The sequence below is a fragment of the Augochlora pura genome, chromosome 10 (assembly GCF_028453695.1).
Source record: "Augochlora pura isolate Apur16 chromosome 10, APUR_v2.2.1, whole genome shotgun sequence".
Taxonomy (NCBI): Eukaryota; Metazoa; Arthropoda; class Insecta; order Hymenoptera; family Halictidae; genus Augochlora; species Augochlora pura.
In genome coordinates this window covers 24,805,381-24,870,059 of record NC_135781.1, presented here as the reverse complement: position 1 = coordinate 24,870,059, position 64,679 = coordinate 24,805,381, and the positions used below count along the sequence as shown (strand labels likewise).

The window sequence follows — 64,679 nt, the reverse complement described above, 5'->3', positions numbered from 1 at the left end:
TCGGGGTGTACGGTGTCACCCGGGCCGCTCGTTAATTATTCCTCTTAAACGGTAAGCCGATTTCACGCTTTGTTCGACGCCGACCCGCGAACGCAGGGCCCTCGATGGGCCCGGGACAAAAGAGAGAAATCGAAGCGAGAACTTCAGGGACGTACGCGCCACTTGACGCCGCGCTGCACTCGAGCAGCCCTTGAAACAGTGGCTCCTCGAGCCTGCGACTTATCGCTCTGTCGGAACCACCTCTGTTGACACTGAATCATTTCGCAGTGTCATCTCGAGATCTCTGCAAGCTCGTGTGCTTCTTGCAATTCTCGTTGTCTAAATGTGGTTGAAGCTCAAACCCTCCGAGCCTCGTAACATTTCGCTATTCACAGCCTATAGCGAAGACCGAGCCTCTACTTGAAATATTCCTGTGGTAATTATCCCATAGGAGACACACTTTGCTTCTAGAAATAAAGTGGCGCGTCTAATCTATTTCTATACGACGGCCATTGAGGACGAGACGAGCTAAATCAAAGCAGTCAACAGAACAAAGAGAATGTTACTCAATCGATACGTGAATTTTTCATCCCGCGAGTTTGCAATTGAAACAGCGCCAGCGTCGAAGACTTTATTTACCCGTCATCATGCCGTCATTGTGAAAGCGCTTTTCATTCATCGCCGAGCTCTCGCGAACGAGAAGAGTTGAAAAACAGCTGGTAAAAATAAATGTCGGAACGGAGAAGAATGATTCGTTGGTGGATCCTCGATGCTCGTCGAGGCTGCGAGGCGGGGATGAGGATACTTGGGATGAAGAGAACACGAAGATGCAGGTGGGGTTAATGCGACTAATAAGAGAGGAAACAAAAGGCGAACCAGGAGAAGCAGAGAGATAGATAGACAGAGAGACAAAGAGAGAGAGCCGGCATGCGCGTCCGTACTAATTACGAGGAGCATTGGCGCGGACCCTCGGAGAAAATTAAGTAGGCTTAATTAAACCGGGGCTAACAATATGTATTTAAATTGGCCAGGACGTCTTCGGCTCCTCCTGCCTCGGCCACGTCCGTTCGTCCGTTCGTTCGTCCGCCCGCTCGTCCGACGATCGTTCTGCACGCGATGCGTAAACAGTGCCGCCAGCTTTCATTGTTCCAATGAAATATTCGCGGACGATTGACAGCTGAAAGGCTCCGGTGGCGGAAGAAGGGACGACGCAGTCCTTTTGGTTAATCATCGTTCGCGTTTCCTGTTGCCGCTGCCGTTGCCGCTGCCGTCGCCGACCAACCCGAGAAAACTCATCCGAGATAATGAAACCGAACCAACAGGAAAACGAGCGGCTGCGGCAAGGGTCGCGTTATTTATTACGGGATCTATCGCAAATCCGTTGAAAATGTAGACAGTTTCTGCGATCCCGGCCGGCTAATGACTGACCGAGCTGGTCGACCGTCGATGTGACCAAGCTCGTTGCGTCGTTTTCGACTCGTCGATTACCCTCGATCTCCCATAAACGGTGAGGGAACGAAAATCAACGACTCGTCAACTGTTCATTCCACATGCAAAAATGTTTGAAACCGAAGTTGCTAGCACGCAGGCAGTCTGCAATGTGGCAATTACGTGTCCCTCGTAATCTTGATCTAAAATAATGTTTCTGTTTCCGCGGACTGCCAGGTGAGAAAACTGTCCCGCATCGAAAGACGCATCGAACGACATTTCAAAAGCGATTAAACTCGAAGTCCCCGGAAGCTATCCTGCCAGCGATCTCGGTGTCATAAATCGAAGGGGGTCGATGGAATTTCCCAGGGACCTGTTCGACCGAATTTTTCGAAATTACAGTGTGCTTTCGAGATTCCCGGAATACCGCAGATCGGGATGATCGTTATCGTCGGATCAACGGATTCGTTAGCGACGGAGGGTGGAAAAACGAGAATCTCGCAGCCAGCAGAAGGTCCTTTAGGGGCGGCTTTAGGCAAAGTCCGGCTAATAGAGTCGTAGCCGCTACAGTTGCTGTCAGAAGCGGCGGTCGACCGCCACAAATCATAAGATTAGAATTTTAAATTCACCGGGCTAGGCCCGGCCACGTGGTAGGATCCATCGTCCTCGGATTCCCTCGAAATCTCGATCCACGATCTGCCGTCGCGACCCCTCTCACGAAGTAACTCGGGGACCCGGCGCGGTCCGGCGAATAAAAATCGAGCGAACCGCGGCCGGAATTTGAATAACGACCATTGTACGGAGCGCAAACCCAGGACCGTTCTGGACCGGTCCGTTTCTCCAGCCCCCGATGGATTGGCAACTCGGGCCCCCGAAACTCTGCCGAGGCTCTTCGAGTGAGACATATTTTATCGGTGATCGTTTTACGCGTTCGCCGGATTCGGCTGACTCCGAAGGGTAGCAAGAACTTCGGCCAGCCCTCGGTGTTGGCTCTGCGTGTCATTGAGTTGTCTAGAAGTGCAACTATAACTCTTGTTGGTACCGAGGCCCGTCCAAAGATCTTTGCTCGTTTTGCGCCGCGACTTCGGTCGCGACGAGTGAGGCTTGCGCTCGGCTCAAAACGGATCGAGAGGAGGCAGGCCTTCTTCGGCGATCGTCGCGGGGTCGAGCTAATTACGTTATTAAGGTGAATGGCGGTCGGCTGGCCGGGAGAGGGTCAAGTTAGGCTCTCGCCGGAGCTCGTTGAAGGAGAGACGGGCATCGGGATCGCAAGCAGAAGCAGCAGAAGCAACAGCAGGCTGGTGCGTGTAACGATGGCATGCCCCACGTGTCCAATCAGCGCGTTTCTTTGGCTCGGCCACCACGGGCCGGCTGCGCAGTAGTCAGTAGATCCCTCCGAGGCGATCCCACAACGAGGGATAAAAGAAAAGCCTAATCAGCATGCGTCCCGTCCAGCCAATTAGAAATACTCTGTTTTACCGACTGTCACCGGTGGACCGCGTATTGAGTTGTATCGGCCGAGTTATGTTCGCTTCGTTAGTCAACGATCTACCCGAGTCGCGCGCTCTCTCTCTCTCTCTCTCTCTTTCTCTCTTTCTCTCTTTCCCTCTTTCTCTGGCTCTTTCTCTCCATCTCTCTCTTGCTCTTTCTCTTGTTCCCCTCGTTCTTCTATACGGGTCCCATGGAACGCGTACACGTACGCCCACACGTACGACGGCTATACGGATCGCGCGCATAGCCGGGTAGCGGCGGGTATACGGCGGGTACAGGCGGATTCTGTATGGGCCGGTGCTTGATTTACGGCCAGCTCGAAGAGCCCAGCTCCGGCTCCCCGGTAGTAAGAGAGGACTGCTAATAGTCCCTTCCATGGGCTCCGCTTGGCCCGCAAATATTCCGCTCTCTAATTGGAATTGATTAGGAGGGCCCCGGCTTCGTTCGCGGAATAAAGACGGAATTGCTCCACGGCCAACCACCGCTCCTGTCGCTCGCCTCTTCTCTCTCGGGGACCGAAAAAATCCTGCCAGACGACCGCGAGAGAGCAACGATACCCGAGGTCGTTGATACCTCCCTGTCGGTGGATTCGCCAGAAACAACAGGGTGCGACGACAGCCCTCTATCAGCTAAGCTACGGAAAATCCGCGATCCAACAGTCCGCGAAAATAACGTGACTGGCAGAAGCAGTTTCTGGAGAGCGGAAGACTTCCGGACCTCCTCGGTGTCCTTGTATCGTAGTTGTGTCGCCTATTGATATCAAGCAGCAAATCCAAGGAGACGAAGACCTCGCCTAATAGCAGCGACGCTCGCTGAAATAAAGATCAAGGTCCAATTAACGATCCTCGGCAGACGAATGACCGTGAGAGGATCAATTGATCGCCACAGGATCACGTAGGCTGCAAAGCGAAGATTTTCTGGCCGGCATCTAGGAGGATCCTCCTAGGCGTCGATCGGTCTCTCCGCCAGCGGTATTGGCAGCGTAGGCAGAGGTAGAGAGAGCAGCCCGAAGAAATATGCAAATGACGCAGCTCGAGCCTGATTGAGGTACTTCTCCTCGGCTGGTGGTTGGACCGAGAGGATGCTGTGGCCGGCAGAGTGCTCTCTCCGTCGGGAGCACGAGGCGCTCGGCTTTTGCCCGGGGAAGACGCCGCGCCGCGCCGGGACCGTCTCATTTTATTTTCGCGTCCGAGGCGCGCTCGTTTGCTATCTCAGTTCAACGCTAACGAGCCTGTTAGCAGCAATTATTCTAATTAATATCTCCCCCACTCGTGGGCGACGAGAGACCGAGACCGCGGCTCCTCTCTCTCTCTTTCTCTCTTCCTCTTTCCCGTTTCCTTTCTCTTTGCTTCTCACTCCGTTGGCGGCCCTCGACGACTGTTCCTCTCGCGCCGCGCCGCGCCGCGACCGGCTCGGACCTTCATTTCGAGAGGACGCGAGCGCGCGACGAACAAGCGACAAGGACAGAGCAAGCCGAGCATCAGCGAGCTTTACGACGATCCTCGTCGAGGTTTTTGCGTTCGCCGCGTGATTGGCTATTACCGTCTCCTTCCTCCCCGGTTATGTACCGCGGCGAGCCGCGCAGGATTGAGTCCTCTTCGCCTCTCCTCCTCCTTTTGTCTCTTCCTACCGTGCCACTCACGGAGGATGCCTCGCCTTGCCTCGATCTCCTCCCGGACCCCCGAGCTCCCCCGGGCTCCACCGGGCCCTCCGAAACTCACGTTCACGCAGAAACTCTCGCTCCAGACGAGGCGAACAAGGACAAACCCTTCCGGCTCTGCCTCTAATTGTGTTTGCTCTCGCGTTTAAGACTTTTTAAGTGTTCCCCCATTCCTCCCCCTATGATCGCCTTGCCTCGCCTCGTTTCGTGTCGTGTCGTTCCGTTTCGTTTCGTTTCGTTTCGTCCCCCACCAGACCTCCTCGCAAGGGTCAACTCGCAGGACTTTTCGTGCCGGTCCTGGACTCGGGGTCGCGGCCCTCTCTCTTTCTTCTGTGCCGAGCTACGTCTTCATCTCGACTTATTGAATATCATTTTCACGAATCCTCGACATATCTCTCTACTTATATTTTCATACGCCGCCAAACTCGTGTTTCAAGCATCGATACTGAAAAGATCAGTGAGATCAATTTAATAAGATCAATTTTATAAAGATCTGCTTATTGACTGGTTGAAACGGAGATAAAAGAGAGAACTAGATTAGACAGGAAATTCAGCTACGTATATCCGGATCCGAAGTTCTCCGTTCCTGTTGAGAATTTCAGGAACACGTTCTTAGAAACAATTATATCGGCGTAATATCGCAGCGTGGACGCTTACAGACCAGATAAAATAGTCGCGGAAGGAAAAGCGTCATCGAAGGATTCAAGGAAGAGCGAACTTCATTTCCACGGACCCGTTTAATCGAGAAGCGGAAACGTTTGGCTACGCTATGCCAACGATCCTTATCGCTGGTCGACCGGCTCCGAGATCGTTGAACGGAAGCACAATTGCATCCCCGGCGAAGCTCGTCCGCAAACGATACGGCCGGCACGTAGCCGATACGATTGAAGCTAATTTGAAATTTTAAAGCCGGCCCAGTCTGCCTCAGTGAAATAAAAGAGAAGAGAGGAAGGACCGGGGAAACGGAACGGCGCGGCGCGGCACGGCGGACGAGCGGAGAAGAATGGCCCCGCGAGAGAAACCACGGAACAAGTCGAGAGTCCAGAGAAAGAGAACGGTCGAAGAGGAAAGGAGGGAGAAAGAGAGAAAGAGAGAAAGAGAGGGAGAGAGAGAGAGAGAGAGAAGAGCAGAAAAATGAGAGAAGAAGAAAAGGGAGAAGGACCAAAGTGGGTGTAGGGTTCTGCGGCTGACCGCAGAGAGATACCAGAAGGACGAAGAGGCCAAGACAGAGAGGCAGACTGAATTATCGTGATATTTAAATTAACAAATGACATTCTGCATTACCATAGCCTGTCCGCGGGTCGCCCCCTATAGTAGCAGCCGAAGAATTCCCCGACCACGGACCCAGGGACAAAGACGTCTAGCGGCTACATCGGCGATGCGACGCGACACAACGCGTTCCCCTTTCCGTCTAATGCCTGGATCTCGATCCCAATCCCGATCCCGATCCAGCCATCTTCGATTCGGTCGTCTGATTAGCTCGAATACGATACTCGATCCAGTTCCGTCCGAGATTTGTTGCTTCCACCAGAACCAGCGTGTCCTGTAAAATTTAGGTCCAGCTTCTAATCCCAGGTCGAGACTGATCCTCGAATTTCGATTCCAAGGCATCGAGAGATGTAGAATCGTCGGGACCCAGAGATGAAGGTCTAGGAATGATGTTTCGACGATCGAAGCATTGGATTTCTGGTCAACTCGGTGTAACGGCTTCGAGAGGATCTACGGGTCGACGGTTAAATTCCGCTAGCTAGATTTCTCGCTAATTGCAAGAGGATGCGACGCTATTAATCGAAGGCAGTGGAATTAAATAAAGTATTGACTCGTGTGACTAGCCGTGAACGTTTTACGGGACGAAGATTCGAAGCGTCGATAGTCTCCCTCGTAATATCTGCATCCCTCGGAATTCCGTTCGGGAAGAGAAACACGGGTAGCGAAGCGAGCAACGATCTCGAAGCAAGATACCGGAATTTTCTCGGAAAATTGTGCCAGCTATCAAGCATCGGTCTTGCATGCAAATAGTCGTCTCGGATCGGTTCGTTGTCCACAGGGTATCTCGATCGGCGACGGTCGCCGATTATCGATTGGCCGCGTCTGTGTCTGTATATCGGGCGTTTGGTGGCGTTTCATGGCAGTCCAGAGATCGGTTTCGAGCGATCGCTCCGCGAGATACCGATACCAGTTGGCTTTTTTTCTCTGGTTGGCGGCGGTTTAACGATCGTTCGACTCGCCACCGAGGCGTGTCTCTGGCCGACCGCCCTAAACAGCTCTAATAATCCTCATCACGGTCCGATCATCGGGACTCGTCCGACCGAGCAAAACAGTCCGGTCGTTTGAAATGAAGTAATTATAGCTCCGACCCGGAGTGGTTGTTCTGACTCTGCGCGGCACTTAATGCCACCGATCAATTAATTACTGACCGCGCGCTCGCTACCGTTTAGCGCAAACTAGTCCGCTCGTAGCATCCCCGTACGTCCGAGACCCTGAAATTAGACCTATTTTCCATTACGCAGGATTTACCGACTCGATCCGTCGAGCCGTCGCGCCGCACCATGCCGCGCCACCATAGAAAAATCAGCCGCGCGCGTCTCTTTCAGCTCGAATGATTACAGGCCATGCCGGGGTCTACGATTGACGTTTCTCCGTATAAGTTATCGCGCCAATTACTTCTAATAATCTCAATGGGGTTGTAAATCGACTCGCGTTTACGAGGATTCCTCGGTGGAACAGGCGGCTACGGCTACCGGTGTGTATCGTCGACGTGTGCTCCGTAATCACCGTCCGCCAGATACGAATCGCGATAAACGTCTGTTTTAATGGCCGGCTGAGATAGAGGGAGGCTTCCTGATTAAGGGGATCGGACGGGAATTTGCGACGGTATGCGAGCTTGTTGTAATGAATTCGAGCGACGCCTCCAATTCTCTCCGTTTCTCGCTATCCGCAATTGTGTCAACACCGCTGAAAAGATTTCCTCTATGAGATGTCATTCTCCATTTGGTCATTTTCTTTACGAAAACGTTGTTTCATTCGAAATATGAAGAGAATGCTTTAACGATTCTCAAGTACAAGATTGATCACAAGTAACGGCCGGAACAATCAACGTGTCGCGTGCGACATGCTTGCGAGAGCAAGAGCCGAGGAAGAAGGAACTCGTTTCCAGGAGCGCCTGCTTTTCTCCGGCATTCGTAGTCGGGTCGATCTCGGCGGTTTTCTTCGAATTCAAATGCGGCGCGTTGCGAGCCGCCCCGCCCGCGCCCTCGGCCACGGCTGCGTCTTCGGGAGCTCGGTCCGAAAGGCGAAAGGCGAAAGGAGAGCCTGCGAAGGAGGACGACGAGGCGAGAGGGTGAAGAGAAAGAGGCGGAGAGGGTCGCAGCCGGCTCGCAAGCGCACGGTTACACGGCGTTACTCGTAAATACGGTGCTCCGAAAGCATCACGGCTGGTACAAAGAGGCCACGACGTCTCAATCCGAGGCTCCTTGGAGGGTCCGCGGAGCAGCTATAAGCTGCACACACTCCGCCTCCACCTCCAGCTTCTCCAGCTTCTCCGGCTTCTCCACCTCCTGCTCTGTTCGGAGGGGCGGGAGGAGTGTGTGTACTCCGTAGCCGTGGTGGCTCCGGGGCCCGGTGCTCTCCTTCTTACTCCTCGTTGTTCCTGGTTTCGTTCGATGGCCCCTTTCGATCGCGCAGCCCCCTTTGCGAAAGCGTGCAGGAGTTCGCGAAAGGGGTACCACACACCGGGCCTCACAGATCACCCCGCTATCTGAACGGCCAGATCTTTCAGTTCGGTATACACCACGGTGTGGAGCGCAACCACCGCTCTCATCGCCTCCTCCCTCTACTTCTTCGTCGTCTTCTTCTTCTACTTCTTCCGACGATCCTGTTCCCTTTCGTCGAGTTTCTCCCTTTCTCTCTCTCTTTTTGCCTACCTCGGCCTTTTTCCCTGTTAACTCTGCTCCCGTCTTCTTCTTCTTCTTCTTCTTCTTCGTCGTCGTCGTCCTCCTCGTCGTCGTCGTCGTCGTCGGCGGCGGCGTCGGCGTCGAAGGCTTCCTCTCCTCTTCTGCCTCTTCTCGCTCGTGAAGAACAGCGAGGCCAGGGGACGTCGCGGTGTCGGGTTTGTTTTGTCCCGGCGAATCCGTGATGAGAACGTATGTAGGTGTATCCACCCTTTGTTCACGTGGCTGCAACGTGGGCAACCGCGAGAGAGCCACCGTGTCCGCTCTCCGAGCGAACCGAGTTTATGCGCCACGCTGCCCACCCCCAAGGACACGCTTCCTCCGTGGATCTACGAGCCGCACGGACCTCGGACTGTTTTACTCTTTCGAAATCGGCGGGCCGATGGAGACAAACTCGCTCGATTCCGCCTGGAAAGCTCTCCCGTGACAGGAACGTTCTCCTCCGAAACGAGGATCCCGATCCTGAAAATCTATTATTTGTTGCCTGCGGTGTAAGGAAGTAGGCAGTGTCCCCGTTTCCGCCGTCTTGTAGCTTCTAATCTTGCGACGGACGATGATCCTGATATCGAGACGTACTCGCCAGAAGCCGAGCTTCTCGGAAGACGCTAGACGAGTTTCTTGTTCCCTAATGCTGACTTCGAGCAGATACGAATTACAGAAACGCGATGACTTGGAACAAACGAAAGGATCTACCGGGAGGATGAAGCTCATCGATCGAGTCCGCAATGATTGCAGCTAACAAGTAGCAGGGAGCATCGGCGAAGGCTCAGAAAATGACTGGTTTCCGTTGACGTGGATAAAGCTCGGCGACCGTCGCGCTCGGAGAAACGAACGTACTCTCCAGGTGAATCTCTGCTCGTGGAAAAAACATCGATTGAGATATCGCGGCTCATCAGCCTACCAAAAGCCGGATATCAATCTACCTCAGCGCTACGGGGCCCCGGGGCCTCGCGGTCCGCGGCCCCTGCAAGGAAAATTGAAGATTGAGACATCGCTGGTGCGCTGTATCGGCCATGATGCCTTCGAGGCACCATATTTACGAGCGTCGCTGAATAAACGAACCCTCTCTGCAAACTTTCCTCTCTCTCCCTCTCTCTCTCTCCCTCCCTCCCTCCCTCCCTCTCTCTCTCTCTTTCTTTCTCCATCTATCTCTATCTTTCTCTGCCTGTTTCTCTGGCTGTTGTTCCCCCGCAGCAACGGAGCCGCGCCACTAGATCGCGGCGCATTTGAATTCGATGGAAATGTACGATCGGTTAGACGCGAGGACCGTAAGTCGTTCCATCGTGACGAAGAAACGAGGGCCTTGGACGGGCCCCGCTTGACGCCGACGCTTCCCGGACTATGTCTCGGGCCCCGTTTTTAATGCGCCGCCGAGCCTCACGAATAAATCCTCAAGCCACGGTAAGCTTTGCCCGCCGAGAGAGAGAGAGAGAGAGAGAGAGAGAGCACACCGGTACAAGAGCTATCTAACGGTTAATTAATATGTTCTTGTTACCGGATCGGGGATACGGCTACCTCGACCCTTGCGGCAATTAATCTCCTAATGACAATGTAACGGGCCGTGTACTTTTAATTGCCGCTCTGTCGACGAGACCGCCGAACACATTGGTAATTGCACTCGACTCTCGACTCTCGACGCGAATTTCTGCAGTTTCGGATCCTATCGGAAGCATCTTCCGTTCGATTTACTTCCGTGTCTTCGTTTACTTCAACGAACTCTTCGCAGCATCTTCGGGCAAAGCAGGATCTTATTGTCACTATAGCTTGGAATTTCTGACGATTTTCTATTCTGCTTCATTTTAAAGCATTTCTGAAATTGTATCAGAACACTGCCGTCATATATAAATTTCCTTGTATATATTATTTATAATTACCTTCTTAATAGAAACAATTCTTTTTCTCTCCCATTAAATAAATTCAAATGAAATCGCATAAATTTTAAGATGGCCTTTGGGGTATTTTTGAACGAGTCGTGACTAAAAGACCGGCGAAGGGCGTGTAACGAAGGTACGTTGAGAGGCTCGTTAAAACAAGAAGTATTAAGTTTTACCGCTGTCGGCAGCGTCGTTACGATACCTCGGGCAGTTAATGGTGATTTAGCTCAGTCGAGATTAACGCACTTTCGCGGGATCCTATGATTAGACGCGCGCCACGCCTCGCGTTAACGGACTGGTCCGACGATTCGTGCGAACGAGTCTGTTGTTTTCAGCCAGACGACCCATTCCCACCGTCATTCCACGATTAAATCGACCAAAAATTCTATAAAGACCACCACGGCTAAATTTTCCTTGCCGTGCACTCCTGCGATCTAACTTTGATCTCAAGCCAATACTGGACGGACAAAACCGACAATCAAAGAAATTCGCTGCAAATCTTGTATCTGATTCGAACGATCGGGATAAATCATCGGAGCGCTTAAATTACTTGAAATCCAATCACCGGAGCCCGGAATCACGAAAGCAACCACTGAGGAGAACCCTGCACAGGCCCGGAAGATTATCGTCGCATCGCGGACGCTGAAAGGTCCTGAAAATGGCGTAATCCTTCGCGTAATTAACCCAGCTAACGATATAATCCTGGGAACGGGGTCGGAGGAGACAGGTAGCGGTTCTCCGATCGAATCATGATCGACGTTGCCCATGAGCGAGCACGTTAAATGCGTCCAATCTCAGCTCCGAAGGATTAATTATTCTTTCTGCGTGAATCCCTTTTTACCAGGGCGAATGATCGGCTCAGGGGTGGCCCGACCAACGAACGAATCGGTCGGCCATCTTCGATATCGCAGGCCGATCGACCCGATCAGTCGGGCGGCCGCCTTTGACAGCGATGACTGGCTCTAATCCGCTAACTTAGACAAACAAATGACAATGGAGATCGGCTATCTCGAGGCGACGGGGTTGATGCTGTAGATACGGTCCTGGGGAAAGGGATCCCCGGACCTCTGCTCCATATACAGTCGTTTTCGAGCTTGTTCGATAGACAGGTGGCCTCGACCACCCTAATGACCAATGCCTGTGCTAATTGGCTGTGATAGACTCGGAATTTTCGAGGGCGCGCACTTTTCTAGTCAGCTTCCAGGCTAGATCATGCGAGCCGACTGAATTATTAGGGTGCTTCGAAGCTGCATTGGAAAGGGTGCTTGTTGTTCTCGCTCGAATGATTAGAACAGATGCTGCGATTGCTGACTATTATCTCGGAACAGCTCCTCTTTTCGATGCTATTAATATGTGTCCTCGCGCCGAACGTTTCGTTGTTTATCGTTCATGAAGTTAGGCGATAGAGACTCGGAAGCAGGCGATGAAGACGTTGGAGGCTGAGTTTAAATACAACACTGAAAAATCCAGTGCCACGACATGCGAAGAAGGCGTAGCTATAAACACAGACAGATCATGGGATCGAATCTCCATGCCGCCGCGCCGAGGCTCTAACTTCCGCAGGGTCGTCGTAAAGCAGCCTGGCAGCAGAAAGTGTGCCGTTCCCGGCGAGTTCACCTCGAACGAGGAAACGTCTCCACTGGGATCGAGCATCGATATTAAATTACGTATCCGGGGTGCAGCAATCGACGAGGCAGCCCGAGCATAATATACTTGAACCGATCGGAGCGGCGGAGAGGAGCTGGTCCGGTGGATACCTGAAAGCCGCCATAAACCATGGTGGACGGGTACCTGGCATGTCCCGGCGACCAGGAAAAAGTCCCTAAACAAAGGAGATCATTTTAACGATGACAAACGATGCGGCGTGGCACGTCGGGCCCCGAAATTTAATTTTCCCGCCTCGCCACCCGTCGCGAGCTCAACAAGAAAAACACGAATTACAGGGATGAACGTCGTCGATGCCGCTGGAAGGGGCCGGCGAGTTAAAAAACAATTTTTCTTGACCGTGCTCGTCTATTGTCCCGCTGCCTACCTGTTCGCGGGGGCGTCGAGACGCGAAGCCGATCGCCCGGAAAATTTCGGCCGCTCGGGAGCAGCTCCCACGTGGAGAAATGTCGTGGACATGATTTCATTAGGGGCCGTCTTCTCCTCGCGGCGCAGTGCGACGCGACGGTCCCCGCCGGGTTCCCATAAGGAGCTTACGGCACAAGGCATAAGGAAAGACGTCCTCGCTGACTCGGTCGAAATCGAAGCACAAAGACGGTCCAGGTCAGCAACGATGATCCCGCAGGCGCTGACGCGTCTTTTTTCATCCAGAATCACCTGCGTCTCCTCATTCTTCAGGACGAGCTTCACGGACGCCCGTAATCGGCTATAAAAGCGGCCACTCGACTCCCTGAAAAGCGGCCACTCGAGAACACTATGCCGATTTGATTTACTAGCGACAGTGTCGTTTCACGTCTCGCAGTTAATCGACGCTGCCGAAGAGACGCGACCGTAAAAATGGAAATTAACGTGGCGACTGGAAATATCGCGCTCCTTGGGAATTTTTCCCGTGAACACCTTGCTGTGGTAGTTTCACGAAGCTGCAAAGGTGTAAGCTTACGTATCCATACATGCTAGATAGCGTTTCTTTAGTTAAGATACAAGACACTTAATCGGCGAATTCTGATCGTATTTTGTAAAGCCAACAACTGAACTTTCTTCTGGTCGGTTTTGATCTGGTTGCACGATTTGCGGCGATCCGGTTACCGGTTTTCCATTTTCTAAGTCTCGCGGCCCCCAGGGATCGAGGATCGTTCGACGGATACTAATGCGATCGACGAAATCCACGAGCGGAGCAAATCCTTGTTCGCCGGAGGATCGACCGCCTCGTTTCTATGTCGTGGCTAATATCATCGCAGTCGTTATTAACCGCTGATGCGTCCATAAATCAAAGTGGCCGGGTTGCATCAGCGGCTCCAAGGTATTAACATTTATATTCGTTGGAAAGCCGGTGGATCCGAGGTCTCGTGAAAGGTGCATTCTCCGGTAGTGGTACGAGCTGCACCACGGCTAGGTGAATCCGAGCTATGCCGGAATCAGGTATTCACCGATCTGTACCAGCCCGCTGACAGGACAGTGTAGTCGGCAGCAATTAAATATGATTGTCGGCTCTTCTCGCGGATCGTGGTGTTGGGATTAGGCTCTCGGGTTTCCTCGATCTGCGATGAGTCTAGGCGTCGATCTTACTTCGACTTCAATATTCTGGGTAGAAATCGTGCAACCCGAATCCTCGGAGTTACCGATATCGTCCGAACAGCAGCAATTTGAATAAACAAGCTGGAAGTGGAGTTCTCCTCGAGACCATGCACAGCATCGTCGAACACGTTCCTGCAATCAAGTTTTTCGACGTGGATCGACGTTAACACCTCCTCTCGCGAATAAAGTAAGTAATGCCGTCGCTTCACCATTCCCGTGCAAGAAATACCAGAATGACGATCGAGAAGGGGGAGGGTAAGGAGAAAGAAGAAGAAGATCCATCCGCAGGAGGATCGCGAAGGTGTGGAGGAGTTCGCGGCGGTTTACGCCGCTTTCTCGCATTGAGCAATCAATAACGGGTCTCTATGACAGGCCACGCACACGGCCCGTTTCCGAGAGCGTGGCTTCGCAACGAGGTTGTGGGGCCCCGGCCCCGGGTCCGTGCAGGTGTTGGTACCGGGAACAGGGCACCGCTCGGCCAGAGCCGACAAAGGCCCCGGCAATGGGCGAGTTGCATTCGGCATTTGTTTCTGGGGATACTTAGATCGTAATCTCTCCGGGGTTCTGACTTCGGTGGTAGTTATATGCACCGCCTACCCCCTCTTAAATTCACGAACAAGGTCCCACCTACCTATTCTTCCCTCGATCTTTTTATTCGCGGCTTCTAAGAACCGATGCTCCGTCGATAACCGATAGTGGCTGCTGGTGACACGCGGGAGACCGTCCTATTGTCATCGCGCCGTTCCTCCAGGCCAAACCTGTGCCATTCAGTGAAAAATTAGAAGCAAATGCGATGCGGTTTGCTCCATTTTAAATCTCAATAAAACGCAACGAAGAGTAACGGTTGTGTGCGAACATTTCATGAACCGAGGCACTAATTCATGTCGAAATTATTTTCTTGCTGAACGGATGTCTGCTAAGTATAAGAAAATAAATACTCTGCAACTTCGCCGCTATCTATCTCGTAAAATATCAGGTTCTAAAATTATTGCTAGTTGCAAGCATTGGATTCAAGCGGGATAAAGATTAAGTAAAGGTACAGAATGCTCTGAGATAATTTTTTCAATTGGAAACTGATTTATGCGTGTTTATACGATAACGCAGCCTCTACACGCCTACCAGCGACTACGATAAATTAATCTTGGTGCTAACAATCGATTCTGGATCGTTCGAATTTATTTTCAGAGGAGACCCAACCGATCGACGGTGGACTATCGACGAAGAGCGACGCAATGGAAGCTCGATGGAGCAGAAGGAAGTGGAACGGCTCGAATTTTCGCGCGATCCAAGCGTCCTCGCTTCGAGTCCGATCGAGTAGAGATAGAACACGACCAAGGTGAAATCCCCTTGCACACCGGCACTACGGGATTCACGGGCACCCTCCGCAGCACTCATTAAGCATGGTAATGCTCGTTCACCTTGCAGATGCTGATCGGTACGTACCTACTAATTACCCTTGGCTCGTTCTACCGTTGCCGTGGCCGTTGCCGTACACACGAACGACGATTTCGGGCCCACCAACGCGCGAGATCGACTAATTAATTCTTCTGCGAGTGCACACGGGGCCGGTCGGTCTTGCTACCGCCTCGGGTGAACCTACCCGTGTCTATCGAGCGAGTCCGATCGGCCGTGCCGCTCCTGGAATTTCCTCGATTTCGCCGATCGAGAGATACACGAATCCGTGATCCATCCCCTAGAACTTTATTGTCTGACGTCCAGATCTATAAGTACCTCTCGAACTTCGAAATCACGTAACTGCAAAGATACGACATCGATGTTAACTTTACGGCAACTTGGCCACTGTTGTTCCGAAATTCTGACGGCCTACTGCAGTCTAATCGGATCATTACTTTATTGTTAGATAATCGAAGAATTTAATAGTGTTTACGCACTCTCCTTATTTTTGTTGCAACAGGAACTTTTTTATTTTGTATATAGATACGCAATCTACTTATGATATTCGAGATAACTGATACGAGATAAGGGGTGTTTACTTATATGCACTGAAGAAAGAAACTGTCGTTCATCAAATTCTTCTCTATTCGTAATGATCCCGGAATATGGTATGAGTAATTGTGTCGCACGATAAACGAAATAGAAAGATGCCGAAAACGGAGGAGTCTGCGAGGAGACTGTCGAAAGTCTATCGGAAGACAGGGGTCTTGAGGCAGCAGTTGGAAGGCAGTCTACGGAAGAGATCGGCAAGAGATGCGACCTGGGGCAATTATAATCCAGGAAGGGTCAAGTGGCGATCCGGCATGGATCCGTGAAGAAAGGACGCGTTGATAATTGACGTGGCAGATCGTGCGTCCACAAAGAAACGGAGAAATAGGAGGAAAGAGAGACGGAGGAAGAGAGAAGCCGAGAAGAAGAAGGAGAGAGAGAGAGGAACAGGATCGTCGGTCCCGGGCTCGGAGAGAAGAGAAGAGCTCGGCTAAATAGCCGTGCGATGTTCGAGCGCGGCCTGAAAAGACATTCGTATCAATTATGGGAGGTAAAGTTTCAGTGCCCCGCTAAGGAGTCCGCGGCGGAGACAGACCAGCGCCTTTCGAGCCAACTGGCCCGCTATATATTACCCAGCAGGGGTCCATCTTAGGCCCCTCCCCGCCGCTCCAGTGCCCTAACCTGCGCCCTCCGAGAGGAACGTAGCCTATCCTTCCTCCTCGCCCTCGCTGCCCCTCGTAACGCTCGTCTCTCTCTCTCTCTCTCTTGCTCGGGCCTCTTCCGGCGCTGCATACGGAATAAAGGCTGTCCTGCCAGGTCGGCTGGATCTCTCTCCACCTCGTCGGTTTCTAGTACAAATTAAATTAATTTTCGAGCGGCCGACATTATTCTCTTATGAATTCCACAACGGGGCCCTCGTGACCCGTGGAATGGAGATGTTTTCACGTCCAGCCCACGGAACTACACCCCGGCTCACGAGGCCATTAGTATACCCGGCTTTCTTTCCTCGCTTTGTTTATACCTTGTTCATGCGCTGTATCTCCGCGGAGGATCTCCCACCCTCTGCCCCCCGCAACTACTCGCGAACCGCCAGTACGTTGCAACTCTTAAAGGATCGATTCGCAGTACCGCAGAGAAAAGTGTTACGCGAATCCGTCACCGAGATCGACTTCTTTTCCCACATGAAATTCGACAGCACTCCAACGTCCGGCATCTTGAAACCGCATCCATAGAGATTCAAGTGTGATTGTTTTACAATTTCTCAACTAAGTAGGTGTATAAATAGAAGCAGTGTCGTAATTTTAGCTTCTTATGTACAGAGGTTTCATGTCGATTGGCGCTACTCAACGATGCAAGGCGTACAGTTAATTATATGCACTCGGTAGGTTACCCAGCAGGATTCTCATTTTCAGGAAGGATTCCTCTGTTTGTCCAGTGTCTTTCGAGCGGTTCTTCTGAATGAGTCCGTTGACGGGCTGAATCGAACCGAGTCGTCTATGTTTCTTTCCTCTTAACGACTCGTTCGTTTGCACTGCGCCGAGTCGCTTTTCTGATTGTTTCGTGGGATTCTTGCCACACGAATAGATCCCCTTCTTTGTCGTTTCTGTTAGCGTCGCGAACAGACGCCTCTGATCTTTGCTTTGCCGGACCTGGAACATCGGTCGCTCAATAATTTAACCAGTCGTTTGCTGTTTGTCTAATTTGTACTCGGCCTAGAAACCTTCGGCCTCATCGATCCAACGACAAACGAACATATGCGCTGGTAAACCCTCCAAGAACGCTAAATAATATCTCAAATGAATTTTTACACTTTATCACGTCTAGGTTTCTATCAAATCTTGGATATTAAACATAAATTACAAGTTCATGTTAATTTAGCCGATGCAAACGGTTTTAGATATCTGCGTGTCAAAGTGGATTCGCGCACTGCGGATCAAGGATGTAAACTTAAACAGCTGGCCAAGTTTATCAATTACCGAGAGTCCGGAAGATCAGTTTCTCGATCGAGAAGTCACTGAAAAAATCAACGAAAACCGAGCTTGTTGCAGCTTCTGATTTTTTTCCTAAAGAAAATATCCGTCTTCGTGGGAGGCGAACTCTTCCCAGCTGGAAATCGGAGAAAAGGGTTCGAGAAACTTAATTCCCGAGCAGAGCTGTGTCGAAGAGAGCCGAGGAGGATCGTCAAGGAGCCCAGACCGATCGGAGTGAAATCTCGCGCGGCGTGTACGGGGTCAAGCGTTCCGATAAGGCGATCCAACGAGCTGCCAACTCAGGAACGATAAGCAATTTGTAACAGTGAGGCCAGCAGCTCAGAAAAAAAAGGGAAATAAAGGAAAAGGCAATGGCCACGGAGGGAGCGAGAAAAAGAGAACCGACCGGGTTAGCAGCGTCGGCGGACAGATATCCCCGTTCCGTCTCGTTCCGTCCCGACCCGTTCCGTTCCGTTTCGTCCCGCAACCCGTCCCGTCGGGCCAAGCCGTGATGAAACATAAATGTAACTCCCGCTTGTGTAATTCATGTCTAAACTATTTAGATAAGCCGTTATCGCCTACAAACGAGCCAGAAACCTCGAACCTTCGGTGTGTGTGGCGGACCTTGCCACCCACCCCTTCGCTAACCCCTTTTCTGGCCTCTGTTATCCGCGTTTGCGTAATCAACACCCCCGGTCCCCTGTCCGTCACCGATTCACACACCTATCGCGAATCGTCTCCTAACGCCACGGTCCTCTCGATCTAGTTTCGATCAAAAAACCGTGATCGCCTCGACGCTTGATCCCCTTTCATCGGAACGATCGCGGTAAATCGTTAACACGACTCAAGGGGTGCTAAAAGATGTTTTCTAATCGTCTTCCAGTATCCCGGGGGGGCAATCACCGTGACTCTGATCGTATAGTCACCGATTTATCTCGTCCGTTAACCCTTAGCACGCGGAAGATTATTCCGATATACTTACCAACAACGCGAAGCAAATTTTGATAAAACTGCGATTTTGTTATACAAAGCCGAATTAAAATAAAAATCATTAGACCTCGAGCAAATTATTTGGACCACTCTTTTAAAATCGTATTGTTTGGGAAATAATAGAAATAATTTATCAGTGCAATAACGGCGAAGCACTTTCATGCACCGACAGAAATGCATGCTGTAGAAAGTAATCGACGCCATGTCATTACGTATCTGTCTTACTTGCGATACTAATTATACACTGTCGCAAGCATTTAGATGCGAAACAGAAAGTTCTTGGGTCTTGTGCACTCGATGAATGAACACAGGCTATCTATAGAAAGACTATTGAAGCGATAAGTGAAAAATGACGTCTTCGCCGATGTTTACACGGAGATGAATCACGCGAGTGAGATTGTCGTCCTAAGAACAATCCACATTTCGAAACGAACCGTTCGAAAAATATTCCACGTTCGAGCGGAGAAATCAATTTCGAGTCGCGTTGAATTTCGTTTGCGATCAAAGGGGTAGAAGCGGATGAAGGAAACGGTGGCTCCGAGAACCACTCGAGGCGGATAGGAGCGCGCGTGTTGCATGAAAGAAAAGCTTGTGGCTGAGCCGACGGGGAAACCAAGAAATGACGCGGATCAAATCTTACGCCTCGATGGACGTTAATTACATAGTGCGCGAGCCACCGACCGGCAAAAACGGACCCGAGCGCGCCAGAAGCGGTTTCCTGATTACCACCGCGAGTTGAAACGAGTTTACGGCCGCGATTAATCATAGATCGACTTCCTCCTCGCCTTGGTCGAGGCCCCAATATTTTCTATCGGGCCGACGCCGCGCCGGTCGCCGGGAAAAATCGCGTTGGGTACCGAGACCGATCGATCAAACCGCATTACACAGTAATCGGTTTATAATTGGCGACAAGCCGACACCGTTGTCCCGGTCCCTATTAGAATATTTAATTGATTCCGGATCGCTGCACGTGAGGCAAAACCGCATTGTCCGGCCGCATATATTAGCTCATCCCATAAGTCGTGTATCTTCTTATCGCTAAACTGCTAAACGCTGAACTTATAACACGTTGAACTTTTAAAATCACTGAGCATACAATCATCAATTGTATTATAGTACTCGTTCGCTGTTGTTTTACTTTACTACAGTGGGACCTCGATTAACTAGAACCCGACTGTCCGTGGCGTCGATTAACCGAGGTCTTGTTTATCCGTCGTAAAAGTGTTGCGCCATGTAACTCACTTGTCTTCTTCTGCAGTGGCCGGAATACAGATGTCAGATACATTATTGCCTATCTTTGCGGATAAGGCATTACCACAATTTATTTTGTCTCTACTACAGACGATAAACAAATGCAGACGTCGTCGTTGCTATTCAAAACGATTTGGTCAATAAAAAAACAATGGAAAATAAGAAAGTTAATCATCGAAGAGTCCTTCCATTTTAAGTAATGCCCTTCATTATTTACAGCAATGCGGCGATCCACCAAAAAGAGTATTACTGGAAATAAAAGATTGCGGGAGTGCAATTATCGCTGCAACAAATATAAATGTATATACATTGTATAAAAAATTATGTCTCTTACTAAATAAGATGTCTTTTGAGTATATAAATTCCTACTGTCCCGCGGACGACAGGAATATTTTCTCACCGCGATAATATTTGAGATCGCATTTCCCGAATTGGCTATTCAATGTAAATATCGTATCGTAACGATTTTCTACGCGCGGTATTCCGTTCCCCGAGTCGAATATTTATGGAATAGTCGTGGAACGGAAAGCAGCGGGTTTCCTCGATTAAAGAATTCCTCGAGGCTGTTCTACGAATCGTCGATATTTCAAGCGGGCTAATAAGGTCTTCAAAGCCGGCTCGGATCATTAGTCACCGATTTCTGACGCCGATAAACCCAACGATCGATGCCGAGGACATTTTTATTTCCCCCCCGCTCGACAGGCTCACCGACAAAGTACCGTGTCCGTATGTAAAAACCATCAGGGGAACGATGCGCGTCTGCGGCTGCATTATTAAAGATGAGCTCGTAACAATATCGAACCGGCAGACAAATTGGACCACCCTGGGCCTACCCCCTGGTGCACTCGACGCGCTGTCCAAAACAAAAACCGTCGACCAAGCTACCAGCTGAGATATCAAGATAATGACGATCCCGACAGAGGAGCCTGTCTTCCTCGTCAGGAATTTGGCTACAGGATGCTTTCGTGGCCCCGAGGACCGTATCGCTCGATCACAGCTCGGTCTAATAACCCTTCGAACGCCAGCTTCTTTTCGATCGCTAAACCCGCTGGCCGATCCGCTGGGACGATCATAAAAATTACAGAAATTATTCTAGAAAAGATCTCGCCTTCGTTGCGAGAGATCGTGGACACTGATCGCGCGGTAGGCGGTGTTAATTCGCCTCGGAGGCGATGTTAATCATCGTCCGCACGGAACACCTTCGCAAATCACCGGGAAGCTTCTAATTACGCTCGCCGGACGGATAGGTGTTCGCAATCTCGCCGATGACACAAAGGCCGGCCGCAGAGGAATGTTAATCTTCCATTCTCCGGCGCACCGTGCTGCCTTTTTGCCCCCACCCCCCGCCTACGTTGGCTAGGCCTATTTTTCGTGATTTATGACGTTCGGAAACGCGGGTCCGACTTTTTCTTGGCTGGAGTCTGGAACGGCCGAAGGTCCCGAACTAATTTCGTAATACGGGGATTTGTAACCGCCGCTGGAAATTCATTAACGTCCGATAACCGGGCCGATTGAGATATCGCGGTCGGTTTCCTCGTTAACGATCGTTCCCTCCACCCGGGAGCCATAGGTCGACTGTTTTTCTTCCCGATAATCAGGCATATTCAATTTCCACCGACTTTCATCCTCACTGTTTTTTTTTTCAGTTTAGTTTCGAATTTGTTTTGGCGTTCAAGCAGAACGGTTTAATTATGCGAGTAACAAGAGGTCCGACTTTCAACCCCCTTAGCTATCATTTAGATGAAGAGTGATTAATTTTCTTTTTCCTTTAAAGTCAGACCTACAAGCGTACACACAGATTAATTGTAAATTTTTATATGGAAATATCTGATTTATCATTGGCCATGATAATCGTTTAATTAACTTCAAGATTCCCATTATGCAATCGCTGACAGGGATTTGGAAACGTAAAAATGCGATCGAAGTCGCCATCTGTGTCGACTCTTGAGCATTCGCTTCTCTCTGACAGAGCTTCAGTGGATAAAGTAGATTCCCCTGACCACCAAATTCCTGCAGGCAGATTTTACCTTCAGTGGACAAGTATCATCAGTGTTATTCACCGTCGATGAATTTTACCATCGAACATTTCGGTGGCAAATCTCAAGCCATAAAATTAAATCGCCGTAGAAATTTCCAATTTGAAAATTAGAATCGCAATAAAAATTTCGTATTTGAACATTTGAATCGTAACGGAAACTCTCAAATTCCCGATTTGAATATAAATTTTCCTTTCTAACATACTGCTGTTTATGTTTACGTAAACTTTGTGTGGTTTGCTACACGATTTATCAGTGAATAAAGATTTTTAACTTTGAATTTTCTCACATTCGGAACGTTCTGATTATTTTCTAGAAGGGACAATAATCACAAATGAAAAGATCCTATCTCCGCATCGATTTGAAGCATCAGGAAACGATTTAAGAGCCAGGGCACCGCGCTAAAAACGAAGGGAGTTTGTTGACACGAGATTCCTCCAGTAAGGTAACTCAAGCATGGGAGATATCTTCAAGTGCCAGCATAGACACGCTTTCCTTTTTTTTCTCACCGAAAGAAACGGCCCGAAGCGTGTCTTCGTTCGACGGGAAATTTATTAAAGGCCCTCGGCGTTCCGGTCTCTTGAAAATTACAGATTTTTTCCGGGAACTCTGGAAAATATACGAACTTCTGATCGACGCTCCGCGCGACGACTTCCTGTGGCAACTGCAATCGCTTTTGCCCAACTATCACATCCTGAAACTTTCACATTTTATTTTATTACTTTTGGAGACAATAATTATAAAAAAGTACCAAAGAGAAGTTATTACGTGTAGAAATGGCTCCTCTTCAATGAAATCATACATTTAATAGTCGTTTAGCTCTAAATAATCGTCCACTCTTTTAGAAGTGTGAAATGTTGAAGTTGAATTCGAAAACTTTCGTACTACCGAAGGTTCGGAAAGAATTGATTTGTACACCTAACAAAACATCCTACGATGCAAGGAGTCGAGAAAGACAACTATAATTTCCCAGCAGTAAATCAACAGCTAATTTGACGCCCACTAACGATTGTTTATACAAAGGGCCGAGGGTCTATCGGAGAGCAAATTACCGTTTACATTACGCGTTTGTTTTCTTGTTTAGATTATCTACGCGATGGGAATTTCCCAACGAAGAGTCGTCATAAATTCTGTCGCGTTAAGAACAATGGCGGTAGCTCTGTTCCCGCGTGTTCAACGTCGAAGATACGCCGAGGCCGCGGTGTGACGATTACCAGAACCCGCGAGATCATCCCTGTCTCAGTGTTTAAGTTTTGAACAACAAATAGAAGGCGTCCGATAGCGATCCAATTACCCGCATCTTCGCCGCCGCTACCGATGCCTGCAACCTTCGTACTCACGGTTATAAATAAGTTGCCGCGTAATGCGCTCCGTTCCCGCGCAATTAGCTGCTCCAATTACTTTCTCATTTCAATCCCTACGAAATCTCCAACACAGAACTCCTCTCATCGATTCCAACATTTTCCAAACAGTTTCATTTAACGCTAAAGAAAAACGACGATGTGATGATTTTTAAAATTTTGACCATTTTGTTTTTAACATATATAATTTCGATAATATTATACCCAAAAATATATGATAGCGGCAATATTGATTTTTATATATTTTTAAACCCTTGTACTATAATGACGAGTCAGTCTCGTGGTGAAGATTTTATGCAAGCTCTACTAAATATGAATATTATTAATTTTTTCTACGTCGAAGTAAAAATTAATTCTTCTGTTATCAAAGTATAGAAACGAAGGTAAATAAAGACAATACAGGAGAAAAAATTGTCTGATCCTATTAGGAAAATTATTAAGTAAGAATAAGTGGCAATCGTCAAAGCATCAAAGGAGCGATAGTGCAAGGGTTTAAGGATCGGATTTAGAACGTCTAGAATAAGATGAAATTCTAGATTTCATTACCAACAAACTGTACAGCGATTATTTTTGAAACTTTCATAATATTTTATACCGCATTCACGGAATAATCATTAATTTTTTCATTGAAAAATATTCATTACAAATAGCAATACAGACACATGTAATAATCTATCTCGTTGTTCTAGACACAACATTCTAAACGAAATTACTAGATCATAGCTAATCGTTCAATTATTAAACAAATGATACAAAAAAAGACAAACGAAAGGAAACACTAGTTTACAAGAATGATCAATCAATCAACGCATTCATCTGAAATAGAAAGCCGCTAAAACGTGTAGGATTAATAGGAATTACGTAGACTTCAATTTTTGTTAAACAATTGCAAAATTCTACGAGTCGTTTATCTGATTCAGAACCGTCTTAAAGAAAAGAAAAATTGTGCAGATTGTTTGTCAATTGTCAGAACGATTTGTCACGGAGGCAAGTGTCCTCGGGAAAAAAAATGGTCGCCAGGAAACGACGCATTCGAAAGAGGCAGGCAAAGATTCCAAGCGAACGCGGCTGCGTTTTCGGTTGCAATAGTGGAAATAAAACGAGGGATGCGTCCGTCTAGACATCCAGATCCACGCAATTGTCTGGGCCCACTCGTGAGAAAACGACGTAAGTCTTCCGAGCGGCGGGCCTAAGTGCAGAAACGTTCCGAGACGACGCGACGCGACCGTCTCCTCTCTTCGATACAATGGACGCACGGTCCCCTGTCGAACACTTGTCCGTCTTGTAATTCGTCCGACCCTCGATCTCTCAGTCCCGTTCATGTTTTTCTTTCCAAAACTGTTTTACGTCACTTGTCTTCCATTACGATTTTCCTCTGTTGGCAAACAAAATTTAGGGGTGCAATGGAAAAGAACGCATGTATACATTGAATCTCTAGATTGAAAAACTTCAGAAACTTTATGCGTTCATTTCTTTGTTAAACCATTGCCATACAAATGACATTTGATAGCACTAAATATTTTTTACTTCTTAATTTACTATCTCTGCAAGCTTAAAAAATAATTTCCGTGCAAATACTAACTGGACATGTTACTCGGATGATAATAGACTGTTAATGTTAATATACAGTGACATTAGAAACTCGTGACTTCTCAGAGTCGTCTATTTATATCTATAGATTATTAAAATATTTTTATTTTTATTTCATTATAATAAATATTTTTTTTATAGAGGTTCACAAGAATCTTTCATTATGCTTTCGTGGATAATGAAAAAGCACAGTGCATTCATTGCAACGAGGAGCTGCGATACTATCCTTTTTCATAAAATCTAATCTACCATTCACAGAATTCAGCGAAACATATGAAACGTTATCTTCCAAAACAAATCACTGGCTCCATGAGAGGTCGCAGTATCATGACGTCTATTCGGTGCAAATTATATGTATGCAAACTGGCGTCTCGAAGTCCGAGGCAGAATGGAAAGAAGTCGGAAGACTCTTTCCGGTCTCAATATACGCCTGCGAGGGTGCAGGATGAGCATTGTCTCATTGTTGGTCACGTAGTAAACGGTATAAGGAGAAACAGAAGACGTCCTGGTGGAAGAGCAGAGCCATTCGGTAAACGCCATGGGCGGCATCGGCCCCCCACGAACCCAGGGCAGAAGATACGTCGCCGTGCCACGGGATTTCTCTCTAAACTGTTCGTTCACGTACACTGTATACGGATAGGGCAGCCGACGGATACCCGTATGCGGCTGCCTAGACGCGAGGCGACGGCACAAAGGGCCCTTTTGTGCACCCGGGCCAGCGATGCACGGACCTGCGGTGCAACTGGACACCACATTGCGTTGCATCGGTTGCAACACTGATCCTTCGTTCGATCGGCCTCGTTACGTCGTTACACGCTGTTTCCAGACTGTCGCGTGACTAAGGATGTCGTCCTACCCAAGAATATCCTTCCGAAGGATTCGCTGCCACCGTGAGAACCGTTTTTTTTTCGAAAAGCTAGAACACTCGTCGCCAGTTCTGCCATTTCTAAAGCAGATGATCAACGTCGTCTACTATCGTTGAAGAAAATGGCAATTTGCATGAAACTGCATTAATGTGAAAATATCAACCTGGATTAATTTGCTCCCTCTGTTACTGATTGTATTTTTGGAGTCGCGTAAAATTACCGAAAGTCTTTCTTCCCATTAATCCTTTGCTGTATTATTGTCTTTTAAATTTAAGAAATGAACTACTATCGTCTTCATTGCTGGAATTAATTCAAATTTCCTTCTCCTTAATAATTCCTATAAGAAAAATAAAATTTATATTTGTTGTGTGTCACCGTTAAAACTTTTTTGTTTTTAGCAGCATTTTAGAAGGGAGTAGAAATTGATATTATCTACACATTTATAATTATTTTAATGTCGGACATAAAACCTAAAGTAAAGAAATAATTCAATCGAAAGTTTTAAAGTTGCATTAAATTTTCGTACGCTGTTCTAGGAGAGAACAAATTTTTTAATAAATTAAATATTTTAAAAATCACTTAATATATCCCATTTATGAAAAAAATGAATGTTTATGATACGGGGGAAATATTTAAGATTGTTTAAGGCACTTTTGAAGGCGGTCTTTTTTAAAAGGATGCTTTAAGTAAGGTTTCCGAGACATCGAAAAAATGTCGGCGGTCTTGCTCCCAAGATCGGGAATTTGTTTAAAAATTCAGAGCCTCTGGATCGCGGCGGCTTCACACGAGGCTGGCCCTCCAGACGCCGGCGCCGCTTTCCCACAATTAAGAAGGCGCCTTGGTATCTCTTGGCGCCTACCATGCACCGTCACGCATTCACGCACGCGCCGCTTCTGTGTAATTGCGTGTACGTTCAACGAGACTGGCCGTGAAATAATAAACATAAGTGTCAGCCGTGAAGGGTTAATCCATTCAGTTCAATGGCGACAATGCTCGATGTTCGCCTTGTTAATCCGGAACTCGGATCAACGTGATCGCGAGATTTCGAAAACCGGTGCTACCTCTTTGGCAATTCAGTCTTCGATTTCCGAATCGCCGAAAAAATATTGAACGTGCGTCATTATTGGTTACAACGTTTCTCGGTTGGCTGATCGCTCGTTCATGTGACCAACGACACGAGAAACTGGTAGTCTACGAGATTAAATTTGAGTGCGTCGTAAACGTAAATTGAAAACCTCTGAGTATCTCCTCTAAAAAGACTCTTGTGCCACTAGGGTTAATTGGAGCACCAAAAGAGCAAATGAGTAATCCACTCTTTTTTTCGAGGATACACTTTACGATTCTAAAGCCTCCGCGGTCTTGTCGAATTGACTTCCATTGCCCAATATTACATCGAATATCAAAAGTACAGTTCAGAAATACTGAAAATATTTTCCGAGCACCTGAACGCGAACCGTTCGAGCTACGAAAATTTATGCAAAAGTTCAAAACAGGATGATAGCACTCACGGGTGGGGGGCAATTTTTTTGGATCCCAGGCCCGACGCCGAGCGTCAAGAGTTCCCGTCCCGTCGGGTCGGTTCAAAACGCGCGTCTGGAGAATGTTACTTCGGACTCGTCGATCTCGCAGACAGAAAGGGAAAAACCTCCGTGGAATTCGACATAGTTCGCCGAGGAAAACGGATTTTTCTATTTTTCTTGCCAACCCCGTTTACGAGCGATCCAGCCCCGAAATCGACACCCTACGATGACGGGTTCCGTCATTTCGACGTCTGCACGGACGTCTGACAGCGATCGCTGTTCCGTCAGGATTTATAGAATTTCAGAAAGAATAATAATAAAATGCTACGCGGTCGGCCGCACCGAATATAGAATCGGCGGAAACGAAAATAGGCTAATAAAATGATAGAGGGCGTCGGTTAAGCGGAACACGATTTAATCGCCGGTTTTAGAAGCCTCGTCCGCGGTTCTCTGGATTGGTTCGGTTGTTGTAGCATAGGCGGGTCTTCGGTCTTCTCCTCCCCAGCCTTACTCACCGCGTTATGGCTGTCTCGACGCAAAAACAGATTTGCCATCGCTTTAATCGACGCTGCACTTCCGATCCTCGTAATTATTATGCGCCGCGGGCTTGTATTTTGCTGTCCGGTGGCGTGGACCAGCGATCCTTCGTCTGGATACAATTTTTGACACTGGACACTCTTTACGCGACGATTTTATTTACATAATTTGCTTGATCGGACCATTCGTAGTCCGAAATGAACGCGGATATAAAATTGAATGTTAAAGGTCTTCAGTTATTTTCCTCAGCGATGCGCACAGATTCGATATTAGGATTCTAGTCAGTCGTTGATGCAGCTTTAGAAAAATCAACGTACTGAGTTAAATTGCAATGCGGAGAGCCATCTATGCATTTCTATACTTTTTATTTCTTAACCCCTTGCACTATAATAACGAGTCTGAGTTGTAGTGATGATTTTATGCAAGCGCTACTAAATATGAATATTATTCTTTTCTTCTACGTCGAAGTAAAGATAAATTCTTCTGTTATTAAGGTATAGAAACGAAGGTAAATAAAGACAAAGTTATTAAGTACGAATAAGTGGTAATCGTCATAGCATGAAAGGAGCGATAGTTCAAGGGGTTAATGAACAGAAATTAGGTATTTGCTGTTCATTCGGCACTTTGTTTATCTCCGAGCACAATGAATAAATTATACAGTCTACTTTCCAACATACGAGACTATCCAATTAATTTAACAAGCGACTTAAGTCAATTTTTAGATTTAATATTTTCCAATCACATTTAATTTTATATTTTATCTGATTTCCTTTTCATATTTTCAGTTAATGCTGATAGTGGCTTACATAAAAGAATTATAACCATTGTTTTTGTTATTCCATTTTATAGAAGTTTTAATTCATCCTTCATTATCCACGAATCAACTTCTTCGATTTACATTAATTTACACCATCTCTGCTTTCAACGACTTATATAAGTTTAGCTCTTTAAACTCGAAATCATTTTAACTGCAAGACCACAATAATCTTTCTAAGCTACTGTATTTCCATCTCATAGTTATGGTGCATCTTATGCATATTAATCGAATTGCGACATTATTTCATTTTCTTGTGCGATTCATAAATGCCGTAAAATTTCCTCAATTGTTCTCGAATTCGTGAACAAAAATGGACAAATTGGAGCAGCGCATTTTTATAGTTGTTAACAATCAACAACTATAAGAACGAGACGTGAGGATCGAATAATCATATATTCTCTTTATAAATTCTCCATTTTTATTTACAAACTGAAGAATAGTTGGGAAGAATTTACTGTATTAATTGATGATATGAATGTGTTGAAGTGTATGCTAATACACTAATCGCGATATCCTTTTCATAGACCATGTACTTGTTTTATGTCTTCAGACACGTGGTTAATCAGACAAGTACATGTTATAACCATTGTACTACACGATGTTCTCACTTCTTGCTCCGATAAAGGGGTACATTAGTCTTTAATAAAAATGAAATATAACATTCAGGATATTCGGCCGCTATGTATGTATACATTTGCGGCGATATTCTATGTCCCCGTGTGTTCATTCTTCACGTTATACAGATACTTAAAATGTAAACACGTTCAATACAGAATAGCTTTCAAAATTCTCCCATTTTAATTGTCATTGTCACCTCGAGAGTTGAAATCCTCGAGAAAGGCCTAAAATCTTCGAGTAAACACCTAGCGTGCCGAGAGTGGCGGGGGCCGCGTGGGGCGAATTAAAGTCTCCAATCAGGAGGAGACTTATCGAAGCTCGGCCACCCCGAGCAGCCATGCAACCACGAGCGTGGGTGTGCTGGTAAAAATGTTGGCTGGAACACGCTGCCAGTGGTGGGCACATGGACGTGCACATGTACGTACACACGGACAAGCGCGCAGCTAGCTCGAGAGGAATCGTCGGTGGTGGTGTCCGGGCACCACGAGACGAGACCAACGTTTGACTCCCTCGGAAGAGCAAGTCGACATTAGACGTCTGCCCTCCGGCCTGATCGTTCAACCGTGACCACCCCCGAGCGTAGAATGCGGTCAGTTTGACGTTTAACTGTCACTCGTAGCTAGTAAAAGCCATCCGCGGCGAGTATCAACCAGCTCGTAACCAGCTCGCCTTCGACTTTTATAGCCCTGACAGTGCGCGGCTCGTGTTTATTGCATTACGAGTGCAATTAACTTCGAAAACACTGTCGGTGGGACCCTCGAGTACGATCGTTGACAATCCGTCGGGACCGTGAAATTACTATCGTTGTCGAAGACTTGAAACGTCTAGCTGCCGATTTCGGACTGACTTTGCAATAGTTCGATGGTGTCGTGAATGGATGTTTCAAGAATAGTTCGTCGTAGTTCAAGTGGTTTTCGAGAACGGAAGAGTTTAGTGAGCTGTACAGGTGTGGAAGTCGGTGCCAGGTGACCGGGAAAAGTTGGTGATTTATTTTGAAGAGGTCGCGAAGACATGTATTAGGATGTTGTCCTCTGCGATCTCCGGTACCCCGTTCAGTGTTCGCGACATTCTTAGCGACGATCAGCAGCTCGGCGCCATGGATTGCTATTCCGCCGCGCATCATCAGCATCAGCTACAACAGCAACACGTCCCCCAAGATTTCTACAATTACGTCGCGCCGGAGAATCAATGGGAGTTCGAGAAATTCAAGGAGCAGTCGATGCCGGCTTACCCCCATTATCCCGATTTGAACCATGTTCATCAGCTGAACCAAATCGCACCGACGTATCAGGAACCGCCAGTCACCGAAGACGGTATGTAATGGTCCTCGACAACCCATTTCGGGTACAATCTATTCTTTACGATGGTGGTGATCAAATGGTGGTCTCGCAGGTAATGTTGTCACGTCGAGCAAAACGGAGCTGAGGAAGAATCAGTCCGGGAAGAGGACGAAGCGGAAGCCGAGGGTGCTGTTCTCTCAGGTGAGCAATCGTGAGCAAGCGTTCGACAAAATAGGGTGTATTTCGAAGAAAATTCTAAACCTCTTTTGATCTCTCCTTTGCTAAACTCAAGCTTAAAAACCGTAGTGACAGTAGCAGTGGTAAACGTTTATTTTACTTACTTTTCAATCTATGAATGAGGGTGTACATTTTTGTTTTTTGGAGCGTGAGTCCCGTAATATGACGACGTCAAATAATTTACAACGTATTTGTTATACGAAAAAATGTTTCAGGTAGAATTTGCAAGGCTTCTAGAGGGACATATAGTATTGTAATGAGTTTTAAGTAGAACGATTAATATTTCTTCTCCATTTCGGAGAAAACGTCGAATTCTCCATAAAAAAAAGTATTGCACTAAGTAGGGTATTTGTACGATTTTACTACTTTTTAATTTCCTTATTTTCTCTTCATATTTGCCGCGTTTCACCAACTTCTATACGAACTTTGTAATCATTTCTTCCAGGCACAAGTTTACGAGTTGGAGCAAAGATTCAAGCAGCAGAGATACCTAAGTGCTCCCGAACGAGAATTGTTAGCGCAAACCCTAAAACTGACCAGCACGCAGGTGAAGATCTGGTTCCAGAACCGCCGGTACAAGAACAAGCGTGCCAGGATCGAGGACGCGGAGAAATTGCAAGCGCAGAACGTGAAGAACCACCAGTCGCTGAAGAAGATCACCGTGCCGGTGCTGATCAAGGACGGGAAAATGAACCTGCAGGACTCGTACAACCCCGCGATCGGGCCCTACTGGTCGAACATGAGACCCGAGCTGACGGTGACGATGCAGCCGGACTTCCGGATGAACGAAATCCGCGTGAGTCCCGAGTTCAGGCAGAACAGCGCGGAGCCGGTCAGCCCTGAGTTCAAGACGGAGATGAGCTCGGACATCAGCGGGAAATCGAGCTTGAGCGGCGATCTACAGTCCAGACAGCACGCTGTGGTTGCAGATGATTATAGGAATAATTTGGCGATCGATTGCCAGCGGCAAATCAAAACCGAGTACAAAGACAACGAGGTCTCTCCGTTCCCCGATATGAAGAACATGGCGACGGACGCAAAGCAGCTGATGAGCGACGGCAGAGCAATGATGGAAATCGCGGGCACCGATTACGGGTTCGCGAACTACTTCGGCTCGGCTAATTACCAGATGCAGTATGTTAATTACATGGAACAGGTACAGATGCCCATGGAGCAGAATCTCCAACGACTGTGGTAATGTCGAACGAAAAATCGGAAGGAAAGGTGTCCGTGCTCTGGAATCGTGACAAAGTGTTGTACAAGACACAGTTGGTGGGATAGATAAATTGATCGTAATCTGTACAAACAATCCACAGAGTAACCGCAGAGATCCACGGAGTTCGATGGATCAACGTTGACTTCGCGTATTATTTTTTTAACGAACGAACCGCGTCGGCGAGTGTCCAACCACGTTACCAATTAGATAGCCAAAGAGTAATCGAGGATTTTCGAAGTAATCCGGTAGCTTTAAGTTTAGCGTAGTTAGTCTTAAGGCCGTGCTATTGGCAGCTGTGTTTCTTTTTCTTTCATTTTAGTTAGCTAAGGTATTTCCCTTCGAAATAGCGACGCGCCGCTCGAGAGGCCCGGAAACCGCTTCAAGTGCTGTTCCCCGTAATTCATCGTTTTCTTTTTTCTAGCGTTCTCCCTATCTTCGAGACACTTTGCCGGAATTGTAAAAGTCCGCCGTGGTAATTTTGCGATGGAAATTGTTGACGATCTACAGCCGGCTACCGATTAATCGAAGGATGCGATCTCAAGCGCGAATTGTACTCTCCTGTCGCGCGAACGCGTCGCGTCGCACGGGAGAACGAGACAAATGACAATAAAGTATTAAGTTTTATTCTTACCAACCGTTCTGTTCCTTCTCCCGAAAATTGATTTCTTCGCCCAAATAAAGAAAATTGACGGCTACTTCGTGCAGACAAGTTATCGATTTAATAATGATTTTCATTGAGATTAATAAGTTTTACTATCAATTCAAATTCAGAAGAGTATTAAGCACCATTTTTATCGAGCAGATTGCGAATCGTATTCTACGGTTTTCGTAGAAAAATTAATTCGAATTCGAGGTCGACAGGATCGCGCACGGTTTTTGCGTGTGACGGCGAACTGATTTTTCCTCAGAGGAGCAAGGAAATTCGACATGACGGTCCGTTCCGATAAAACAAAAATATGGCGAAATGGCATTTATAAATAGGTGAGTTCTGACAGCTTGAGCGAAGCCATGGGCGCCTTTTAGGTTATCGCGCGAGCACGACGGGTCATCTGGCAGTCAAGTGCCTTCACATAGACGATCCGCGTCGGTGTAATCGTTGTTCATGGTGCTACTGGTGCCATAAAGGGCCATGGGAACAAGCTGATAAAAATGTCGGTGCCGATATTAGCCCTGGCTCGCGTGGTCTTTCCCATGTACGCCGACAGACCACCCTCGCAGAGAAAACGACTCCGCCTCTGTGCACCTGTATGCACCTGTATGCAGCTGCATACACTTGCGTGCACTTGTTGCTCGGAATCGAAATTTATCTGTGTGTGCTCCAGAAGCTGCACTGGCTAGAACAGTCACCTAAATTTAACTCTGAAGATTAGATCGTTCTAGTAATCGATTCGCTTCCTGTTGAATTTTTTAAATTAGGATAAATAAAATGAGTGATTAAATTGTTGGAATAGTTTGAGAAAACGTTGGTTCAATTGTTTACATGTTCAGAGGAATGCTTAATGAAGTGATCTTATTCGTTAGAATGATGCGACGGAATCTCGACAGCGCGATCTCGAAATCGCGTCGACGTTCCGTGCTAAATTCTTGACACCACCCGCGCCCGAACATCCTCCTGAAAGCCCCATTAGGATATCGTGTATTCGCATAATCAATCACGAGACATTAAACGTTGAAATTCGATCCTATTTGCCTGCCGGCGAACGGGAACCGTCGGGGCTAGGTGAATCTATGGAAGGCTAATGCTGTTCAAATAGACATACTCGCGTGCACATGCACGACACGGCTCTCAATCATTCGGACTCATTTGCGCGCGAACGTGTTTTTTACGAGGTTCATTAATCACGCTGCGTCCGCTGGCCAACGGACCGTACAAAGATCTCTAATCTGAAATTATAAATATTTATCGTAACGGTTAAGGTTGCGATTAGGAACAGTAATTGTCTCGTGGGAAGGTATTAAAATGAGATTCGTAACTTTATTCGAAGAATATCCGCCTACCGATTTAGAGCGTGACATAGCAATGCGTGAATGCGCATTGAACGACGCGTAATATGGCATCATAGAAACCTAATTATAGCTGCAATAAGATTCTCTGTTAATTTCCATGTATATTTTTGACGGATGTTGTCCAGGAGTACATGTTGCAACATTCATTCACTCACTTCCCTCTTTTGCGATAAAACTTTTTCGATGTGTTGAAGGGTGCAGGTCGAGCGATTAGGGAAGAGAGAAATCTAAGAACAAGAAAACATATTTATTTACACTAATGTATGATCTATACATTCCGATAGAATTTTTGAAACTAATTTTTTATCGTAAGAAGCGAACGATACGTGATCAATTATTTTAATTCAGAGAATTAATAAAACCGCCAACAATCGACATCATCGGTATTTCAGAACCGATGAATTTTGGTGCTGCTTGTGCGCCAGGAACCTACATGATCTGAAGCAGGAAAGACGCAAGCACGAACCATATGCGCGACATACTTCGTCTACCGCTCTACCTTGTCTGTAAGACAGTTCCAGATGAAATCTGCTTTACCAGCATTAGCAAACGTCTGGAGCATGGTTATCGATCTCGTGAATTCGTTCGTCAGCGCACCCTAGGATTCAAGGAGCAGGAAGATGACTTCCGGTTCTCGTCAATGTCTCAATTCTCGATTCAACTACGCATATAATCATACCATTATTTTATTATACCAGAGCGTCATTAGGATTCCAATAGATACTTATTACTATATTATTCTTGGTTGTAATTCAAGCTTGAAATTATATCTAAGATGATCCTAATTCATTTTATTTCACTTAATTTTTGGAACAAAGATAGTGTAATTGATTCCCCGGAAACGCGAGATCAAAAATAGTAGCACTGTCATTCACCTTTTAAATCCTCATTACTGCTAGAGCCGGCGGCTACAAACGTCTGAAAATAGTTTCTAATAAACCAGCGAATCCACAAACTACCGGTAGCACTGAATGAACAGGAACTCGTGATGTCATTTTTAAACCGCATCAACTTGAATACACTGTAACTTAAAGACTACCGATGGAGCTTGAAAAAGATTAATAGATCCGAGAAATTCTTGTTCACTCGTCGTCTTATTTTCCACTTCCGCTCTTCGATAATCTGTAAATTTACCTACGGCAAATGCAAAATTAAGATTGCGTATAAGAATTTATACAAAATAAAGATTAATTGAGAATAACAAAAAATACACTCGAAATGAAAATGTCTTTCCTGTTTCAATAGTTTCATAAGTTCTATATAGTGTAATAACATTCTCAAATTATTCGAATGTCTTGAGAATTTTCTTTTTTCACCTAATAATTTTTTGCAAACAAGCAATAAAATTTGCAGCGAAACTCAATCGAATAAAACATCCATCAAAAACTTGGCGCAACATGTTTTATGAAAAAAAGACAGAAGAAAGTAGTGACTGTTAAAAAATTTACGTAAACATTAAATTTCGCAAGTATTCTCCGATCACAATCAATCATTCATCCGATTAATACGGATGCTTATAGAATGAGTGATTTTACAAGACGAATTACAAGAAGATTCATTGAAACGTTGGTGTAAGGAAGGGTAAAAGAGAAGGTAAACGAAGAGAGGATGAAAGCAGCAGCGTGGGAGGAGAGAGGAGGAGGCAGCAACAGAAGAAGAAGAAGAAGAAGACGAAGACGAAGAAGAAGTAAATGAGCGAGAGCGGTGGCGGCAGCATATACTAAGCACTAATATTACATCTCCGGACTGACAGACGTGCGGACTTTAAAACCCAAGACTAACAAACAGTTAGCAGTCATCCGGTCTTCTTGTTTTTATATTCTTATGCCCGCCCATAGAGCGCACGCACCGCTCACGGCTCCTTCGTTACTTTCGTTGTCGTCGTACGCCGGTTCACGAATTTCCTGTCGATCTTCGGGGAACCGGCCGACGAAATTTTTACCCTTCGATTCGTCTTCTTGCTTCTCGTGACACTGCCAAAAAGAGAACCCAGTCTAAACGTATCACTAAAACGGACGTTGCGATTTAAGCTTCATCCTTTGAATTTCGGTTTAAAGTTTTCTCTTAAACACCGAATCGCTTCAGACTAATTTCTCGAATTCGGTTACTGCAATTTATTCCTAGAACGACAGTTCTACGATTTAGCAAGAAACAAGCGCGTCAACACAAGTAATGTCGTTAATTTACCATCCCCCGACGATCACCGAGTGTTTAGAGAATTTTCTGATCCCGCGGATCGAGCTCGCGGCAATCCTATTTATAAACCCGGCCGGCGAAAGAACGATTTTGGGTCGATTATCGTAACGAGCCCCGCAGTCGATAGTCGAAAGTGGCTGTGTACGATTCGTCTTGCTGCTTCGATATTTCCAGCGATTGCTCAACCCGCGAACGATCGCGGGGGAGAAAAGAAATATCCGAGTGGCGGAATCGAACTCGTAAGAAAGCGAATCGGCGGACCAAAGTGCAGTTGAATTGGGGAAGGGGGGACGGTGGAGGGTGGCGAGGGGTCGGAGGACAGGGTGACGCGGTCTCCGGTCTCGTTCGAGGGCAACTGAAATAAGGTATAATTTTCCGCGCCAATTAAGGTCTTTAAGAATTGCGACCAATTGAGCGGGAGGGTCAGAGCTTAGCTTTAGGGGAGAGTTGTACCGTCATCCCCCTATAATTTATTATTGATTAGATCGAATCGAGAAAAAGACCGACCGAAGACGAGATCTCCGCGGCAGTCTTAAAGCTTCCGATGCTCTCCTTTTCTCCCGCGGGGTGGGGTAGCGCTCGGTAGGGAAATGGTGGCGGCCGTTTTCCGGTTCGATTACTCGCCACCTGCTAATTGCCTCCACCTACTTTCTTATGCCGAAGAATCGCATTTGGAAAAGCGGCAAAAGTCCTCGAGACGCGTTGATCAAGATCCAAGGAGATCAAAACAAACAAGACTGAAAAATTAGACGACCGAGGAGCAAAAGGATATCGATTTTGAGCATCTTAAAAATGCTCGGAACATCGCAAGTTAAAGGATCTAAAAATGCGAGGGCTTCTTCTTGTTAATTATTTCACGGCTATTTCGTCTAGAATGAGAAAAATGAGACACTCGGTCGAACGACAGGGATTGCCAAGGAACAGCAGAGATGGCGGGGAATAATTTCCTCGTCGATATCCGGAACGCGCGAGGCCATCATCGGACCAAGTGAGGCGCGAAGATCCACGCTCCTGTGGTTCACACTTAATTAAACCGCCATAGGAACTCGGCTGCCAGCACGTGGCGGACAATGCTGCAAGTCTTTAGCGGCGATTGTTATGTAAAGCACACCCTATATATGCACCGTGGCAGTTTCCTCTCGACTCGACTCGACTCGACTCGATACGAGACCAAGTGTACGTAGAGCCTGCTGCCCTGTCCCGGTCTACGTACATCACGGCCGGAGGAACTTTTTGAAAGGATTAGACGACGATTCAGAGCGAACGAGTTGCGGGAAATCGCGATTTCGGAGCCACCCCTCGCCCCAGGCAGCGACTCCAAGTAGTCGGAAAGTAAGAGAAACGTGTCGATTCTTCGGTTCCGGGATAATGGAACCCGTGGATAATTTGACTCGAGCCGTAGGGCGTTCGAAAGTTTCCGGCGAGACTGTACCTCGAATCTGTAGGCTTCGTTCGGGAAGAAGATTGTTGGGGCAATTATTCGATTCCTCGTTACTATCCCTTCCTAATTACTGCTTTCTCGAGCGCCGGCCTACTCTTGGATACGACTTATTTCAACGGTCCCGGGGTGTGAAAAATTAGGGGTGCGTGGATCTCTAAGCAAGCCTCCTTTTAAATTAAAATTACCTCAGCCACAAATGCAATTCTTGCTAGCAAGAAGTAGATGTTACGATAGGATGCTTTACAAATTGTCTATAAATTTTTCAACAATAATCAGCAATTTCTCTAGAGATCCGAAAACACGATGATAAATCGCCCGAGAAATTTGTCCAGCTATCAAGTCTCGCGCGAGCCCTTCCGTGCCCAGCACCCGATCAGGATTTCCTCGCTGGCAAATACTTGATCGAAGTAGCACTCCCTGGAGGAAACGGTTCGTCGCACGCGATACCAGAAAGACGTCTCTCGCCCCTTCGCCGCGACGACGGCAACCCCTCCGCGCTCCGACCCTGAAAAAATACGCGGAAAGATCCCACTCCCGGCCGCCGTTAGCCGTCATCCCGACGAGCAGCGACTTCGTGGAACCGTCGATTGGCTCGGTCGGAAAAGCGGTGTCGCGAGAATAGACGTCGATTGGTCGTAGGGCGAGGCTTGCGTCCTGACGGGAGCGTCGCCGGCCGTCGCGCCTCCAACCTGGAGGTCGCGTGGAGGCTCCACCTACGCCGCGGCCCGCGAAACTCGAATTCCTTGCTGATAAAGACCTTCCGAAACATCTTGCTTCTTCGCGGAGCTGAGCGATGTCTTTCGACATTCAAAAAAACCTTACTCGATTATGGATTTTCTCTCGAGATGTCGATTCGAAAATGGGAAACGAAAGGAGAAAAGGAATGGGATGAGTAAATGTAAGTTGTATTATCGTGAGTGGTAGTATAATGCTGATGTTTTCAAAGAGTTGACTTCCTTTCGGACAAGAAGTTTTACCTGATTTTGATTCGAAAACGAAAGGCGAATCGAGAATGCAAAGGTTGAACTGAGACCAAGTAAATGATGTTCAGGAATGTGGACAATCGAATTTATCGAAATTAATGACTATTCTCTGTGGATATATTGGAGCTTATTGTATAAATTATTACAAAAGGTTCTCCATTCCAAGTGAGGAAGCATACAGTCGCTCTATAGAGCATGAATCTATATAAAAAATAAATGCCTGGTTTATACAATGTATCTTTGAAAGAACGACCGCGGTGTTCGGGTTCGGTATTCAAAGGACCGTGGGGGTCGAAGGGGTTGCGAGGAGGCCCGGAAAAAGCGTGTCGCGGCGCGATGTCGTGACATGGTGGTGGAAGAAGATCGCTGCGAGTCGCGGTCGTGTCGCGATCGACAGGGAACGGAGGGATGATTGGTGGGGCTGGCCGGCATAGAAGGGGAAGATGGTCTGGGCGGGGGCGAAGGAAGCCTCGGCTGAAGTGGCCGCGGACTAATTCGAAAAATAAGTCGTCCGCGCGCGCGACAAGCACACTTGACCGAAGCACACTCGTCGCGGAAGGGTGCGGGCCTCGAGTGCTCGCGGACGACAATTAATAAATCGGCGACCGGTGCCGAATAGATTACGCGGACGAGGAAGCTCGAGGCGCGAGACGCGAAACACGAGTCAGTCGTGTCGTGGCTCCGACAGAACGTGGTTCACAGTAAACCGGGCTCCGAGTCCTCGAGCTCGCTTCCCTCGTGTTCAAGGATTACGTCGCGGAGCAATTTCGAGGAAGACGTCGTCGAGATAGGACAGTGATCGATTCGGTATCGGAGATGTTGCTCGATGATCGTGTGCGTCGGTCTTCGCGGAGGATATCGCGCGGTTGCTGAGACGATGCTTCGGCTGTGAATGGTAGAAAGTGAGTCAGAGACTGTGGAATAAAACGACGGAGAGCCTTTCGAGGAGTGTTCCGAGAAGATCGAAGACATGTCCAGCCGGGAGGAGACGATGGACGAGGAAAAGCGCAGCGAAGCATCGCCGAGACCCTCTCAGCTGACTCCTTTCAGCATCGCGGACATCCTTAGCAGAAGGACCTCCTGCTCCAGTCACGAGCAACGTTCTCCAGAGCTGGAGGATCCGCAGACCGCGTCGTTTGCGAAGAAACGCAGGGAGTACGAGTGCCTGGAGAACGAGCACCGAGAAGGACACTCGGACCAGGATCAGAGCCAGATGACGAGATTCCCCAGGCTGTCCTCGCCCGATCTGAGCGTGGCCAGGGAGCTGGACATCCTCACACGTAACCTCGTGCACGCGAACATTTCGAACTTCGGCACCATCCCTCACCTGGCACAGGGCACCTTCAAGCACCTCGAGACCCTGGGCAACATGGCCGCCTACCAGCCGGTGAAGGACACGAGGGAGGCTTCGCAGAGGCAACAGGACGAGGCGTTGGATATGAGCAAGAACAAATATCTGGGTGAGCAGAAAACGACTTCCGTTCGCTGTGAACAACGACGATCGGTGTCTATAAATACATAGTGAACAAACACTCGGCTCGATTGTCACCGAATTGCTTTCTTTCGAAGCGCAGATTGCGTTATCGGGAAAATCGCGATTCTTATCGGGAGTACGGAAAAAATCCTTGTTTCCGCGATAACTAGTCGATTATGGCATCGACATTGTCATTAGAGCGGTATTCGATTAGATCAAGGGCAGCTGATAACACGGTGCATTATTGTTTATATCAGAGAGATATACTTCAGGGGAGGACGCAGGTGAAGTGTTTGTCGATACAACTTTGTTTTCTTGCTTATCGCGGCGGCGATGAGCAATTGCTACTCGGGTGGGACAATGTGTCACTTTGACGAGCTTCTTTGAACCGTATACATAAACGATCGCGACGCGATCTCCGCGAGATACGATTTCATGTAGGAAAAATGAACGAAAGTCAGCGGAAGGTAGATTAACGGAAAGCCGACGAGTTGGGCGAGTGACCAGGGCACTTGGATAGCCTCTGCCGGGCGAGACAGCCTCCCTTCTGGGAGATCGTGTGTCTGCCACGAGGATGTACGCTTAAGAGATCATTTAGCCCGGTATCCCTGTAACAGCCGAGCTTTTCAAGAGTTTTTTTCAGTTAACCCGAGCGCAGATAACGTGATCGAATGTAATTTTAGTAGCATAAGTGGTGCTCGACCCGGCAGACGTCACAAGTGGCCGGCACTCTACTTCTTGCACTTGTTCGATCCCCGGGGCCACACTGTTGCGCACTGTCTCGAGCCGGCCGAGGATCCACGGGATCGGAAGCAAAAACAGATTTAGATCAAGGTTACCGAGCCGACCGATTCCGTGGAATCGCGTTTTTTTCACAGAGGATCGGTCAGATTCGATCGATTGGCGACGCAAGCTGCGAATGCGAAGTTCACGGTCAAAGCGGGTCTTCCGGTCGACTATTGCTCGTTTCGCGGTAGAATCGCAGGAAAGCAGCAATTAACGCTCCCTGGTGGCTCGGGCTGTTTCCTCAGCGACGATTCTTCGGCCTTTTCACCTAGCGGGGGTGGATAGACGCGGGCACGAGCTGGCACCGTTTCAAGGTTCGCTACGAACCCCTTTGCCAGCCCGGAATATCACTTAATACGGTAATGGACAGCGGCAATCGGGGCTACACTAGAACCCCGCTGTTTCCTTTCCTCATTAATCTTCGGTCACTTTACAATTCGCGCCTGTGCTGGCTTCTATCGATACGATCGACCTGGCATTATTATTTTAACGAATCTCAATCATATCCGATATTAAGAGAATTTATGTTCGCGATGGAATCGAAAGTGTGTGCAGATAATTATTATTTTCTCTCGAGGCCGAGGGTCGTGCGGAAGCTAAGCGAGTTGTTTGGACCCCCTGCGAACGATAATATTTCATTCGTCCAGTGGTTAAGGCCCATATCAATGTATTTGAGAATTGAGCAGCTTCAGAAGGTACGAAGGGTCATCTCGGTGTAATCGGAGTGAGAACAAACGGCACTTGCTCCTCTCGAACACTCTCGATGTAGGACGCGTAGGTTGTTTGACGAGCGTCAGAGGAGGGACGCATTAGCCGGACGAGATGGCATGGAGTTGACGTCGAAAGTGATCAAATATAGATCTCTCTAAATGCTTCGAGTCCCCCCATCGGCCGCTGCCGATAAACATTGACGCAGGATCACGGACAAAATAATTATGATCTCAGCCGGGGATATTCGAATATTCAGTTTTTTTCATCGGCCCTCGATGAATCGCTGAACGCTCCCACTACCGGCCACGGTCTGTCTTCTATAATTCGGGAGAGGAACATCTCCGGAACATTCCTGGAACTATAATTGTGGGGTCTTTAAGTTGTTAACTACCAACGGTAAAGAGTAACGTCGAGAATTAGATGTATTAGTTTAAACGTTGCTAGGATCGTTTCGCTGCTCTCAGTTATTAAGTAATGTATTAACTCTGAAATGGTACCTCGATCCTCGGTTTTGTTAACGTGTTTAAAATTAAATAAATAGTGGTACATTTACGATATAAAATGTCTTTATTATACGGAGCGTAAGGTATACTTTATCAAAAGGGAAAATGCGTCTTCTCGTATCTCTGGACGGTTATGTTAGGCCCTGCAAACCAAAGCCTTGAGATCAATTATTGAAACATACTTATACCTGTCATTAATTTGTAGATGGTTCTAGAAACAGTGTATCGTGTTCGCTTCGAGACGATAAGTTCACTGCAGTTAAATGTTGACAACGTTTTGGTACTCTTGAATCTTTTCAACATTACCATTCAGAATTGACTGCACTTCTCCTGTTATATACTTTGTAACAAGATACCGTAAGCGCATTAAATATGTATGAACGATTTGCTGTACCTTGGCAAAATGTTAAAATCAAAATTTAAAGTAACTAAAACGTTCCCAGAACCTTTCGATCGAACGATATCTCGATATCCATGGTCCTGTGTCCATTTCGAATTTCAAGAATGATTTCTCACGACAATCCGAGTACGATGCACGATTGGAGCGTCGGAGAAGTCTCGATGAAACAAAGTCGCAGACACGGGGGTGCAAGTAGAATTTTAGGACGGATGGGCGCGCGATTGCACTCCGATGCGACCGGTTAAACTTAGAGGAGAATTACCGTGGAACAGGAGCGTAAACATGTCGGAGTAGCGAGTGCACGTGTTAATGTTTGAACGAGACATCAAACGCAGCCGGAACTCTCTTTCTCTCGGGCCCTCTCTCTCTCTCTCTCTCTCTCTCTCTCTCTCTCTCTCTCTCTCTCTCTCTCTCTCTCTCTCTCTCTCTCTCTCTCTCTCTCTCTCTCTCTCTCCCTCTCTCCGTCGCTCTCGGATCGTCCGCCGCTCCTATGGCTGTCCGAGGATGGTTACTCGCTCGTTGGTCCACCTCCGGCTGCATCCCTCTCCCCGTGCCGGCCTAAAACGTTTGATTTACGATCGCGGTAGATCATCGGCTCCCGATCCGCGCGTTTGTTTGCTCGGGAATTTCGAAAACCGCGATCTTTGGCTGCTCTTCGCGATTCCGCTCCCGAACGAACTAACACCGCCATCCTCGAATTTGTAAACGGATTTCGGCTTCTGCTCGAATTCGAGTAGGATCGGAGGCAAGACACTTCCGAGGATAATTAGCTCTTCGAGGATAGCCGGCTCGAGATGATTTACAGTTGCCCGGGTATCGAAAACAGCGAACCACGGGTAGCCGAGCCGGTCTCTAGATTCCGCGGCGAAATCCACAGAGTTTCGTAGACTGATTTCCAGTGGGTTTTTCATGGCGTTTGCAGAGGACACGGAGGAGGACATGTACGAGGCGCAGAATCACGGTCAGAATCTCCAGAGCAGAAAGAAGCGCAGCAGGGCTGCGTTCTCCCACGCCCAGGTCTACGAGCTCGAGAGAAGATTCGCCGCGCAGAAATATTTGTCGGGCCCGGAAAGGGCGGACCTAGCTCGCGGATTGAAGCTGACGGAGACTCAAGTCAAGATCTGGTTCCAAAATAGACGGTAAGCGACAGATCTTCAAAGATAGAGGTCTCCTTTTAACTAATTCGAGGCCGATCGCACACCTAGCGCGCGTTGCAGTTTCGAAGCGAGAAAACGAACGGTTCTCGAAATGTGGCTAGCTTTGAGTGGGTACGGTTAGCTTTGAAATCATCTGTCGAAGGGCCTTCCTGTGCGATCTACTAAATGCGAATGTTATTAATTCCTCCTGAAACGATATAGAAGCCTTCGGTTAACAAAGTCTAGGGATGAAAACATACGAAAACAGTTAGGAAGCAAGAATTGTTTCGCTCTATCCGGGAATTTATTGCCCTGTTAATCCAGAAATTCATTCAAAACACATTTTTAAAATATCAAAAAAGGCGTCACGACCAATTGAGTTGTCTTCCCGGTGTGATAAAATCTGCAAAGAAGTGCTTCACAACGCAATTGCGAAAGAAATTTTAGCTCAAGGATTTAACCCTTTGGCTACGGCAGACTTTGACACGCATCGGCCGTACGGTACGATACCAATTCACTCGCGACGTCCACTGGGTACGGCGATGTTTTTCGTTAGACACGCATTTCTGAAGAAGTATATTAAAATATTCAAAACACCGAATTCTATTACATTAGATCAATATTACTTGAAGTGAATATTAATTTTAAGTTTTTTTTTTATAATATTTAATAATGAAATTTAATAATAAACGGGCGAGACAGGCGAAATTTGATCTGGACGCCTATTGGCGCCTACAGTACCAGGAAGCCAACATGTGTCGGGCGCCAATAGGCGCCAACAGTAGTCAAAGGGTTAATAAAGGGATTCGAGGGTACCCCGAGCCGAGTCTTTGAGAACGATCAAGTTGAAGAGACGTGTTTCATGCTTTCGCGAAGCTTCGGGCGCGACATCGACGAAATCGCACTAATCGTAGGGGTGGTTCGGTTGCAGATACAAGACCAAGAGACGACAACAGCAGGAGCTGGGCGCGCTGGTTAATTCCGGAAACGCGAGGCGCGTGGCGGTGCGCGTCCTCGTGCACCCGGACGAGCATTTGAGGGGATTGCCACTTCGTGGTTCCGGGCAACTTCCCGGGCAAATGTCGGGCCCGCAAATTCATCCGGCGAACAAAGCGCTCGGCGGTTTCCCGTACTACTGCCTCCCCTATCATCCCCTGCTCTGCCCGCCCCTTCACTCCGCTCATATTCAGGTGCAAAACACGATCGCGCCGGACCTCGATCCCAGCCAGCTCTCGAAAATCACCGACGAGAAATGAACCGGTGAATTTTACCGGACGGGGATCGAACGTTCTCGTCCCGCCGCCGTCGAAACGCCACGATCGATGCTCGTCCTGTACGGGGGACACGCGTCTCTTTTTTCACTTTCGATCTGGTCGCGTTAAGCTAGTCCATTCGCCACTGTTCCGCGGCGTTTTCTTCGTTAGGATCAGGGATTGAAAAATTTCCAAGAATAATCAACCTGGGTACATCGGCTATGACTGAAACAGTTACAAATAAATCTTTATGCAAAATAAAAATTCGTTTGGGTAATTGTTTAAAACTGGGATTGGTTAACAACGCATTTCCTCGTTTGATAGTTTTAATCGATTGAAAATAATGTAACGATACTTTTAAATTCTTTCAATGTTTTTCATTATTCTGTATTTCTTTTATCAATATCTCATCACTCTTATAAGTAGACTACAGATCTTCGTGCGAGATAAAAGTTGTCTAACTCGATTCTAAAATAAATAGAATTCTTCCTTTAATAATCTTAATCAGTAGAGAAGAGTACATTGATATTCTTAAATACATTTAATCTCTTTGTAATTTGTTCGACAGACTCGTTTCTATCATAAATTATTGTGTTATACCGGTTCCATAATCGTTATTTTTCGGTTCTGAGTTTTGTTTATGCGTTTCGATTATAATTTCATTTTACGTAACAAATATCTATGTAGTCCTAGTAGTCCCAGAACTTGTCAACAAAAATGGAGAATTTGGAAAAAGGAAATACAATTATATAAATTCGTGATTCGTTTTTATAGTTGTGACAACGAGCGACTTTAAAAACGAGTCATGAGGCTCGAATCCATTTTTGTTTAGAAACTGAGAGACAACTGAAAAGAATTTACTACATTTCCTTTAGGTATTAAAAATGTAGATTCTATGCTTGTCGGATCTATGCCCGACCAAGCGTTTTCGTTTTCCAAGACAGTCAGAACCGAAAACTGTTTTCAATCCCTGGTTACAATCGTCGCTTCGTTTCGGGTAGGCAGCGAACCAACGAGAGTACAGAACCCTGGGAGACGCTATGATCTTTGTTAATGAGCTTCGGGATTGCTTCTTAGCGCCATTTTGTTGAGCACTGGCAACCTTCGGTCAGGAACTGAGGATTATTTCAACTGTAAGTACTCGACGAGAACAGCGGCTCTCGAGGATTCGTTAAGCGACGGTACAGATCGAATATTGCTAGTGTGCATTTAGCCAGAGACATTGACTGCTGGAAATTAATTGGAATTTTTACGAATAGGATGCTTTTGTTTTTCTATTCCAAAGAACTTGTTTAAATATTGCGTTAGTTAAGCTAGTCGATTCGCAGCCGCTCTACACGTTCGCGGAAGATTGAAATTCTTATCGTATCAATGAGAGCACTCGAAGTTACATTTTGATATTAAAAATCTCGATTCCGACAGTCTGTTTAAACGTGTTTGATCGCGATCGCGCGCAGCCACGCGAAAATAACGATTTAAAGAGCACGGTTTCCGATTATTCGACGTAGCGCCATTCACTATGAAGTTACCTATAAATATTATCGTAATTTAGGAAGAGGATCGTGTAAATTAGCGTGTAAATAACTGTATAAAATGTAATCTGAGTCGAACGGCGTCGGTGGGCGAAATATTTATTTATTTCTGGTCCTGGAAACGCGTGGAATCGTCGAAATCTTTTTTAAACCCACCTTCCGAAACGTTTGAAGCGACCAACGTGTTTCTTGGCAATTCGTATTGTTCGAGGGCGAACAAAAAGACGAGAATCCAAGATAAATTCGATCGATTCGTTCCAGGGACCGTCGTCATCGGTCCATTGAGATCTACGTGCAATAAAAACCAAAGATCACCGACGCCACACCTACGATTAAGCGTTACCACACTTTTATTATAAGCGAGCGCGCCCAAACACCATTGTTCCCGCGCACCTATGTGATGATACAGATCTATTCGAATATATGAAGTGGTTCATTGAGAAAGCAAACGAAATAAAACCGAGAGAAAAAAAGGAAAGAGAACCTGAACGTCTTACTTTTTACCCCTCTTAACGAACGTCTGCGTCACGGCCATGGGGGACCATAAAAACTTGACATGCCTGACCCGGGACATCGCCTCGAACAAGTAGCTCCTTTTTTACGACAAGCTTGTGAACGCTATCACGTGTACGATGCTGCAAGAATTACGTTTCAATCGTCGTCCCCTCGGCACAAACTCGCCAATTAACCGAAGAATTATTTCAGGACGAAAGTTCGATCTCGAGAGCGGAGCATCGCCGGGAAAGAAATCGTTTTCGAATCGCGCGGCCGTTGTTTGCTTTGCAATTCGCGAGAGGTAAATCGATTCGAGAGACTCTAAATGATTGGACATCGGACACGAAGTGCACGGGAAGCGTTTATCGTTGCAGCGCAATCGGCGAATCGACGTTCCATCAGTCACGATGGAACCGACTTTCCCATAAGGGTTTTAATAGCTCCGTCTGGGTGGGCCCGACAGACATCAGATCTGTTTATTCAGACGCGGAGACGAGCAGACTTAACCGACGCTCGAGGGGGGAAAAAAGGCTAGATCTGACACTCATCTGTTATAAACAAAGGAGTTACATTATCCTCGACGAAAGGGTCTTTGCGCCTCCATCGGCCGATCTGCATAAAAAGAAGGCCGGTCTCAAAAGACCGCCGCGCTTTTTCGCCGTGACTCGACACAGAGTTTTAACCCTCGCCGGATTGCTCTCTTACTCCGATTTTACTGCACTCCTGGCCACGGTGAAAAAATTATTTTTATAGATTTGTTTGTAATAAAACTCGCCTCCTCGCCTCGGGGAACAGTCACCCTCGTTCCTTCTTCTTTTTTTTTCTGCTTCGCCAGAATACGCCGCCGCCGGCGTAGAATGATACTTTATTCCAAGTGCATCGGTTGTTTGTTCTGACAAGAGAATTGACCAAGCATTCGGCAATACGAAATCTTATCTTTCCTCGGATATATCTTCGTTCCAGATCTCCCGGTTGCATTTATTTTCCGTCGGAGCGTCATTATCTTTTAACACCGAACCTACCGAGCCTGTCAAGACGATCGATTTCGTACCTTTTTGTTTTAAAGTTGATGGAAGCGTGCAAACTTTTTCATGGAAAACGGTCGAATAAAGTTTTTAATCCAAACATACACTTTAGTAAAAACAGCGAAAGGTTATTACTTATAAACAAGCGTTTTTAATATATGTAATAAATAATTATATATCAGTTAAACCTTTGCTCTCGATGCCATTTCAACTGTAATTCTAAAATAACTTTTCTGACATATAGTATTTCCATTTTATATGACTAAATGCTATTTTGCGCATGTAAAATTGAATCTTGTAACTCATCCTACGACAGTTATACTTTTAATAATTTTTGAAATCTAACTTTCTCATAACATAAATATTATTTTGGAACGTGTTATAACAATTTCAGTGGTGCCTCAAGCTTTATTAAATCCGCAGAGTTAAAGATATAGGTGAGTGCATAATAAATAATCAAGAATTGTGATACAGACTGCATTAATGCTATTTTTATCAGAGGGGTCGAAATCGTCTTTCAAAACAATAATTTGTTTTCCATGTTTAATAATTTCTCCCCGATCGACTTTTCATATTTCCCTGCTACGATCGCGAAATGAGTTTCGTAAAAATGGTTGTGTACAAAAGATCCGTAAAAATAGCGTCGGAAAGCTGGTCGAAATCGAAGAGCAGAATGTCTCGAAGAATACAGGGGATAAGAACGTTGTAGTTTTCTTTGAGCCAGCGTTCGCCGCAATTGCCGCGCGGTATTGTTATTCCTGCAATGAAAAGTTAAAAACAGACCGGCCAGGAATTCCGGTGGGATCGGATCGTTCGCCGTTCGTTCTCCCCGCGATCATCAATGACAAAGTTGACTCGGACGGAACGAGCTGGGATCGGTCGGAAGATGGATTTTATAGTCGTTTCTGCAGTCCATTACTGCTACGTTTATATCATGTTCTAAACATTCGAAAGCCATAATGCTCTTGCGTTAAACGAAGCCTTGTGCTGACACGCGGTCGTTACTAGTTTCGGAACTAGCAGGGATTACTTGCGGTTTCCATTAAGAAATTAACACGGCCCATTGTGCGCGGGGAATAATCAGCCTTCGGAAATCGTTCGAATCGAGTGACCTATTTTCGATGCCCCGCCATTGCCGATCCTCCGAAGTCATGGCGTCGCTCCTCTCTCTCTCTCTCTTCACAATAGAGCAAGCTCCTCCGCATTGTAAATCAAGGAATGTTTGTGTTTTTAAGCCTAGGGAGAAGAATAATTGTTAAAATCCGCTTTTCCTGGATCAAGATTTTTCTCGGACGACGAACGCCGGTTCCATTTCGACCTAGAGTTACAAACATTTTATCTAAATACTAATCATATGTAATCAGTCGTATGTAATTATTAACTATTAATATTGAAACTAATGAAAGACTTTGACCTCGACAAAGTGATTTTAATAATATACAAATGAAAATGAATCGCAAAGATTTGAACGGATCTAGCCATGGCTGTTATAAATTCTCAAAAATGTCCGCCGTTCAATTGTTAATATTTTCTGTTCAAGTTAAACGCGAGCGAATTGTCGAATATTTCACGCTCGCAGCGACGCGTTCTGAAGAACTAGTCCTCGAGGCGGGAAAAGGTCCGCTTCCGTCGGTTGTCCCGGAACAGCTAGGCTCGACTAAATTGCTAATTACTCTCGAGTCGCTAACGAACCGTCTCGACAGTATTTTCGAAACGGTTTCGGTAATCCCGAATTAACATCTGGCTGAAGAGGTCTCGTCTACTTCTGTCCGCGGGATCGGCTCGGCGCTGCGCCATTGCCGAGGACGTGGAAAAGGGGTGAAAGCGCGGCGGACGAGAGGGTTGGACAGGACGAAGACCGTTCAGCGCTATTAACAGCTAATGAAAATTAGCTTTAGTCGGTTGATTGAGCGTCAAATCGTCCCTTTCTTGTTTCGGGAGAGAAGTCCGCCACTGGTGTCGTTAGACCGACGTACTCCCGCTTCGAATTGCACTGTCCTCCCTCTTCCACCTCCCGCCTCCGTACCTTTTTTTTCTCTCTCCTATTCGCCGTTCCACTGATAGGAAATTCCGGGGGCAAGTGCTCGTCTCTTCGGTCGAAATTGTTCCCGGATTTCGTGGCCCGTGGAATTTGCATAAACGCGTGCTTCATCGAAAATGTTCGCCCTACCCCCCCCCCCCCCCCCCCCCCCTCCCCGTTTCCCATTGTGAATCGCCGCCGTGCATTCGATGTTTCGTTTCGGTTCGGTTTCGTTGGCGTGCGCCGTTTTAAAGCCCACAATTACAGGGGTTAATTACGAGATTCTCGCTCCCGGATTTATCCACGGAAACGTACCATACACATTTTCGCGTCGCGTCGCGTTCTCTCCGGGAACCGGCCGTCGAATCCCGGAGGAGAATTTATAGTGGCTGCATAGCGGCTATTATCAATTTCGCACGAGCCATTTCCGCTCGGAATAAAAAAAAAAATTCCCATTTTTTCCACGGGGGTGCGCGCTGCCTCTTACAATGGCCGCGAAAAGAGAATTTAAAAGTATAATCCGCCGTCGGTCCCTGGGAAATACTTTTCACCGTCGAACGGACACCGCCCGCCGTTCGCGCGCGCGTTCCGTCGAATTTTTCCGAAGGAAAATCGAAACGAAATCGTCGGCCGCTGACCAACCGGCGAGTTCTCCGGATTTTTCAACCGGGCAAAATTTCTATTTCTCCGCGAGGCGATCCCGTTGCGATTGCCCCGACGGTTCGCATCGAGGGAAACCGTCTTTCCAAGCGCGCGGCGCGACATCCTCGTTCCGAAGGAATCGCGATCCCCTTTAACCTCTTCAATAGTCCGCGTGACACTCCGGCTCCTAGGTTTCCTTGGCAACCATCCCAATTGAAACGCGTGTCAGAAGTCAGGAGGACGGTGTGTAAGAGGGATAAAAAAGGAAAGGAAGCGGGCAGGCGAAAGAGGTCGCGGCTGGAGAGACGAAAAGTGGCGGCAGAAAATCTCAAACTTGGAACCGGCAATTCCAGTCCGCCTAGCGAGGACGCGTCGAGCCTGAATAAAAGCTCGCGACGATGTTCCCTCGAGACCACGAGGGCATACAGACACGTGAACGAGCTGCACGGAGTGGTGAATTCGCTGTCGAACACTCGCGGCAGACAGGAAGAGCACACTTCGTTATCACTGGCCGATTAGCTCCACGAGAGGCCTCTCCAGCGACTATTATCATTTCCGGTTAATCCAAGACGCCTCCATTCGTGCACGGATTTTCCGTTGGCTCGAGAAACAACATTTATTATTAAAAAAAAAGCACAATCTTCGATAGAATCTGCCATTCGGGCGAATTGTCTATGTCATCGTAGAATCGGGAGGCAGCGAGTTAAATCGATGCAACATTTTTCTGTTAAGAGAAGTCGTTCGTACCTCGGTCGCAGCCGACACGGAATACGACAAATGGATCCTCCGCAAAGGTTTGCTCAAGGTATTTGCGAGCTCGATATTTGCGGCCGAGCGAGAGGGAATCAGCCGGAGAGCGTACGGATGATCAGGCAAGCAACGATGCTTATCTGCGCGAAGAACTCGCCGGGAACGAACTACGGGAGGAAACCATTTCCTCCGCTTTTCCGGCATTTCAAAGAAGCAATTTACCGATTTTTCGTGGCGAAGCGACGTCGGGGAAAATTGGCGCACGAGCGGCCAATCAGCGGCGTTTCATGCAGGTCCGCGGGTACGAGTTCAGAAAATTCTTTCGCTCGAATTTCCTTTTTACCCCGACGTACCCCGAAAGTCTCCACTTCGTCCCTAATTTGTGGGAATTATGTGTCGCTCGTTACTGGGAAAGCCTTCTCTATTTTCACGACTCGAATTAAACGATGCGGCAGTGGCCGCAGCAAAAACCTTGTCTTAAACTCTCATATAATTAATACCATAATTAATACCGAACGCGATTTCGAAATAATTTTAAGCTGAGAATAGTTAGAGTTCGGTAAACCACGAATCGAGAAGGTATCGATCGACCCTTCCGATGGCGAGGGGAAGTCGATCGTTGCTATTTTATAAAAACGTTTGCCAATAGGTCTGGGTTAGGCAGCCGCCTATAAATAGGTTTCAAATTACTCTCTCGCGCGAGGGCTTGCGTTCGTTAGACGGTGGTGCGGTGTTTTAGCGGCCATTTTGGAAAAATAAACGACACCGCACCGCGTAGGAAACAGATGACTCGGGCTGCGGATGCCAACTCGTCCCCGGAGTGACAGCCGCCGCTCACACGATTGTTTTTCAGTTTACGTTAACGTTTCGTTTTCCTTTCGATACGGTCGTTGAACGAGCCACCATGCTCGCCCTTTATTGCCAATGCGCGGTTATATCGGGCGCCAAAGACGCTTCCTACGGAATTATTTGATTTTATGAGAGATCTTGCACAGAGATCTTCGCCCCAACCAGAGACATTCTAGCAAAAACAAAACGACCGAGACCTTCCGTTTTTGCCGCCCCCGCTCTCGACTGTGACAAACGGAATCGCGAGAGAACGCGTTGACAGCCGACTTAATCTTACGCACAACGTGCGACAATTTAACACGTTGAATGCCGCGTCACCCAAATATCGGTGATACTAATTATCTAACCAATCTTGAAAATTCACTTTTATTGTAATATATTTGACCGAATTAAGTTTGACTAGAATGTTTCGAATGCCAAAGAATTCGCATATAGAATATGTATAAGAATATATGACACTCCCTACGATAAACATTAACTTTTTAATTTCGCTTCAATTCATTGGAGTGTTTTATCAATGTGGGGATTTTAGTGGTCGATTATCGGTGCTCAATGTCTTAATAATTCCAGATTTCCTTACTCTACAGTTGCATTAATGCGATTGCTATCGAAAAGTTATAAATATAATTGTAACAATGAATTTTTAAATAAAATTATTTAAGAATAAGTCTAAATACATTTGGATTTCTTGTTCATAGGCTTCCCAAAAGGACTATAAACATGTGAAGATTATCTATTGTAACGAAGTAGAATTTGAAAATCAATCCTAAGAAATGTATTTGATCAATAAAACGTAATAAACAGGTTTTACTTTCAATTCGTTGCATCTTTGTTATTTATTCAGCTAAATTAAAATGTTTGAACACCGTGATTCATTAAAATTTATTTAAAAGTGCCGCCAGAATTTAAAATATAAAATTAGCGCCACTGTACGTAGCGGCAAAACGCTCAAACTGTTAGCTAAATTCGACTGCTGGTAAGTCGACTAGAAGTATGAGTACAGATTTAGAATCCATACAACTATTGTATGCAATTCGATTTTAAAAATTAACGTTATAAGTACCCATCTATATGAAATAGTATAAGACTATTGCTATATATATATATATATATATATAATTAGTAGAAATAATTGTTCAACTAACCATAAAAATAATTACATGTTTTATCTTGTTTCTATACTACATGTTTCATAAATACTCTTTTCACCGCTTATATGACCGCGCCATACATACTTATTGTTTCCTAATAATACTCGGTATTCGTAGTGAAAATGAAATATATAGGATATTCGCTTCTTGATAATGTGCCTATTTTTCGAGAACTATCGGCAATGTTGAGCGCGACAGAACCGTTAACCTTTACTTCTCGCCGACAAGAGGCGCCACTATAGCTCACGTGTGGATCATGTAGGGTCGCTCAAAAATATCGAGTACGACAGAGCTAGGACATAAAAAAACTGAATTAATCTGTTGGATTCATATCGTATAAGAAAACTAAACGATAACAACCCAAAATGTAATTAGTTAAGGTAATAGGTAACTAAACTTCGAAAAGTAATTAATTATGTTTCACAGTGTTTTCATTTGCTTTCTTTAGAGGATGTCAATATAATAAATTCTCCTGAACAGTTCTATACTCTTGGTTTAGATTTTTATGCTCTAATTTTGCCATAATTAATGTTTTTAAACGGTTCTGCATTGATCACAAGTAAACGATCGTGGCACTCTGTGTGGAAAAAAACCAAAACTTATTTTAATGTCCAATTGCGACGCGGCAAGTTAAATTACCGACTGTTGATTCTGCCTAACAGATTGAGCGTTTTAAGGAGCTTCCTACGATTGACACTGGCGGCGTCACTGTTGATCCAAATCTTCTTCTGCGTCGATAATTGTCTACCAGTTTGAGCGTTTTGTCACTATGTTCGGTGGCGCTATTTTGAAATTTTTAGCTTTGGCGCCAACTTAAGGAGCACTATTTGTGTCGTTAATGATTTTGTATAATTATTTAGGAATTAACCAATATAAATCATTCATAATATTAAAATAAATACTGTATAAGATTTCAATAACGCTAAAGTGACTGTTGAAATGTTTTGAAACTGATTGTCATTCATCCGGATACAAGAATTCACTCAAAAATGAAATTTGTTCTCTGTGTTTGAAAATACGAGTTTTGTCCTACTTCGATGTATATTTGTCCGAATAATAAATTAGGAAAACCAAATTGAAGAAGAAATTTGCACAGTCACTTACTACTTTAACAATTTTAGTTACAAATCACATCCAATTTCATAGACAGTCGCTTCCTCGTGGTACTTTCGAGGACGCTTATGTAAATGATCAGGCCATTATCCCGGCAGCTCGCAATTAGCCCATCTCTCGAAAGTTCTTTCTCAAAAAAAAAAAAAAACGTTACTTCATCGACGAATGACTCCGGACTGTTCTTCCATGTAATAACCACTGACGCTTCAGGAGCGATTATTTTTTTTCGTCGGGGCAGCAACGCTGCTCTTGATTTGCCCGTATCTTCATCAACCGAGCGCGCCGGCCGCAGGTACAAATTATTTCATTACTGCTCCTAATTCCGCGACTGGACGTTAAAATCTTAGCCGGTCACACCTGTACGACCCGGTAAAACGAAAAGGAGCTGCCGGTCGTTCCGAGCGGGAACATAATTTCCTGAAAATGGCGCCGGCTTTGTAACCGGAGGTCGGTCGTATCGAAAAGGACAAATCACGCTCCGAAACGATCAAGATATCAATGTCGCTTAGAACTCGGCCGAGAAAGACAAAGAACAAAATTAAGAGCCCGGGGACAAGCTCTGCCAGGCCGGCAAAACCTGAAGAGGAACCGTGGAAAGAATCGACTTGCGACGGAGCGGGGAGGGGGTGGGGCAATTAAATAATGACCGGTTAGGTGAATTAGCCGGGCGAGGATTAACAAAACGTTTTACGCGAGAACGATCGATCTTGTCACTGTGAATGAGAAGAAGCTGTCCGGCTCTCCCGGTAATTACTTCCTTTCGTTAAGCCTCGGTTGCCCCGTATCGGCGTGGAATCTGCCGCGCGCGGATCGGCCGAACCGGATCATCGATAGTGTTCTCTGGAACGACTCGTGGACTCCCTTAGCCAGGGCTCGCTCCCTTTCTCTCGCACCTACGGCCAGGCCACTCTTCGTGCAACCCGCTAATTTTCCTAATAGATTAAGCATCGGAAGAGGTTGTCATTTCGCTGGCACGCTAAGTGAGCCCGAGCGCCGCGCACCATTGTTTCACAAACAAAAGACGGCCGCTTTGCGAGTCATGGCGGCGCTCTTTGAACGCCCCTCGACCAATCGCTGGAAGCCTTTAGCGAGCGCCAAGTACAAAAGAAACCGGCCCCGGAGATGATTGAGATTTTCTGTCTGGCCTGAACGAGTCGTGCGTGTTCCACTTCCCTCCTCGGCCGAGGGGAAAACAGCGACGGGCTCGAGAACCGGGGACAGGGAAATCGGAAACATCGAGTTACGGCTTCGGATCGATTGAATTCCACGACGCGATCGAGGAGGCAAACCTCGTGGGCTGGACCACACACGGAAATAATTCGGAGGTTGTAAAACGTCTCGTGGAGAGTCCGGGATACGTCTTATTTAAATTCTGCTAATGCTTTCGAGTCCTTATCCCGCCGTTATCGTGATCGTAAACGTGCTAATTACCGAAAACATCAATTTATTTCGGCAACACTTTGTGGTCGCGCGACGTGTTCTCGGTACATGCGATCTTGTTACTCTTAAAAGCCAATACAAACTAATCGGTTTTAGTGCTGTCGGCTGTTCCGGCGTTAAGCAGAAAATCGTTTGGTCGAAAGTCGGACAAGATCGAAAAGGAAAGTGGTCACTTTGTTGTATCTCAACGAAGCGTGTCCACGGTTCTCTCTTGCGGCGGCCCACAAACACAGGAAACTGGATGACACTGGCTCTAAACGCCGAATTCTTGCTGTCGCAAGTGTATCGGAGTTGTCCCGGACCACCCGAAAGAACGATTCCATCGGCTACCGGCAGACTTCCCATTCGAAGTGATACACCGGCTCGGCGGCGCAAAAACCGCGGCACCAACGCGAATCGCGGAAGAAACACAAAGTGAGAGTATTTCAAGCGTGAATCGCTTTTTCGCCATCGGATTAATTAAATACAAAGGGAACCGACGTAGTTCTAGTCGCCGTCGCAAAAAAAGACCGATTGTTACTCACCGCTGGGAAATGCGCGGGGGGGAAAAAGAATCGCGGCATTATTGGTCTGAATTATCGCTGTTCCGCCATGAAATTTTGGCTACTCTAAACTCGAACAGTTCTCGCCCGATCTTGCATAATCTCCCGAAATGCTAAGTTAACCCTCGCGCGTTCCGCAAGCTGGAAAAAATCACCCACTTTCTTCTTTAGACGCCGCAACGCAATCGATTTCTTTCGGTTTCTGTTGCGAAACGTAACGCTGTTTATGCAACTAATATTCGTTAATTTCTAATGAAGTTGGTTTAAACAGCCTCGTAATCGGTTCGATCTTTCCAGAAATCAGTGGACAATCTTCCGGGGCGAGGAAGATTCGACAGCGTCATCGGCGGTGCCTTTGCTTCTCCAGTTTTTCAAGCCAGGCCAACGTCTACTTTAAGGGGTCCCGAGATTGCTAATTGATTAATCATGATCTCCCGGTCGGCCATTCTCTTTTTAATCTATTTCCTCGTTTCTCTCGACTCCTTTCACCCTGCGTAGACTCGTCCTTGGGATTAGTCGAGGACGATCCGGTAAAAAGCAGCAAACGTGACCGGCGCTTCTCCTTATCCCTTTCCCTTCGCACCTTCTAATCCACCGTCGTCTTGGCAACAACGAATCCACGGAGTTCACGTGTTCGACGTTTATTTGAAAACGAACACCGTTCACGTTGAAACAGAATTTTATGGAGTCTCGTGACCTGAATGTCCGACGCATGCGTCAGACGCATTTATACCGATGCAATGGAAAATGATACCTCTATTCTCCTACATTTATTCTACTTTTCGTTTGGAAGTGTTCAAAGAATTATTGTCAACAACAAGAGTTTTCTACTCGATCTAAAAAAGCTGCGCGTTGCCTTCTTATTATTCACTAAACGTTTTCTTATTAAAATATAATATTAGGTTGGTAAGAAATTAATGTCGGTTTTCGAACTTTGACGCATGTTTTGGGATAACAATTCACTTTTTTCAGTTTACCTTCCAATGTCGTCTTACAGTGCAGATGTCGTGCTGCATGCTGATAGGTATGCTTTTATTTTTACTGTTAATTTGTGCTCACTCGAAGTTATCGACTTCGCAATGGGTACCAACCAAGTTCGTGTAATATTCGTTCGAAGAATTTATCAGTCCAGAACAACAGAATTTTACGCTACTGGAATTAACATACTGTCAATTTATTGTCAAAAATGTGTAGATTGTAATGAATCTTATTTTGATTAAAAAAAACTTATTCCGATTTGTCATATGTCGATTTAAAGATATAGTTTGGAAATCGACATTATTTTCTTACTGACCTAATAATTAATAAAATCTTCCTCTCGTTTTTATTATACATCCTAAATAATCTTTCTTCTTTGTCTTGTCAAATCTTTAGCACAATTTTGTATCGTTATCTTTTTTCAAAAAGCTATTTCACCTTTACGCAGACCGTTCTATCTGAAAGACAGTAACATGGTGACAACAAATGCATTGTACAGAAATTCAACGATGTACAGAACGATCAATTTAATATTTAGGAAGCGATTCGGCCCGTAGAGAACGCATGGCTACCGAATCCGATTAGCAATAAAGTATCGGTTCGTCTATATTAGTGCTGGCGTGATAATCTTCAAGACAGGCCGAAAGAAGAAAGGAGGAAATCCGGGCACAAAGAGGAGTTCGGGTTCGGACCTCCGTGCTCGCAATTTCGCGGTCATCGAGATATACGATTGAATTTTCATCATCTCCGGTCTATTATCGCTGGTTCCAGGGGGCGCGTTCGCGCGCGCGCGCGCGAGCTAGTCGCGGCAGCGGGACTCGATTTGCATTTTAAATCGGTGCCGAATGCGCGCGAACCAACCACTCCGCAATTAACTCGATAAGATTTACAACTTCATGCGGCTGTTCGTCATCGCCACCGGTCTGTCGGTCGGTCTCGCGGCGCGGCGCGGCAGGCAAAACGCGACGCCGCTCGTTTCCACTTGTTTCGACTCGCTTCTACTCGCTTCTACTCGCTTCTACTCGCTTCTACTCGCTTCTGCGAGTTCCTACTCATTTCTACTCGTTTCTACTCGCGAGGAACCAGCGATTTATTTACGGGAACACCGAACACCGCGGCGGGTCGGTTAATTTAAACCGGGCCCACTCGTCCTCGCGAGATTAGAGACGCCGACGTATCGATTGAGAAATTCGCCGCGCGACAGACCGCCCGTAAAAGCCGATCGAGCGGAGGATTTTTATCCAGGCGGTTGTTAAAATACATTGTGATCCACGGCGAGAGTTAACGCGACGGGAAAAAGACGAAACGGTTTTCGTGTTACGACCGACGCGGCGTGGAAGAAGTTTGACGGCCGCTCCTCCGAAGCGACGAGACGGCCCCGTCTAAAGGGGCGGTGAATTTACGAATGCATAAATCTGGGTCCGGCTCCCAAATGCGGCTCCGCCGGGCCCATGCCGTTTGGGCCCCGCTGGCTACCGTATTCCCATATTATTGGAACTTTATGGTCTATGGAAAACCGTCTATTTGTTTCGAAATCGCTTCTACACCTAACTGTGTTAGCTTTACGAGGCTCGTTATCCTAGCCAGCTCGAGGAGGAATTTTCGTTTAAGCGGAAGGTCGTGCCGAGCGAGTGTTGCGGCGTGGACTGATTAATCTGCGTCACCTGTGGACATCGCACAGCCGATGGGAGGGGCGGCTCGGCGAAGATCGATTCGCGAAGATAACGTTCGAATATTGGGTTGCAAAGAGAACGATGATGTAAACGGTCGCGGCGAGTGCCTATAATTTCGCGAGGGGCGGCAATAAACGTCGGGCAGTCAGTATAAACTCATTGATAAGTCTTTAATGGAATCGAAAGGGGGCGAAAGTTTCGACGTTCGCGCAGATGATCGTCCGTCAGAGATCTCCGACCGCGCGACCCGTCGATCGGCCAGCCGTCCGAAAGCCGAGGCGGTAACTGGCAAAGTAACAGCTTCAAGAGCTAATTAAATCAAAGGCTGCCGACGGGGCCCGGTAATAAAAGTAAGAACACGGCTAGGGATATGCATTATAGGAGGACGCGCGGCAATCAAATAAAAAGCTTTCAGAACGGAGATAAACACAATAGCCCCGTGGCCCGGTGTTCCTCGACCTGACGGTCTTCCGACCTGTCGTAAAAAAGAAAAAAAAAAGAAGAAAAAACGAAAAGGAGAGATTCGTTTAATTAACGTTAAAAGCGGCACTCGGAGATCGGCGGGGACGAAAATCGTAGCGCAAAAGAAATGTTGAGGAACACGAAATCGCGTCGACGACCAAATAAACCGAGAGCCCTCGTCGGAGTGTACGCTCTTTGTTGGATCTAAGCTCGAAGCTTCCGCAGAAGTTGATTCCGTAAGACGGCGTGTGTCTCTTTCTCCGCGAAAGCATCGAGTCCTCTTTTGTTTTTTGTTGATCGATCGCAGTTTCCAGGCCTTGTCAGTCATCCTGGCAAAAAGGGTGGGAAACTGGCCGCAGTGACACAGGAAGGAGAGATCCGTGTAGGCGACAGAGAAGAATCTTCGAGGAAGTGTGTCACGAGTTTCGTAAAAACGGGTGATTCGGCTAACGACTGCGGAAGATAGAGCCTAATGACAGAAAGTCGGTGAGTTTTCGAGTCCTGGCGAGCACAGAAGAAACGGATTAGACGCTGAATGTGTCTTACGGTCGTTTACCCTGTACGGACAATTTTCTCTCGTGATCTAATTCACGGCGTTCACATGGACGTGCGTCCTAACGACTTCGGAAATAGCCGGCTAACTCGATAAAAATCCAGTTAGAATCGTCCGGGGTTGGAAATCGACGCCGGGATCCATCGCGAAATTTTCTCCGTCGCGTCGTGGGTTCCCGCAGAAAAAGCGAGAGGGGAGGAGCTGTGCAGCGGAAAAAAATATTTTTTTTCGCAATGTTGCCATCCTGCTCGGACACTCCCAGTTACGGCGAAGTTCGCAGGGCCGCACCTGGCGCAAGACGATGGCGCCCGCGACCGCCAGCATTGCTTCGCAGAAACGAGCCCTTTCGCCTTTGCAGCTTCCAGGATCCACGTCCCGACGGTTTCCACGGAATAGATAGGGGAGTTTCGACAAAGCGCCGACGTCCCCCGCAAGATTTTTGCTCGCGCGTATCACAGATGATAGGGCCTGACGTGGCGGCGAATTATTCGAGGCGACGATGTCTCCGAACGGAGCCACTCGAATCCAGAAGTACACATCATCAAGAAGCAGAATGTCCCTCGAGTATTACAAATAGCATAAATACTTTCTCGGAGCGTTATCGTCGATTTAAGAAATTATCCGAGCCTATTTCCGAACGAAAAAGAACAGAACCGTTCAAAAGGCTTCTTCAAAGTAGCGATATTATAGTCGACGAGAGCGTCGGCGGAGAACCGGGTCAATAGACGATAATTAACGGGGCTCCCGAAAGGAAGCTCATTACACAAACGGCGTTGTTTCCGACGAAAAGGACTGCGGCGGGCTCCGGCCGCTTTGAACAGCGGATCCGCGACGCCTCGCGGCGCGTATCGACGCCGACAGACAACGTCACGACGCATCTTCTTCGGTCTTCGTGCACGGTGAACGAGCTCGGCGATTATGCGTCCGCTTATGTCAAAATACGACGGCACGTCGGCTTCGCTCGGCAGAAGGGGAAGCGGGCAGCGACGCTCGACGATACAGAATTTCTAGGATCTCTTGGCAAGCCTTTAGGAGACTTCTTTATCGGTGATCCAGACAATAGACGGGACAAGCTTGCGAAAACAAACGCGTTAAGGATGTGTAATCCGTCGAAACGCGAGAGTCAGGGGTGAAGGGTTAACGTAGACGCGAGCAGAGGACCGAGCCTGATAGTCGAGGCGAAGAAACGCGAATAAAGACGCGCGAGGAGACGAGAAGACGAAGAGACGAGGAGGGGGGAGGGAGGCGGAAAAGGAGAGAATGCCACTCGCGGGCTTACGACCCCTCGACTGGCTGCGGCTCCGGACTAATGATCGAAGAAAGGAGCCGCCTAAACGACCCGTGTCCTCGGATGTTAGACACTCCTTTGGATGGGATCCACCAGCGGAGTCCAGGGGGTTCCCTCGTTACCGACTGCCAAAGACGACCGCGATTCGCAGGGATGGGAACGCTGGACGCGGCTTCTCTGCGGCCGCCATTCTCTTCGGCTGCAACCGAAATTATATTTTTCATTTACCGGCGTCGATAGTCGCGTTCCTTTATCCCGGGATTTAAAGCCGTCGATGTCTTCGTTGAACCAGCCAATTTCGAAAAGAGTCCGGTGCCTTCGGTGGATTAGGTTGATCCTCTAGGAATAAGTCATCTCGAGCACCCCACTCGTCGCGACCGGCCGACACAAAAAATAATAGACGCATAATTTTTCATCAGGCTCGATACCCTTCACCCCTCCGCCCCTTTGTTCATCCCCGGGGTTCCACGGCCCTCGGAATGGGCCGCTGATTTTTTTTTTTTCGAATCTAGATCAAATCCTCATCAGCGGAGGATCCTGCCACCCAGACGACCTTCCGTTTCCCCGAAGATAATCTGGTCTCGATGGACACAAATCATCGATCGTTACGACACCGTGGATCGAGCGAAGGGTGGGGGTAACATGCAAACGGACCAGATAAAAGTGGCCGGTCCGCTCCGGCCGGTACAGGTGTATTTACACGCATACGTCCGACGATTAACCAAACGAGACAAGGGTCTCCCGTATCGAACACTATCTGGCCAATATCGAAACATCGCTGAGCGATTTGGTCCGTCGTGTTCGTCTCTCACCTGCGTCGGTCCCTGTCTGTCCCGCTCCGTTCCTCGTCGTTTCGTCTTCGTCCCCGCTTCAACGAGACAGCCTGGTGTCTCGGTCCTTCTCCCGTTAAGGGCTCGTCGACGTCGCTCCGTCTTTGGCCCACCAACGCCAGCGACGCATGCGTATTACCGGTTCCCTCCCGACTCTCTCATCCCCCCCCCCCCCCCCCCCTCGCCCCTCTCGCTCCACCATTAACTCACGATTTCCTCCGTCCTCGTCTGACCCCCGTCTCGCGCAAGGCGCGTGTAATTTTCACGTGGCCCCCTCTTCGTCGTGGCTCCCCCTTCTGTTCCCCCGTCGCTCTCGCTCCCATAACTCGTTCTCGTTCTCCCTTGAACGGCAACGGCGACCCAAGGTGAGAGAGAATCGGCGGATCGGGCTGGCCCCCTCTGCGTCGCACCAATGTCGGCGCGGATGAAGGAGAGCGGCACCCTTTGATGTCCAGTTGGGAGCCAATTACACGAGTCACACAGGGCCGCACGCACCGCGTCTCTACCGCACCGAAAATATTATTGCGCCCGCGCCTCATAGATCGATTAAAACCGAGAATTATGATTGTGGCCGCGCGGAACGAAACCTGGAAAAAGGAGGGCCGCCGCCGATCGGTGATCGCCGATCGCCGTTCAACGTTGGCCGATCGCAGCCAACCAGGACGAGCAAGGATCGAGAATCGAGGGATCCCAACGGGGAGGGGATTAAGCGCTTAAATTAGTTAACGATCGAGCCCCGAGACCGGCACGGAAGCAGATGGAACCTGGAATCGATTCGTGGATTATTGTGCGACTACCGCGCCGCACCAGATGATTTCGGGGCACCGTACGGTTGTTTCCGAGTGTTTTATCGGCCTGGTGAGCACCCGTGACTGGATAACACGAGGAGGCGTATTTCAACGACGTTTATGCACGCCTGGAATCGTTTGTTAATTATATTCCACGATATTTCTCTTCTACTTCGCGGCACGCAGCGAGGAAAGAAAGTTCCTCCAAAACTTCTCGCCACTATTTCTCCTGGTTTTCTAGGAGGTTCGTGGCCCAAGGACCTCGGGTCCTCTTCCACAGGATCGCTGAATCTTCGCAAAAACTCGTTGCAATCGTGCAACGATGCGATCGCATGCGTTTTTCTGGGACTCGATGATCTGCCCGATTGCGAGATTGGAGTCGGAGTTGAACCTAGGCAAGCTTTGTCGCTGTAGAAACCACGAGTTGGATCGATCGTACAACAGCGTGTGCTCCATTTTGGATAGAGCTGCCACCGACCGGAGCTTACGCCCTCTCGCCGCGATCGCGAATCACGCTGCGGCATTTAATTCGTCCTTTCCGTGAAATTGGTCGTGGATGCGCGAGCAATTTAGCAAAATTTCTGGATGAAAAATTGGGAGGACCGGTGCAGTTGTCGTGTCGGATCTGTTAGAAGGCTGATGTCTGTATTTCGCGGGATCGGGCAAAGAGACTTCTTTTCATTACAAATTGAATGGCGAATCGCCACGTAATTCCGACAAATAACAGCTCTAATTAATTAGCGCGAGACGGGATGCGAAGCGACAACCGTGCCTGAGGGGAACAAAGCCGCGCAACGTAAATCGATCAGAAACCTCGATTACGATTTCTCGAGTAATTGGACCGTGGAAATTCTCGCAAAGGATATAAGACGGCCGCCGCGGCACTGTTCCAAGAGCCCTCGGATTCGAACGTTTTATTAAATTGCTGGCTCGTCTTAATTAAGCCGGCGGCAATCGGTGCACTGTTGCACGCCAGGAAATTAACCGTATTTGCATTGTTGCGTTTCCGTCCCGTGGACAGCGGTCGCGGCGTGGCGCGAGGCGCGAGGCGAGGCCGGTCGGGCCGTTTCGTCGCGGCGGGAGATGTAATCCCTGATAAGAGTGTGTAAGGATATCACCGGGATGTTTATGGGGATCCTAGGTGGCCGTCGTAAACAGGAATTAATTATGCGGGATTCGCAAACGGAAATAAAATCAGTGTGCTGGAAGGGCGCGCCGCGCCCTCTCGCGCTAGAGAACGCTCTCCCCCTGATTCATTCGCGCTCGTCATGCGATATTGTGATTCGTCGTAGCGAGGCGCATTCCGACAAGCGTTACCTTTTCCGCGGAAAAGAGCAACCGTCATTATTTTCGCGCACCACCCCGTGCCGGCTATTCTCCACGCGCCATCTTCGTTCCCCGATGAAATATCGACTTCCAGCAACCCCTCTTCCCGATCGAAATCTCGAATGTCCCTCTTGCCGTGCCGCGTACACACGATCTCGTGAATGAAAATTCTTCTGTTCCTTGCGACTGGATTACATGTCGTTTTCGGACCGCTTTCGTTCGCGTTTCAACCGGTCGCGCGAAGCTAAAGACACCGTTGCTCGAAGAGAATTTGCAATTACACCGATGGAATGGACCGGTCGGCTTTTTCCGAATACAGGGAACGTGTCTAGACCAGCCCCGATCGATATAAATCACTTCGCTTTTGCAGAGCCGCGGCCCAACGCGGAGAACCGTGTCGTGTCTCTATTTAATAAAGTTCCGCGAACAGAACGCAGTATTTTCTGCGCAAGTGTACGAGTTCCGTTCAACGTTTCC

General features: G+C 47.4%; 2 protein-coding genes across 2 annotated transcripts; both read left to right on the top strand.

Annotated features, from left to right (window-relative positions):
* The first annotated feature begins 30,143 nt into the window (after positions 1-30,143).
* Positions 30,144-31,837, top strand: LOC144476154 (homeobox protein Nkx-2.3). Its single transcript, XM_078192786.1, has 3 exons — positions 30,144-30,435; positions 30,515-30,603; positions 31,085-31,837. The coding sequence occupies exons 1-3, from the start codon at positions 30,144-30,146 to the stop codon at positions 31,835-31,837; spliced, it is 1,134 nt and encodes a 377-aa protein (XP_078048912.1).
* Positions 31,838-39,042: 7,205 nt separating this feature from the next.
* LOC144475914 (uncharacterized) lies at positions 39,043-45,360 on the top strand. The gene is made up of 3 exons (XM_078192332.1): positions 39,043-39,942; positions 43,279-43,495; positions 44,424-45,360. Exons 1-3 carry the CDS (start codon positions 39,453-39,455, stop codon positions 44,746-44,748), a joined length of 1,032 nt encoding a protein of 343 aa, XP_078048458.1. The 5' UTR covers positions 39,043-39,452; the 3' UTR covers positions 44,749-45,360.
* The last annotated feature ends 19,319 nt before the right edge of the window (positions 45,361-64,679 follow it).

Excerpts from the sequence above, each read along its gene's own strand:
- LOC144476154 (XM_078192786.1), top strand. The coding sequence starts at position 30,144 with ATGTTGTCCTCTGCGATCTCCGGTACCCCGTTCAGTGTTCGCGACATT. Across the intron at positions 30,436-30,514 it reads ACCGCCAGTCACCGAAGACG|GTAATGTTGTCACGTCGAGC; the intron begins GTATGTAATGGT and ends GTGGTCTCGCAG. Across the intron at positions 30,604-31,084 it reads CGAGGGTGCTGTTCTCTCAG|GCACAAGTTTACGAGTTGGA; the intron begins GTGAGCAATCGT and ends CATTTCTTCCAG.
- LOC144475914 (XM_078192332.1), top strand. The coding sequence starts at position 39,453 with ATGTCCAGCCGGGAGGAGACGATGGACGAGGAAAAGCGCAGCGAAGCA. Across the intron at positions 39,943-43,278 it reads GAGCAAGAACAAATATCTGG|AGGACACGGAGGAGGACATG; the intron begins GTGAGCAGAAAA and ends TGGCGTTTGCAG. Across the intron at positions 43,496-44,423 it reads ATCTGGTTCCAAAATAGACG|ATACAAGACCAAGAGACGAC; the intron begins GTAAGCGACAGA and ends GTTCGGTTGCAG.